Source organism: Cyclospora cayetanensis, unplaced genomic scaffold (genome assembly GCF_002999335.1).
Source record: "Cyclospora cayetanensis isolate NF1_C8 unplaced genomic scaffold, CcayRef3 CcayRef3_contig_76, whole genome shotgun sequence".
NCBI lineage: Eukaryota > Apicomplexa > Conoidasida > Eucoccidiorida > Eimeriidae > Cyclospora > Cyclospora cayetanensis.
Window position 1 is genome coordinate 21,174 of NW_020312748.1, and position 60,948 is coordinate 82,121.

The 60,948-nt window shown below is 51.3% G+C and overlaps 8 protein-coding genes across 8 annotated transcripts; 4 read left to right on the top strand and 4 right to left on the bottom strand.

Annotated features, from left to right (window-relative positions):
* Positions 1-9,685: 9,685 nt before the first annotated feature.
* LOC34619999 lies at positions 9,686-12,152 on the bottom strand. The gene is made up of 2 exons (XM_026335655.1): positions 10,323-12,152; positions 9,686-10,105 (listed from the first exon to the last, which is right to left on the bottom strand). Exons 1-2 carry the CDS (start codon positions 12,150-12,152, stop codon positions 9,686-9,688), a joined length of 2,250 nt encoding a protein of 749 aa, XP_026191440.1.
* Positions 12,153-28,457: 16,305 nt separating this feature from the next.
* LOC34624496 lies at positions 28,458-32,242 on the top strand. Its single transcript, XM_026335656.1, is given in 8 exon segments — positions 28,458-29,379; positions 29,785-29,994; positions 29,997-30,164; positions 30,312-30,410; positions 30,619-30,706; positions 30,886-30,990; positions 31,228-31,762; positions 31,883-32,242. Coding segments are annotated over 8 exon segments (2,487 nt in total).
* Positions 32,243-34,909: 2,667 nt separating this feature from the next.
* On the top strand, positions 34,910-36,233 carry LOC34621361 (acyl carrier protein 4, chloroplastic). Its single transcript, XM_026335657.1, has 3 exons — positions 34,910-35,084; positions 35,315-35,673; positions 36,087-36,233. The coding sequence occupies exons 1-3, from the start codon at positions 34,910-34,912 to the stop codon at positions 36,231-36,233; spliced, it is 681 nt and encodes a 226-aa protein (XP_026191442.1).
* A 1,647-nt stretch (positions 36,234-37,880) lies between these two features.
* On the top strand, positions 37,881-40,238 carry LOC34621360. The gene has a single exon (XM_026335658.1). It carries the CDS (start codon positions 37,881-37,883, stop codon positions 40,236-40,238), a length of 2,358 nt encoding a protein of 785 aa, XP_026191443.1.
* Positions 40,239-41,612: 1,374 nt separating this feature from the next.
* Positions 41,613-45,820, bottom strand: LOC34621358 (6-phosphogluconate dehydrogenase, decarboxylating 1). Its single transcript, XM_026335659.1, has 9 exons — positions 45,632-45,820; positions 45,205-45,249; positions 44,832-44,968; positions 44,298-44,580; positions 43,907-44,045; positions 43,623-43,743; positions 43,029-43,184; positions 42,474-42,652; positions 41,613-42,112 (listed from the first exon to the last, which is right to left on the bottom strand). The coding sequence occupies exons 1-9, from the start codon at positions 45,818-45,820 to the stop codon at positions 41,613-41,615; spliced, it is 1,749 nt and encodes a 582-aa protein (XP_026191444.1).
* Positions 45,821-50,771: 4,951 nt separating this feature from the next.
* On the top strand, positions 50,772-53,138 carry LOC34621356. The gene is made up of 9 exons (XM_026335660.1): positions 50,772-50,807; positions 50,924-51,072; positions 51,403-51,467; positions 51,757-51,848; positions 52,075-52,130; positions 52,255-52,442; positions 52,656-52,754; positions 52,942-52,967; positions 53,112-53,138. Exons 1-9 carry the CDS (start codon positions 50,772-50,774, stop codon positions 53,136-53,138), a joined length of 738 nt encoding a protein of 245 aa, XP_026191445.1.
* Positions 53,139-54,163: 1,025 nt separating this feature from the next.
* LOC113146909 lies at positions 54,164-55,354 on the bottom strand. Its single transcript, XM_026335661.1, has 3 exons — positions 55,282-55,354; positions 54,630-54,771; positions 54,164-54,488 (listed from the first exon to the last, which is right to left on the bottom strand). Exons 1-3 carry the CDS (start codon positions 55,352-55,354, stop codon positions 54,164-54,166), a joined length of 540 nt encoding a protein of 179 aa, XP_026191446.1.
* Positions 55,355-57,159: 1,805 nt separating this feature from the next.
* LOC34621355 lies at positions 57,160-60,349 on the bottom strand. Its single transcript, XM_026335662.1, has 10 exons — positions 60,271-60,349; positions 60,014-60,164; positions 59,552-59,711; positions 59,270-59,350; positions 58,984-59,128; positions 58,718-58,821; positions 58,151-58,276; positions 57,724-57,780; positions 57,421-57,633; positions 57,160-57,291 (listed from the first exon to the last, which is right to left on the bottom strand). Exons 1-10 carry the CDS (start codon positions 60,347-60,349, stop codon positions 57,160-57,162), a joined length of 1,248 nt encoding a protein of 415 aa, XP_026191447.1.
* Between the last annotated feature and the right edge of the window lie 599 nt (positions 60,350-60,948).

The window sequence follows — 60,948 nt, forward strand, 5'->3', positions numbered from 1 at the left end:
CCTTTGTCTGTTTTGCATATCCATTTACAGCACAGCGTCTGCTCTCCTCGTGTGGGGCTGTTTCTGCTCACTTGGTGTTGGTGGCGTAAACGGCAGGAACACGAGAAAAAGAAGATAATTGCCCAATAATATGGCAGAAGTTCTTTTTCTTTGCTCCTGAGAGGTGTAGATCAATCTAAGGCTGTCCTTCATTCCTACCGTGCCCCGCCCCGCAATTGTTGATGGTTATTCAGCACAACGCCTTTTGGGGCTGGCTACTGCTGTTCTTGGGTACATGGTCCATGAACTCGCGAGGGAATAAGAATCAATCTCTATTCCGTTCATTTTGTTCAATCAGTAGTCTGAAAATTCTATTGTAGTAATTTCTACCCTAGAGGCGGCCAATATCGTATTTCCCTTCTTGAAGCCAAGTTTGTTCTGTCGTCTACACAGCAGGTTGCTATCAGCTAGCTGTCGATTGACTTTCTGATGGTCTCCATGTGCATATTTGCGCTGTTCCGTATATCCTTTTCCTTACCTTTTAATTGCAAGCAAGATCATAACCCTGCTTTCTTCTGTTGGCCACGTTGTCTCGCCGCACTAGCTCTCGTACTATACCACCACGCTTTTTTGCGCGCGTCGAATCTGTCGACGTCCCTTCGATAGCGTTGGGATATCAATTTGTCTGTCATCTTTTATTCACTCTAGGATTTTTCATTCTTCATTTATTGTCGTCAGAGGCTCTCAGCATCGCGGGTAGGCTAAAACACTCTTGGCAAGAGCAAGTTCGGACCGAGATGCAAGCAATAGCCAAAATCCGAAGCGCAGCAGGATGTGTCCCCTTGTCAGCAAACGTTCGACCTGTTGTGCTGATGTGTCTGTGGAAGTAATATGCGCATAGACATACCCTTATTTAGCGAGAGGAACTGCCCATAATGTGTTACTGTAATGAAGCATGTGAAAATGGATAGTGTGAATGTTTTGCTCCTTCTTCAGCGGTGCAAGAATAGCAACTCTTCAAGCTACGAGGAAATATCTATTGCAATGAGTGTCGTCTGCCGTCGTCTGTTTCCCTCAGATCGATAGCCCTTTTCCCCCTGACCCCACCGTCTTCTCTGTACCCGTCTTCGCTGAATCTCCACCTGCTATCTTTGCAGATGCGAGTCTTCTTGTTCAAAAACACCAGCCTTTTGTGGCTACCCTTTTATTTCCTGTACTTATCTAGCCCCGTCAGGACGGCTCCCCCAGAGTCGTCGCCCGCGGTAGACGCATCTTCTTCCACAGAGAAGCTGGATCTGCTGGGTGGCAGAGTAATCCCCGTCAGTACATCAGACCAGTTGATCAGACCACAGCCGGCTCTACAGCTCATTCAGGAGGAAGTTCACATCACCGCTGATCTGCAGCCAGGCCTTGTTCGGCTGTCACGGCAGGCTTCTAATTCAGATAATGGGCTTGGAAACTTGGATTTTGACCCGAACTACCCCGCAATCGCGTACTCAAGGAAACAGAGCGGTATGCCAGAGAGTTGGTAGAGCATGTACAAGTATGACATCCACGTCAAAAGCACACTCTATCTGCTTAAGTCAACCGAACTGCTTCTGCTTTGCAATGCTGCAGCCGCTTCTCCTACCTTCTCCCTTTTGGACTTCTTTGAGTCTGACTGGGGCGAGCCATACAGTATTGAAGAAGATGAAGAGAGCGAATCTAGTTTTTTTTCGCCCTGGTTGGGCCCCCCTTCGACTGGAGTATCGAACTCTTTGCGGGGGCTCATAAGACGTGGGGGCATGTACTAGTCTGTGAAATGAACGTGGCTGTGCTTTGGAGTCAGGTTATGATTCGGGGTTCAGTAAGTGCCCCTTTAGGCTTTCCTCCTTATAGGAACGACTCTCTTTAGGGCACCTCATGAAGGGCGCTTTTGGGGACTCCCTAGAGTCTTGTTCTGCAGTGCCCTTCGGATGTGCATCTGTCATACGCATAGCGTATGGAAAGGTGAAAGTGAATCCGAACATAATACGCTACCCAATTTGGCCTCAAAGGGGCGAGATGATACAGCTGTTCCTGCCTGGTGTAGGGAGTTTGGATTCTAGCGAGGAGACAAGCAAATACCAAAAGAATAGGCAATGGCTAGACAGGACCAAGACATCTGGAACTTCTTGCCTATGTGTCCGTAGAATACGCTTTTCGCGCGTCATTGCCTCTTGAGCCTCGACTTGTGCTATCATCTCGTGCCTTTCGTTCATTTGTCGGGGAGGCAACTGGCACTCGTAGAACTGTTCAGAAGTTGACGTAGCCGTTGTCTAGCAGCACAGCTTTTCAGAGGGCCACCACTGGCACATATTCCTTTATGGGTGCCAGACTAGAATTATTATTGTATGCATCTAAAATCTGTGCTGCGTGGCGTGTAGGCTGCCCAACAGCTACTTAGAACACTAAGACTTTGAAACACTCACTCCATGTGCCAGCCGTGGCCTGGGCTTATTGCGCTGAAGGAGGCCTGACAGTGGGCAAAATGCAAATGGTACCAATAAGGCAAATCGATGAGGGTGAAGAACGAGAGAAAAGGAGGGACCAAGGCCTGTAGACAGAAGAGTTTAAAGTGGTTGCAAACAGTCTTCAGTCCTTTTCAAAAGAATCACCCAACGCATCTGTATGTGGTACAACACTCACCTTCACGCTTATGCTGGTCACGAGTTTGCCGCGTTCAGTAGTATCTATCAAAAGATTAGGTGGATGCTCATGGGATGCAGGGCAATCACAAACTAATGACCTCTATTTCACACAGGGTCACCTGAGTATTTTCCGTGCTCCTGCGGCATTCAAGAGTCTTTCTCTGGCACCCCCACTGGCGCCGTGAACCAATAAACATCAGCACCCCAGGAGGCATTTGAAGAGAAGGCAATGCACGCAACACACTCAACGTATGGTACACCGGAGAAAGGCTAGAGGGAGGCGGAGCGTGATGGCCTGCGGAGACACCATCTTATATATACGTATATAAGTACTGCACCCACACGAGCATCGCTGAAGCCTCTTATTTGACCTTGTCCGAAGGTTTTTTTGCTACCGTTTAGCCCTTATACTATAACAACGACGCAAATGACCACAACCACCAAATTTTGGGGGGCTTTTCAAGCGAGTCGTTTGATAGCGGGTTTCGGCTCATATTAGCTCATCGTCTTCATTAGTTTCTTTGTCAAGAGCTGCGCACGAACGAAGTAGAAAGAGACGGACACACAAAAAGAGTAGACGCAATCAATTGCGTAAGGGGCTTTCTCCATTGGCACGAAGTGGATACCGGAAGTTTCTTCTTTGCTGCGTACAACTCTTCCTCGCGCACCTGCTTGTGTCACTGGAAGGAAGCGATACCTCATATCGAGGACATATCTGTTTCCCTCGATGCCGTACATTGAGGCGTTTTCTACAAGATCTTGGATATCAAGGAGGGCAAGGGCAACAGAACCCTTTTTCCTTTTTCTCAATCGGCTACTGCGACGGCGCTTCAATCTGCAAAAGGTGCGTCCGAGCCTCAAAGCTGACACAGACTACCAGAGGTGGCGAGGCTTGGAAGAAACGTGCAGCCAAGGCACAGCAAAATAAGGCATCAGACCGCACAAGCAACGTGTCTAGCGGTACAGACTTGGGGAGGAATAGAAGGCCGAGTGAACATGTACACACAAACGAACATGACAAAGAAATCCAACTCATGTTGATGCGTGCATATGAAAGCATAAAGCAAGGTCATAATTAAGCTGCTCTCTCGTTACCCACAATTCATCCGTCCTGGTTAGCCCAAATGCCCCTCACGCTAAGCCCCCTCTCGATCTCTGGCCCTTGATCTAAGACCACTCCAAGAGCACCCAGAACGGCATGCCTTCACACTTACTTTTCCTCCTCAACAGCCCCTGCGATGCGGGCGGAGGCGCCGGCGATGAAGTTCAACAATGCAGGAGAATTTTTGTCTGCACAAAGGTAGGTTCCTACAAGAAGCAACGAAGGAGCAACACAACAGTGAGCGAGATAGGCAACCGGAAACAGGGAGTGCAAACGCTAGGGCAGGAGACGAGTGCAGCGGGAAATGGCGTTGGCAGTTCGATGGAGAAAGAAACGGACCAATCCATCAAGTAGACATACAACGCACAGCAAAGAAATATGAAGGGACAGTGAAGCAAACCAAAGGGGAGGCGCTTAGAGCCCGTAAGACGGAAACAAGGAGGCTTCGCGAAGGCTTCACTGCTTTCGTTGCGGCCTCATCAACAAATGCAGCTGGGATGCAGACGCCAAACTAGTTTTCCGAACCAGGCATATACACTGCATCAACGTGTGGAAATTCATGCTTAGAATACTGCTTTGGCTTCTCCTCCCAGTGGGTAACTTCAAAGAGGGAGAAAGGTTGAAGAAGCGCATGCATGAGTGTGCCCTGTATGCCTATGGATGCAGGCATGCCCCCCTCTTGCACTTTCTTGTTCTAGTCACCTCACTTGGAAAGTATTGGCCGTTCTTTAGAGAAGAAAGTAGTAGCGGCTTGAGTTCCGTAGCCTTTTTCTGCATCGATGTAAATCCCTCTGTGAGGCGCTCGTAGATTTTGCTTTCCTCAGCTTCAGTCTCCAGGCCTTCCACAGGCATTTCTTGACCCCTCGCAACATCCAAGAGAAACGATTGTTTTTTGTGCACAAATTGTTTAATGCGCACAGTGGTGCGCGTGGGACTGATTTCTGGTCCTCTAGATGCGAGGAGAGACTCATGAAGGGACGAAAGAGAGGCGCCGAAGAGCTCATCAAGAGTGTCACCCAAGGCGGATTCTTCGGTGTAGTAGAAAAACTTGACTATTGTGAAGAGAGAAACATAGCACAGCAACGGGAACCAAAGAAGAAAATGCTTGGTTCAATAGTAGTGGAAAGAGAGGGACGCAAAAAGCATCGAGCTACTGCACATTACGAAGGGGCTAAGCAGGAAGGGATAAGATGCCGAAATAAAGGAAACGAGAATCAGATGCTCTGTGTACCAACTGCAGTGGCTACTTCGTCATCGAGGTGGATGCCTAAGAAGCCCAGATTACAAGGCACAGACACGCGGAAGTCGGCGCAATTCGTGTGTAACTCAGTCTCGAGACGTTTGTAGCTCTACATGCTAGGGAAGGAAAGTGCGCCATCTTGCATAATTAACAAAACAAAGGAAAGCTGAGGAAGGCGAGCGGGTTTTGCGTTTAGCGTACCGTCGGCGAAGATTGTGTAATCTCTTTGGTACCCCTCCATGTCTATGGGGCCCATGCCTACGCAAAAAGAGACAGATTAACACAGCACGCTAAAATAGATGAGCGACCTAAGAGGGCACACATCATCCACGAGCAAGCGCAAGTCTCGGCAGGTAAGAAGAAAAACATGATCCGCAGAGGAATGAAAGAGACACTGCACTGCACAGCTAAGCATGACGACACGGCAACAACCGATGAAATGACGAACGCTGCAGCGACATCCCCAAGAACCCATTCGATTTTTCTCATGAACAGCAAGCAGCCTTCTGCATCCGTGCCGCTTTCAATCATTCCTGTCGCTTCTCCATTCCATCTCCCACCAGCCCTAAAAGTTCGATTCGAAAGTTTATGATGGATGTGCCTTTCGTTTGCTGTGTTTGATGGTACCTGATTTACTTAGCTCAATGCGCTCCATTATGGAGGTCGCAAAAGACCTGGCAAAGAGCCTGAATAAAAACTGCTCTTCTTCAGACGAAAACGAAGAAAGAGAGACTGAAAGCAGTGATTCCACCATGTGCCGGCCAACACAGGGAATGCAATCTGCAGAAACAGACCACAACATCCAATACGCACGCATACAAAGCATAATAGAGGGAAAACAGGCCAGAGAAGAACCCTGCCAACAGTAATAACTTAGTCATAATCGCCATCCAATCAGTAAACCCTCAAAATAAAAGCTGCATCATTGCAGATTGTAGGCCCCGAAGATATGTGCAATCCCGCAGTGGGAGCGACTAAAGTATTCCACCCTCAGTATGCGTTATCCAAAGTGCCAAAATTTGTGATTCTTATTTCCATACAGGTTTGGGCCGCAGAGAATTCGAGGTACATCGCCCGAATCCAGGAGATCATTTTATTGAAGGAGAACAAGCCACCAAAGTGCCGTGTTATACAAGTGCTCACAAGAGAATGGAAGAATGCCTGTTTCTCTGAAAAGACAGGCAGCGTACGTCAGGGCAAATGAGAAAACTAATTAAAGAAGATAAAATGACAGCCCCTAAGAAGTGAAGGAGGGTACAGGTTCAACTGTCAAATACATTTCTCTATGCTTTCTACAATTCGACAATGATAAAGGAAGGGGCGAAAGACAGAATAACATAAGCAGGGAATTCCATAATGGACGCGTTGAGCATGGAACCGTTTCGCGGAGAGGAATCCAGCTGGCGCTGATACGTAAAAAACGCCGAACTCGAATCACCTCTTCCAGTAAAACGTTTTTCAGCGTAAAGCAAATGATACGAATGCTAGAATAACATGCATATACAGTGCAACTGATCTACTTTAAAAACGAAGCCCAAACGTTAAATGAAAGAGTAAAAACCAACCAGCAGGTGTGCGTCTTACCGATGGCCATGGCTCTAGACTGAAGAAGCCTCAGATATCTAACCGAAGTTATGTTGATTGGAGGTTTTGCTGTTGCGAATTCCCTAACGGCTTCAACATAGACGCTGTACCTGTCAGCTAATTCGTTCATAATACGACTCAAGGCCTCTGGAAGCAAGGATGAGGAAGACGGAAAAGAGGCCACACCGGAGAGAACCAGCTCCTCTATTGCAATATTCATTGCTGCATAGCCTACAAAACGCAGTGGCAAGAAAATGCAGAAACATGGATAAAAACAAGAGTATACGAAAGCAGATGGCACTATACTAGCTTTAAGATGCCACAAATGAAGCGAAAGGCAGAGAGAAATACAAGGAACAGAAAACCCCTAAAACGGAGTGCGAAACAAAAAGCAGCAATATAGCATGCACAGCTGCACCAGTTATCTCCATATAAAATATCGGGAGTTGAAGACAAACCACAGCACAGGTCGAGATTTAAAGTGGCTGCCATCACGAAGAACGTCGGAAAGATCCAACTCGAAGCACATTGGGAGCCAGTAGGCAAAAAAGACCGAGAAAAAAGAATGGCCCACAAACGAAGTGAACTGCCAAGCAAGAATTCAGACTACCTTCGGTGTTGAACGGCGCGCATTCACTGGGGTGGACTTCAAAAATTTTCTCTCGGGTGTGTTTTCTGAAAGCTGGGTCCAACCTAGACTTCAAAAAATTGGCTGCCGCCACCTTTCCGCACGGACTCTTTTCATATCGAATTATCCCTTTATCCTGTCCTGGAAAGAGCCCGATTGATGGTATCATATGAGGACAGTTCAATGTGTCCCCTAGCGCAATAGCGCCAAGTTGGGCTGTGGAGGCTACTTTTTTCAGTTCCGTTTGAGTTAATGCTAAAGTAAAATGCTTTTGCAAAGCCCCATACAGATGGTAAATACTGAGAGATTCACGGAAAGGAAGCATATTGATGTGAATTGCTGATGTATCCACCACGTTTTGTCCACTTGTTGGAACTTCAACTGAAAATACAATGCATAAGGATGCCATATAGAAACGAAGCTAGCAATGCAAGAAGCGAAGTATAGTGTAAATTCCAATCAAAGGATTATCGGCTATTCAGGTCACCATTTACTCAGAAAGATAAGCGAGGGAGGGAATAATGCATCACCTTGATTAGGCAGCACAGAATATGTAGAAGCTTTATGCAAGAGCAGACAGATGGATAGATTGGAATATATAAAAAGCGGAGAAAATTTGTTCTCGCATAGGCCTATGTTGCATTTTGTCGCCAGTACGGACAATAAACACCGCCAATTCAGGCGCGTACGTGGTAGATGTGCAGCAGTAGATAAGGTAAGCACGGCATCTTGCTCTGTGCAGATCCCTCTATATAAGTAGAGGCTTGAATTATTTTACAAAATATAGGGTGGCTTACGTGCAACCTCTCTGCTCATGAAATCGACTGTAACATTGTAAACAATCGCCTGCAGCTGCCTGACGTTTTCAATTGAAAACAGAGACAGGTGTTTTCCCACGAAGATTTGCCGCACTTCGAAGCGTAGAAGCTCCGGGTTTCTTATTAATTGCGCTGAATAGTATGCAGAAACAAGTGGAGAGTAGAGGCAATGACACACGCGCATGAGCTGACAAACACGGGGGAGACGGGACAAAAATCTGCGCGTTTTGCAGGAAAAACACGGCGAACATTAGCAGGTATCTTGGTCAAGAATAAAGCGGGAAAAAACCACGACCTAGAGAGGTTTAAGCTCGCACAGATAAAAAATACTCACTACATTGATTTACACGAAAAAGAGTTTAAAGGAAAGCAGTCATCAAGCCAATATCCACAGGATAATCTCAAAACTCGAGAGAATAAAAGAACTGAACAACACACTTATACCACGAAAGAGATGTTGGAAAATGTGAAAAGCACTAACGGTTGTAGGTGATCCGGTGTGTAATTTTTCTTGCAAAAGAATGGCTCAATGACTTCGCCTTCCTTAGCGGAGTACTCATGTTTATGTAGAAGTTGAAGACCTCCATACTTATTGCTTTCCTTAATTCTCGGTGGGACGCTGCAGAGAGCGATGTGAAAGCATGAGCAAAAGTACTTGTAGATCGATGGAGGGTGCTCACAACGTGCCTTCTGCGGCGTGTAAAACAAATTGTTATCACTGTGCTACGAGGAATGAAACCCTCTTCATTCCTATAAGTTCAAAACGCTGTGATCACAGTCGTACTATCCAGGCAGTACTCAGCTACGCAGCGTTCAAGGCAGAAAACGACCACAATGGCAAACGCAAGAACGACAGAAAAAAGAGAAAGATAGAGAAGACAAAACGCTCGTGTTCACTCCTGTCGCCTACCTAACAAGACACAGTGGTGAACGTGGTTCAGCAATGTCTCTCTAGCCATGGTAGAGGCGCCTTGAGCATCCCAAGTCTTCAGCGATGTAAAAACGCCCTCAAATTTAGCTCTCTCACTAGGCTTCATCTTATTAAGTAAGTAGTCTAGCCTCCCAATTCGTTCTTGAAGGGTGAAAGCCACTGTTGGGTGCAATCCCCGCAGCTGCTCTGCGTTTAAGTTGTGGGCTTGGTACTGCTCGAGGTAGCTCATGAGCTGCAGCAAACGCACAGCGTGCAAAAATATCACGGCAGTATTATACCCTTGTGAGCATTTCCTTATACCACACATCAGCGCCTACACAAAGTGCAACTGTGAGGGTATTGCCCTTTGCAAAGCGTCCCCTCTCATTCCTGGCTAGGACGTTGCTGTTGCTCGAGTGTATCCGTCAAGGTGAACCGCTACATAATGCATCTGGCTCGCATTTGTCTGTTCACTCATATCAATAGCCAGCGCCACAAGATAACACCTTCCTCTTACGAAAATGATTTCTTGCAGATCAGTCCCTGCTACATCGAATGCCCCTGCGTTCCTGCACAAAAAGGAAGCACACAATATAACGTTTCCTCGACTACCATGTCCTGAATCTGTATCTCCGTTTTGTCTGTCTCTGCTTCTGTGTCCAACCCTGCCTCTGCTACCCCGTGCACGACTAAACGGCAGGCAAGGAAATATTTTTAGGTCAATTTGCAGTGTACGCCCTTCTATTGGCGTTGCCTTACCCTATGTCGCCTTCCATGGCGGCACTTCCCAAAAGAAAGTTGACAAAGGCCTTTCGATTCCGTTTAAATTCCCTCATAGCTTCCCCTTTTGTCTTATCCTCCAGCATCCCTTGGTATGCGAAGTAGAGCCCATACACGGGCTTTGTTATGGCGCTCAGGAAAAGCGCGAGAAAAACTGTCGTGTCGACAGCGGATGCCGAGACTTGAATGGTACCCTTAACCAGGGCGCCTATTTTATCCTGATTCACCAGCAGAAAACTTGCAGTGCTCCGCATCACGTCGAATACCTTAACATAGAACCGTCCTTGCCCGGCAAACCACTTGACGAAAGCCGCAATCTTCTCGAACCACGCTGCTATGATTCCAAAGAGCTTAAGCATCCTAAAGTACCGAATAATCCGCTTTAGGCCAACTTCCTACGATCACGAAAACCAAAAAAAGGCATGAGAGCACCTACGAATTAGTTAACATGCAGCGCCGCTTGTCCATGCGAAGAGCCACTAGTGGGAAGCTAGGATACACGTTTAGCAACTCCCAAATGGTTGCAAAGGAAACAAAGAGAGAGGAAAGGAACAGAGGCAACGAGAAAAGGTGGAAGCGCCATGAGAAGGAGGCAACAGCTCCAGTTCTTACCACTGCCCATTGCCATGCTCTTCCAAACCGTGCGAATACTCGGTCCAGCCCGAAAAGAAGAGATTCTGCTACAAGGCGGACACTCGCCTTGGTGATATTCCATGCCTTTCTTAAAGCATTTGCCTTTTTTTTCTTGGCTTCCCTATATATAAGTTTCGCCTTTTGGAATGCTGCCTTAATTCTGTCGCTCGTTGCGCGTTCCAACATGATACGCCGTACCTTGGAAAGCTCCTCAGGGGCCAAAGTTTCAGAAGACTGGGCATCTGAAACGCCTGTATTCATTGAAGGTAGCGTGCCGGTTGCCTTCCCCGCTTTTTCAATAGCTGGGGCATTCCCTGTGCCTCCCTCTTCCACTTTGCCTGGAGAGTTAGGCCATTCGTCATTGACTACGTTGAGTCCTCCTGTTCCCCCCCCTTTATCTGCCTCTCTTGCATCTCCTTCAGAAACGTCAGGTGTACTCCGCTGGCGATTTACTCCTTCGGGCTGATGCTTTCTTCCTGGCTCTTGTTCCTGGCTCTCGTCCAGGCGGCCTAGATCCAAAGCTGTTTTGTGAGCCTCAAGAGATTGTTCTGCTCTGAGCTCTCCCCACTTTAGGCCAAACAGCTGCATATCATTAAACTCGGATTTTTCTGCGAGTGCCAGCCGAGTTGTTTTCCGCGTAAGCGTCTGTGAGGAGCTGCTGAAGATGAATGATAAAAGACTGCAGGTGGTCGATATCACCGCAATAACGCTAATCGGATTTACAGCTGCAACCAAAGAGACGATAGACATTCCCCAAAATACCAGGTTCATAATAAAGAGAATCAAGGGAAGAAATCGAATGATAATGCTAAGTATATTCTTGATAAAGGCCCGCATTTTTTCCCAAGCGACCGTCCCCATCTTCTTCACCCATTGAATCGCCTTTGACTCCGAGCCTTGGCCTGCTTTAGACCTCTCAAACAGCCTCTCCATTTTTGCCAGCATGATGCGTGCTCCAGCTTTCACCTTCCTAAAGGCAGTTCCCAAGCGTGCCATTACTCGCGAAAAGGCCTTATGCATACGCGTGGGCTTCTGCACGACGCGAATCAGAATTTTGCTGCACAAATCCCCACTGACGGAGTGTAGAGGCTCAAAAGAGCCAGTGGGACTCACAACTTTTGGCGCTACATGGAACCTTGACTTATGCAGATGCAACTTTTCTTCCAGATCTAGTTGGAAGGCACTCAGCATGGAATTCAACATGAGGGGAGAACCTGAGGAATCACTTGGACTCAGCCCTAAAGCCTTGTCGTCCGCCGCATCGGGCACATCCCATACTATTTCGCGCGCATATTCACCCGCAGAGGCAGGGTCTGAAGACGCCAAGCCCTCAATACTGGTGCCTGTCTCTCCACCTCGACTGAGGCTTTCATCAGTTCCTCCCGTGTCCCCCTTCCCTCCCAGTGGACTCTTCTTCTGGGAGTCGACATCCATTCGCCTGTCCACAAGCCTATTATCTGAGCTCTGTGCATCCTGCTTTATCTGGTCTTCGTTCCTTGTAAGCTCATTGAATGCTGGAGCCTCTTCTCCGTCCAGCCGGGCCAGGAGTCGGTAGTTGCTGCTCCCATTTTGCGGCCTCCCACCGTGGAGACTCTTGAGAAAACCTTCTCCTCTTGGCGAGCCGACGAATAAGTTGTCATCCAAGCCGCGCCCATACGGCCCCCAAGCCCTTTCTTGCAGCGAGGATTCCCCACCAGGTCCTTCAAGAGCATCCCCTGCATGGGAGAGCACGGCAACAAGGACTGTAGCCGCGGCAAAAATTGCATATACTAAAACGCCAGAGCACCCTATGCCGCTCTGGTCCGTCATTTGGGCTACACCCAGGCTTAGTCAGTTGTCTTTCATAGGATTAATCGGTCAGGCAGCTGAACTGCACAAGGTCAAGGGAACGACCGGTTGATCTCATTGGCCAGCTACAGGCGCACAAAAGGGAAATAAAACAGATTTAAATGGGTGGCCAAGGAATGAAAAGCAAGCGCTCCATATATTCAATGGATTCAATAAAACCAATAAGCCACAGGAGCAACAGCGGCAAAGGCACAGAGAACTTGTCGAATACAATACATTTTGCCAATCAGCAGACAAACAAGGAAATAAATTTGTATTTTACACGCAGGGGATACTGCCAAGATACCCAGACATGAAGTGAAGACTATGTTGATAGGCCTTGAAACAGACTCTCCCTGGTCAGCCATGCGATGTGTGTCCACTACACACATCAGTCTCCTCTGGGGGCCGCATTACTCCATTTACTTTACTTTTTTCTTATTTTAATTTTGTGGGCTCAAGGTCTAATTCAATCTAATTGCTTTATCGCTAGCTGAGGCCCCGCCTTTTAGAGTGGCGGCCCCCCATGTCGTCCGCCTTCCCCCCTGTAAGACACTGCTGATCATTCACCTCTTCTTACTAAGAGTCCAATAGTTTGATTCTGATTAATTAGCCAAAAAGGATTCTTTCTGAACTTGAGACTTACGAGTTCAGGTTCCCACGCCTTTTTGGAGGAGCAAAAATAGTGCTGCGCAACATGGCGAACACAGAACATCTGTTGCCCCTACACTACGATTGTGTCCAGCCAACTTATATATGTAAGTTGCGACTACACAATCTGCAGCTGGGTGCAATTTAGTCAGGAACGCTTATTATGCATGAATATTCGTGCATGCTGTTTTGCGTAGCCAAGCGCCCTCAGTCGGAGACGTTGTGTTGTGTGCGTTAAACGCCCCAACTTGCGTCTCCGAAGAGAAATACTCAACTTCAGACTCGGCACCAGCTTAATAGACAGTAACTGAGTACTTATCAATGGGATTCTGGCCTTAATCCTTCCCTGTCCCCTCAGAGTTCCCTATATCAAGGGGTACGCGCACCCTCTACTGGATCCAACCACTACAGCTAATTGTACACAGCATCTAGAGCACGCGTAGACAGCGATGTGTCTCCTTGTATTAGGCTTTAAAGCTTGCAATAAACGAGGTATACGTATAGACCACCAAAACCGTCTGTTCTTTACTAGTTCTAAGTGAAACATAGCTAGTGTAGTAGAGGTTGCGTAAGTGCAACTTAGCCCGCTACCTGTTCCCCCACATTTCGAAAATTTTCGCGTGTTCCTTAACTGTACATCGGGACCAGCTGCATGGAAGGCAGTGGAAGGGTTCCCGTCCTTTCTCCACTTCCAGGTTGGCAGGAACGCGAAACACAGTGCAAAGGAGAAAAGCATATTATACCAAGCACTTAAATGAAATAGGCGGGAAGAAAGGCACACCCACTAGTAAACAAAGAAGTTAGAACCAAACCAACACGAACTCGGCGGCGTGTGGGCTCGCCTTCTTAGGAGCGCTAAAATATGTCAGCCTTTTGCTGGGAGAAAACAGAGAATAAGTAAGATCTACATAGAAAATCAACATGTGACCTTGTTCATTTGTGCCTCCGCGTTTCATAAAGCAACAATTGGGTACAATCACACCGGTGTACGCAGGACAATCAGCTTTAGAGTCCACATCAGGCACCGAAAAGGGAGACAAAACATCTGACAGTACTTGGGCATAAATCTAATTAAATATAAAAGCAAAACAACAATAACCGGAAGCCCCTCGAGCGAAGCTCATAAAATGCAGCCCATTTTTGAATTAGAGCATCTGGTGGGAGAGTACACTAACCAGGGAACGCGTGAAGTACTGCCGATGAAGCCTAGCGCTGTGGACCCCTCAGAACCGTAAAGCCTCTCGGAGGCAATGACGCCCTCAACTGCTCGTCTGTCAAACACTGATGTTGACGTTAGCCAACTCATTCCAGTAGCTAATCCCGTCTAGTGCGTCCTCAGCGCTCAATAGTTCCTTAAAGTCAGCCCATTTATGGCTCCCTCTGTATCCTCGTTCTCCACAGGGATCACTGGCCTACATGGAAAAGTCCGCCACTAATTGAGGGAGTTCTGAAAGTTGTGTATGAAGCCAAGGTAGATAGCCCAATAGGACATTTAACTTTTATGAAAATTGACTGAGTCAGAAAGAGCGATGCTTATGAGAGGATGCCAGATGATCCTAGCCATCTGGCCACATACTTTTTTGTCTGAGTTCCTTCCGATGCACCTCGTAGAGGCTGGCAAATCATCAGGACCACATCTCCAGGCTCCAAATCTCCAGGCTCCAAACGCCCAGCCAAGCACCTCTTGTAATGATTTCTTAGCTTTATCTCTTGAGCTTTGCACATTTACTTACGTGTACTCGCCAAATGTTTTCTAAAGCCTTCCACTGCAAGGGGTGGCTGGCGACCCTGTACCACCAGGCCCCAGGCCCGGGTTGGATGAGGTAGACAAGGGACAAAGGGAAACAACGCGTAGACAAGTGCACTGATATATTATGTTTGCAATGGACATATTATAAGCAACCTGTATAGGGGTAACGAACGCAGGAAAGAAAACACTAACCCGCTGCGGCTTCGTATTTGTAATGATGCTCCTGGGGAGTTCGTGAAGCTTTCAGAGATGTGCTACAAACAGTTAAGGAACTACCTGAGCCTTGTCATGGATAAAGCTAGTGAGTGAATGACATTTTCTTCCAACTTTGTCGACAGCAACGCAATTGCTATTCTGACCTTTGACCTCCGGCCGTCCAACAACAAAGCCCGTCGTCAGATCGGTTCAAATCCTTTCAGGAATGGCAGATATTTGCAAAAGGTCGGGCTCAGGAGCAGTGTACAGCCTCAGCTGCTGAAAACGTGGGCATGAGCGTGCGTACTTATGTGCAGCGGGACGCATCCAGGCCACCAAAAAGACCGCGAGACCATTTTTTAGCTGTAATATGAATGATCACTGAGCGGAAGAACGTGCGTACATGCGTCACGCGAAAGCCACTGCTGAGCAAAGTTAAATTTTGGAAATCGGAGAGTCCTCGCTTTGTTTTAAGGCACAGCAAGCAGACCTGGAAGTGGAAATGCTTCGCCTTTCTACATGTCTAAAGCATAAAGCTCGTAAAATTTCAACAGGAGAGAAACACCAAAGACAAAGCAGTTGTGTTCCACACTACTAAATCGCTGACGCATCGCAAAAGCACTTCGGGAACCACGTTGGTGATGTCCTTATAATGCGCGATGTAAAGCGTACTGCAAAAGGCGCCCACACTAGCGAACAACTCTAAGCTCGAAGTCCGGAAAAAAAACTCACAAGGTACAAAAAAGATTGACTATTGGTCTGAACATTCAAAATACCCTCACCAAATCAGTCTCGGCATTTCTTTACGCCCCACCACACACCATGTAATTCATTCTATCACATAGAATGCAGCGCTCAGTTTTGGTGAGGCGATGAGTAAAAACCATGAGCAGATATTTAAGAAATTTGTTACCAGTTGGGAGAGCATACCAACAACCGCGAAACCACCGGCATCGGCGGTCATGAGGAAATGACTCTCACAATCGGGCAGATGATGTACCGGAGGAGTTGTGAGGAGGCCAATATGCGTCCTTGCTGCGGCATGAGCCTCCCCTGTCCAGATGTCAGACTGCGTTTACTTAACTAGACCACTCAAAGAATAATTGGTTCTAGGAAATCCAAGAAAACACTTTTGGTTACAAGGTGCACGTCCATGACTTTGCAATGCCTTTGCCGCTGCGCAAAGATAAAGGCCACCCCTTCCATGCCTCAAAAATTTGCCGAATCTGGCTCACCTTCTGCAGTCAAACCACGTAGTCGTTGACACACGACGGTCATGATGAAAATAGACACTTTTGTACCTCCACATACCACAAGTGGTTCCGCGGGAGCTGGAGTGACGCTGTGTCTGCTGAAGATGTTTTCGAGAGTTTCGTTTTAATACCAAATAGTAAAGAGCCACATACCCTTCCTTAATTGACTCACACGAATCCCAATCAGGCCGACGCCGCACTTTTAGCTGGTATAAAACATGTACAAACCATGAAAATGAGGCTGGCGGATGAGTGGGCATGGTCTAGTGGCTAGGACATTTGGCCAGCATGCAGAAGATCCCAGCTTGCAGGTGTAATGAAGTTTGTGAGCACAAAGGTCAAAGCCTATTCTATACTTATCTTTTGGGTGAGTCGGTATTTGTAAGAAACCATAGCTGCGAAGTCGAATGTTTGGCTGACTTTCGATCCAAGTGGTTTTCCAAGGAATTCGCCACGACGAGGCACCGACAAATTCTACTGCACATTGCTCTTTTCTGGCTGCTTGAACTTGACGTACACGAGCCCTCTTCGTCCATTTTTTGCACCATCTTCATTCATCGAAACAGGCCAATTGATTCCTGCTTTTGCCTTTTTCCAACAAATTATCCGGCTGTTCCTTAATTTCCCCTTCACATTCAAGGGGAATGCGAAACGCGAAACATAGCTTGGGGCTGACTCAGAGATTAGCCCGATACGGTGCACTGGTCGACCATCAGGTGGCAAGCTTGCCAGCAGCTGGTCACTATTTCGCACATACGCGAACTCCTGCTCGGCATTCATCCATTACTGCTGTTCATCGGTTGAAGGTTCAGTCGGAATCCCTAATGGATAGCCAGCTTCAGAGCCCGAAAGCGAGCATCCACACCTAAAATCCTCTTCCCCTGTTGCACTACTAAGCTGTCCGCATGAAAACTCTGCCCAAGACCCTTTGAGGTACTGATTGCTTTCCCTACCTACACAATAAATTAACGCTGTTGAGGAGTCCAGTAGCCTGCTTCCTACTAGCGCCTCCTGGAACACTAGCAGGAAGCACATGCAGCTGCGGTCACATGCTTTCCTACGACTGGGTTACGAGGTTAAAGCTTTTCAGGTAGTTCACCTGAATTGTAGTCATTAGTGCCCCTGTTTCTTTAGCAGGGAAGTCCTACCAGACAGAGCAAAAATCGAGGCCAGGAGTGTGGAGAGGCGGAGACTAAACAGGCGTAACAGGTGCCCGTGGTGGGACCCAGACTCCGGCTCTATCCTCCATAGCACTCGACGCTGCGGCACAGCCCGTGTGGAGGACTTGACATACTTCGGATGTGCCTTCTCTGCTTACTAAACAGCCTGTTTGCGCTGTCCCTAGTCCCGTTGTTCAAAGTCTTTGACTTTTTGCGTGCGCCTGCAGTTCCTATTTATACAACCCAGTCTCCCACAGCAAAGGAAAGTGTTTTGGGGGGGCTGTCCCGTACTGCTTAGGACCCTGAGTTGCCTGTGTATTTTCTTCATTTACCTTGGACTGTGGCCTAAGGCCATTTAATGCAGCCCCGACACCCATAAATTACAAATTGAAACTTGGCTGTTCTTTTTCAGCCAAAGATGCAAAAGCTGAGCATATTCGCTCCTGGGATCTCAAGTAGTCCACCGTTTGTGACAATGCCTCACCTGTCAACTGCTTAAAGGCTGAGCCGCTGATAGTTGAGACCACCTGATTTGCTACCTTATAGACCCGTAACAAGCTACTGGTAAAGCAATTGTTTTTCTACGTTGTCGCTTTTAAAAACCAAAGGTCCATATTTCTCGATATACCGATCGATTGATAAATGCCCCTGTGGTTGCGGAGATTCCATGCAGGGAGCTTCAGCTGGCCATTTTGGTGCACGCTTCCTGGACGCTTGCTTCTTACTCCATCCAGACTGATAATTGAGTGTACGCCATAGCATAACGAGCCAGCACTATCCAGGGGCTTGAAGTGGCTGTACAAATAATATGCAGCATGCACAGGACTGCTTAGAGAAGCGCTAGATCTAGCGCAACGAGAAGACTTTCGCCTTGCAAGGCATACAAAATATTCTTTCATGCAAAGCAGCTACACTCTATAGGCCACACCGTAAAGTCAGCACCTGTTACGTTTGGGATTTCCCGGCTAATTCGCTTCAAGTATGAGATGCAGCCAAAGGTGCCTAGCCTTTACGCTGCATCCGCAAAACCATCCTTTTGGCTAACACCAGGCTGCGCCTTCATCGTGCTACGATCGACTCCAGTTTGGGAAGCCTCTAGCCACCTGCACACTGAAAACTCGGAATTCTAATTGTTTCCACCACACACAGCGCCACCAAATGAAAAAAGATCCAAAGTACCTCGTATCCTTGGCACCCATGGCTTATTTTTTGAGCACATAAGGACACTTTGCAAATGGTTGACTTTATGGCACCCTAAAGAAGGGCAATGGCAAAAGGAGGATTATCTAAAGGCAGACGTTAATCAACATTCCAAAGCGCTTTCGTAGTGATGCTCCATTTTGTGTGCGGTTTGCACTTGTTAGGGTATCGGAGTGTATGCAGCTATAACGGGGCAGGGGAAGTAAACTGAATTCAGGAATGCTTTGGCAGCTTGATAGAAGCGCAGTCACTGCAGGAAGTCCCAGTGCTCCCAACCCATTGTTGTCATTTTCTCTCCTGAAAGGCGGAGGCAGCGGCGACACAGCAAAGCGCACTCCGGAGAAGCGCTATAAGACCAATCACAAGGGGAAAATGGCCAGAGGGACCCAGCACGCTGCATTACGTGGGCTTGACTCCTGGTACCCCTTTCCCCATGGTGCCCCCTCTGCCCAGTGTACGCTGACTCCCACACAGTTCCCCTAAGCACTTCCATTTCAAGAGCCACTGACAGCCATGATTTCCTTATGTGGTTCTACGAGCGAGGACACCAGCACCAGAAAGTGCATGACGCGACAGTTCCCCCCTGTATGAGGAATCAGGTAATTTTGGAGGCTCTCGGCCCCCTATTTGGGGCAGGCAGAGAAGCGCTGGGGTCTATAAATCTGCAGAGTATAACAGTTGCTCTATGCGTGGTCTCCTGTGTCCCCTATATTTTGGGTCGCTTTCCTTCCGTTTCTCTCGTTTCACTCCCCTCATACGCGGCAGGCCACCTGCTCTTCCTTTTTATCGCCTCAGACTCCCCCCCTAGCGACTACAAAGCCCCCTGGAATCATGGAATCCATTGGCAGCTGTGAAAGGAGGCCCCTTGTAGTGGCGGACGGTGGGAGAAGGAGCCTGGCCCACCTGACAGCCCTAGCTGCGGCCGGGGTGCTGGAAAGGCCCAATCTTCGGTGGCAGCTGTGGAGGAGACAGCCTGACCCTAGGTGCTATTTGTGGGATTCACGTTTTCTCGCTGACACAAACAAAGGCGTATGGGCATCCTCTGGAGCGAGCCGGCCTCCCTTCAGAGGATGCCTGCGTTCGCGTTCATCAAATCACCGTTTCAGAAGGCATCCTCCCCAGCATTCCACCACGTGGAAGCCTCTCCTTCCTGTCCCTCCTCGTCCGCACCGCTCGAGGTCTGCGGAGCAGTGGGCCAGCCACCTGTTTCGCTAGCTACGCCCTTTGTACACCCCGTGGAAAGCTCCCTGTGTTTTTGGAAACCTTGCACGTGCGCCGCTGCTCCCCCCAGAAGATCTGCGTCCTTCCAGGCTTCCCCTGCTCCGCGTGCGGGGAATTCCAAGTCCTCAATGAGGAGACCTTCTCCTGGAGGCGCATCCGGGTCGAAGGCAAAATCTTCATGCAACGCCTCTTTTACAGCAGTGCGTCTCGCCGCTTCTGTGTCTGAGGCTTTTTCACGGGCCTCCTTGCCTCGCGAGTTGCTTCTGTCTGGAGAGGTCAGGGATTCCAGAGGAAAGGGCGCCCCCCCCTCCGCATGCACCCATCTGATAAACTCGAACATATCTGTGAAACACCTGTTGCCTTGATCAAGGAGGGAAGCCTCTCTGTTAAAGAGCACGTGCTGCTCCTTCCTAGCCCCTCCCTCCGACTGCACATAAGTCACTAGATCGTGGCCTTTTGGAAGGATCGCGCGACCTTCAACGCCCAAAGCGCAGCTCCAGTCAGCGCCGTTCTCTGGAGGGGGCACCTGAAGTTCTAAGCCGGTGGACATGCTAGACGACAGAAGCTCTTGGCCCTCCTGATCCCACACTTTGTTGCTCGCAGTTTCTTCCTCCTTCGTAGCTCCTGTTGAAGGGATCGCTGCGTAGCCAGCAGGCGCATCCGCGGAGGAGGGGCTATGTGGAGGAGAGGAGGCTCCAAAGCTGTGGAGGGAGAGCGCTGCGTTCGCTCCGCCTGCCGTGGGAGACTCACAGCACCCTTTCACAAAGGTTTGAGCTGCTGCCCTCCTCTTGCTCAGCACTCGAGCTCTGAAACAACAACGCACACTATCCAAACACCGTACGAATGGCTGGAAAGCAGTCCTCCCTTCAGCGGCGTCTGCAGACGGGTGTAGCAGCAGCGGGCGTCTGATCAGCGCCAAGTAATAGAAGGGCGAGAAAGCAAATAGCAGCAGCTCCCCAAGTTCTTCCTCGAGAGGCCCCCCGAGGAAGCTCTATTGAGCTCTGCAGAAAGCCTCCAAGAAGCTCTACAGAAGCACTTTACACGAGACTCAGACCAGTAAGCCCGCGAAAAGCCTGCAGGACGGTCTACGATGCCGTGGCAGCGAGAGAAAAATAAAAGAGGCAGAGCTCACCGTGCAAACTGTTCGTAAGACACTTCCCAGGGGTCTAGCCCTACAGTTGAGGGCCCCCCTGCCTGACCATCCACCAGGGGCCTCCTCAGTAAAGAAGCCTGCACCTCCTGAAAATCGAGTTCCTCATATTTCGGAGTGCGTTGCTCTGTTTCTGGAGTTTGATCTTCTGGCTGCTGAGCCGAGACGATCTCGTGCTCCGGCCCGCACCGGATTGCAGCAACACCAACTTGAAGGCTTTCCTCCCTGGAGTTGTTGCTAAGAGCGCCTCTGGGAAAGCTATAGGGAGGGCTACCCAGATCAGGGGCCCCTGTCGCTCCCAGTGATGACCGCTGCGGAGCCGTCTGAAAGGATCCAGGGGCCCCTTCTTCTGGGCTTGCAAGGTGTTCTGTCTTGTCTGGTTCGCGGGGGGCCTCCTGGGCACCCCTTGAGTCGCATTTTTCTGCTTCGCCTACTGCGCGTGCCTTGTTGTCGGCGATTCCGCCGTGGTCTGGAGGTGAAGCAGGCGCCTCTTCCTGTTCGGTCGGTGGGGGGTTTTTCTGCTTCTGATCGTGATGCCGCGTCATCGCTTGCTCGGCAGGAGCAGCGGAGGTTGCCGCAGAAGGCGTGCATGCCGTGTTGCGTGAGCCTTCTTCTCCGGGAGTTCGACGCTGTGCCCAAGGAGGACTGCCATCACTGCCAGGAGTCATGCTGTTGGTGCTGATCCGCATTGCAGCACCAGCAGCAGTAGTAGCAGCAGCAGCAGCACCTGCTGCTGGGATCCTCGGAGGCACCTGCACAGGCGATGGGGGGGCCTGATCCAGATGAACGTGTTGCGGTGACTGCTGGTGGCTGTGGTGCTGCTGCTGGTGCGCTGTGTTGTTTGAAGGGCTCCGAGGCGAGAGGAAGTCTCTGGGGCTTGTTGCGGTCTCCTCGGCCGCATGCAGAAGATCTACAAGGTATTTTGCGTCGGGGGAGCAGCCTGCGGAGGGGCAGTTGGATCCGTGGCAGGGGGGGCTGCAGCAGCGCGTAGAGGGATCGAAGGTTTTTGGCGCTTCTTCAAGCTCGGGATCGCTCAAAGGCAGCAGCACAGATCCCCCGTTTTGCCCAGGGAGGCTGCCTCCGGGGGAACTCGGAGTGACTGGGCAGCAGCCAGGGGAAGCAGCTAAGGTCCAGCCAGAGCCGAGGGGCCTTGTCGAGGAGGCTTCACGCCAGCCGAGCGAGCGCGAGGAGCCGCTGCGCTGCCCTTTTTCCTGCCGAGACGCAGATCCAGAGGAGCACTCAGAACGAGCTGCTGCAAGACTGGGTGTATTCGGCGGGGCGGGGTTCCCACAGGCACCTGTCGAGTCTGGAAAGGGGCCCTCCTGCGCTGGCACAGAGCGTCTGTCTGGCTGCGGAGAAGCCGCCTGCGCGGTGCGTGGAGTGTCGCTGTTATTGTCGCCCTCTTTGAGGCTCTTGGGAAGAGGCGAGGCTCCCAGCGACTCGGGAGCGTCCAGGGGGACGTGGGGCCCCTCAGCGCAAATGAAGGAACTCGAGGGGCCCTTCACGCCGCCATGCGAAGGAGGCGAAGGGTGCCTTTTGTCCTTCTTCTCGAAGACTGCCATTGCACAGCGACAATGCAACGCAGCTGCAGCTCGCCAGAGCTCAGGCAGCGGGGAGAAATTTGCAGGATGCCCTAGGGGCCTCGGGCAGAAGGGCACTGGAGCTGCGCCAGGTGGGCTAAAAGCAGCGCAAGCCAGACGAAAACATGAAGGAAGACGAGGAGAGGGGAGAGCTATCACTGGCGGACAGGCACTTTTTGAACCAAGGCGTGCTAGCCAAAGAAACGGGAGGAAAGCCCTCCCCTTCGGTTGGCCTCTGCTTGCCGTTATCCCTCTCTTTCACGCTTTTCCAGCCTGTACAGCCCTTCTCGTTTGCCTGGTCTGAAGGAGGTGGCGTTGTCAGTCCCCCTACTGTCTCGCCTGGCTAGGGCATAGCAAGTGCTGTATCAGTCGTCTCTGTGCGGACTCTCGGTGTTCAGATGATGCACATGCGCGTCTAGGCTATCCGCGCAGGCCTCCACCTCTGAGAAACAGACAGAGTATACAACACTGGCAAATGAAGGATACCTACGGGGCTAACGGAATCATGAAGGCTGAGACGGGTGAACCTGTCCGCTCATGCGTATATCTCTGCTGCACGTGGGCGGCTTCAGTTGCACAAGGAACAGAAGCTGTGTAAACAGGGAAGCACACGAAAGAGATGCGCTTAACGGGTTCTTTCCTCATCCCGGCGAGCCAGACGATGACGACAGGAGAGCGAGGGGCTGATTAACCACTAGTTTGGAATCTAAATACGGCTCTCTGTCATCTTACCTGAGTCAAAACAACCGGATATTTTCACTAAAGACATGAAGGAAAGGGTGTAATGCTAATATAATGAGAAACTGCCATTTGGGGCCGCATGCAAAACGCGCTGGACGCTAGCCAGGGAAGGAGGCGACTGCATTTTACGAGGTGTCTTTGCGTCTGGGAACGCCTCCATGAGGTAGATGATGAAACTTGAATTGTTCATAACGTCAGATAGTGACTGGCTGTCAAAATGGGAGGAGAATGAAAGTGATTTGCATGTGATTTCTCGAGAAGTGCTGCACGGCGGACCCCTGAAGAGATTTAGGACCGGAGTTCGAGCTTGTCTTTTCGTGTGTTAATGAGTGATTGGTACCCTCTTTTGCTTCTATTTGGTTTGTTAATGCTCGTGCTTGACCATTCGCACAGCGGAGTGCCTTTGACTCGTAACATCTCCTAACATATATCCCGGGTACGGTTATCGCAGAAGTGTGGCCAATATTTCCAAAGTCCTTGTGCACGGCGTTAGGCTCTGCTCCGAAATTTAAGCCATATATCCAACTCTATACAGCTACGTGCTAATATAACCGATGGTACTCTAACTTTATGTCCGTCTTGGGTTTCGCCAACCTAGAACCTGAACTTGTGTACCACAGTGATACACGTAGTTGCAGTACCAACATTTTGTGTTCTGTTCCCTTGAACGCATGCACTCAATTTGATTCCGGCTCTTAATGGTATTTTGGCTTCAAGCTATCGTGTTCCACACCCAATGACCCCAGACGGCTAAACGTCTGGGTTATCCTGAGGATGCGTCTGCTGAGTTCCTCGTGATTATCTACAAGGTATTCAGGCTGCTATACCTGTCCGTTGAGCTCTTCATACACCGTTTCACAAGGTATGTTGGATACATAGAGTCGGAGTCCCGTGTGGCAACTAGGCACGCAGCGGTTGCAGGACATCGCGATCAAGTCGTGGTGTCTGCAGATCCGAAAGAAAATATCATCGAGATTGCCACGCGTGGTGTGAGAGTTATTTGAAGTCTATGGTTGAGGCATCAAAGAGCGGAAGAGGGAGTAAAGAACGCTACAGGCAAACTGAAGCTGCTTTCTACAACTCAGCACCCTCAGAGGTATATCGCAACGAAATGTGTGAAGTGTGCATACACCGAACACGGCGTCCCAAAGCCAGGGCTACCTAGATAAAATCCGCCATAAACATGCTAATCGCTGCTTTCTATCCACAAAAGACCCTACAATCCACCTCAAGCCAAGTTCTGCTGGCCTTTGCACTTGGCAGTGAGAAGAGCCTGACAGTTAGGCCTTGTTGGAGCGTGGCGAGCTGTGCATGGGCACTTCCTACTATGCTACCTAAAAGAAAATGAGAGGTTTCTAGAAATTAAATAATTACTCTGGCTGATTGTGTATTTTATGGGTTGCTAAGCAATAGATTAAGCTCAGTGCCAAAAGAATGACCAGTGCGTCTCCGCAAAGTTGCTGCGTGCAGCCGAGTGCGAGTGCTCACAGGGTGCGGCTACGCGCTCGCCAGTTGGCGCCTTCCTCTAGTTCCGGAATCTTCGAAGTAAAGACCACGGGGGACTAGAGAGTTTTTTGGAAGCGAAACAGAAAGATCTATTAGGTCCTGGTATTGGGGAGGGGACTAGTGGACCTACCAAGATGCCCCTAGATGAAGCACTAAACATGCGCAAAACGAATCGGGCTGCCTAAGGGGGAGGAAGGCAGTGGCAAGGGCAGTGACCGACTCATGTACTCTCACAGCTGCGGCATCAATGGGGAAGTGATTATCTTCATGCCCTAACACTGGTGAACAAAGAAGTTGCCGAAGGACTCCGCAGCACACGGAAGGGGCCGCGCAATGAAATGCAACATGGAATATAATCCTTTGAAAGCTTTTGGTTAAAATCGACATACTTACGACCAGCCGGAGACTATCAAGTTCCCCCCGGCGAGAGACAGAAAAAGCCGGGCCTCAACGTGTTGCCCCTATATGCGTACAATAAGCAAGAAAGGGCGAAAAAATCTGCGTCTGCAGGTTCCAGGCGCACAAGGCACCTGGAGCTCACTTTCTACAGAGGGTAGGCAGCTGCGCAATCACTGCTCCAACAAGTACAGTGCCCTGGAGTCAGCTTGCGAAATCGCTCCGCTCGCTGGGTGGTGGATTGGCACTAGGGCTGAACACTGCAGTGCCGTCTAAGTTGTCTGCGTTTGTAAGTACTCTACCGCATATTGGGATGCTTGGCTTTCGCCATGCGTGTCCTCTTGCCTTCTTTCCCTAGGGATTCTGAGCCCCAAGCAATGCGCATGCACACTCCACTGGTCTGGTTTTAGCAGCAACGTGAGTTGCTCTTCACTCTGCCACAAGTTCCTCTCTCAATGCACACTCGGCAGTCAATATGTTCTCAATCTAACATAAAGAAGTCGCTCTACTAAGCAAAGTGGAATTTATCCTACACTGGGGCAGCACATGCCTTGTTGCAAGGGCACACCGCCATCCGGAAGGCTCCCCTGGGGTCGTGGGGAGGCTGACAAGGGATGGTGGCTCAGTGGTTGCCTTTTACTGGGTAGAAAAGGGTACGAACGGCGCCGCTTAGAGAAACGCAGCAAACTGAATGAGCTTCCGTCTGGGAGTGTACAGGCGAACATAAAAATAAAGGCACAGAGAGAAGGGTGTAAAAAACACGGAGGGTCGTGATGCTAGGAGAAGACGACCGGAACGGCGAAATAGAGAGCCACAGTCGCACGGCTTCTCAAAAACGTGGATATCAAATTGGAGATCAAGGCTGCGGCGGATGCAGCGACGCATGGGGTCCACTTTGAGGAGCCGGCAGAAAGCAACACATGAAACAAAAACCAAAGGGTTGCATGTTGCAGTTTTACAGCCAATATCCGGCCGGGTGGGGTGCTGCTGGGAAAGATGGGGAGAGCGAGAACAAGAGGACCTCTTCTTCCTTAACGACGCCTCCAGCCGTCGTTGCTTGGTAAAGCCCCTACCTAATCCTTACATAAAGAATGCCTTGGGCAACTCTTAAAGCAGGCTTCTTGTGCCCCAGGCTGGTTGATTTCCGTGTTAGCGCTTGACACCGCAATGTGCTTCACTCGCAGCGCGTAGGTGCGCTCGGTAGCATGGCTATCTAGGGGTTTTCTTCCTCCAGGCAGCTACCACATTGACGGTAAAAAGCCGAATAGCCAGCCGATGGAAACAAGCCGCTCAAGTACCCCAACGGCCGAGGAGCGTTTTCACTTCACAGGAACTCTAGCGACTCGCCTTCTGCGAAGTCATCGAGAAACGCAGCCTGGCTGCTCTGTCGTTGCGGCTGTTGGCGTTGCACGCCGTCATCCTCAGGGGTTGCCGTCGGCTGCCTCAGCCGCCTGGGCTCGTGGTTGTTCGGCAGTTCGTCTGCTCCTGCTGCCGAAAAATCGCACGCTTCTGCAGCCGTCGTGCTCGCAGGATCGCTCCCTTCTGCAGACCCCGTGCGATTCACTGCAATCCCCAGCAACGCAGAGATGAATACGGCAAAGGGCACGCATCCGAATCTGTAGCGCACGAGATAAATGCTCGAGGAGGGGTCGCCAGCGTCAAATAGCGCGAAGAAGTAGCCAAACGCGGCACCCAGTGCCATGGTTCCACAGAAAACAGTCACCAGTTGGGCGGAATACTCTTCGGGTATTGAGGAAGATCCAGCTGCGATCAAGACGCGGCGTAAGCGATCTCTTCCCTTCTGCAAGGAAGCGCCGCCGACGCTCGCATTGGTGCCGCTGGGCTGCTTGTATTCGGAGTACAGATTGAGGAGGTCTCCGAGAGCGAGTAGCAGCACGAGGCAGAGCGCAGTTCCCAGAGTCGCATACAAGGGGCCCTTGAATATGCCAATGTGCCGCCTCGAGAAGGGAACCAGCAGAGAGCAAACTCCCCCTGCGCAACAGAGGACCGCCAATCCGACGAGAGCTTTCTTGGCCCTTTGCTGGGACTGATAGCACAGCGATTCAGGCAAGCGTAAACCACCGCTGTAGCCTGTTTCTTGCTGCGCGAAGGCGTCAGCCTCTTCGTCTTCAGCCCCCGGAAGAGCTGGCGGAGGGATTGCAGAAATGGTGAGGGCCCTCTGCAAGTACAGGAAGGAGGCGAAGAGCAGCAGCAACGCAACACAGCCTGCAACGAACGGAGACAAGGTGGCCTCTAATAACACCTGGGCTACCACCAACGATGCCAACCCCCCAAACAAGGCACCCCCCACAGCCGGGTATAAATCCGGAAGCTCCGTGCCGTGCTCGAAAACGCCAGGCATCCTCTCGCTGCTGCTTTCGCCGCTAAAGAGGCTAAAAAGCTTTCTCAGCAGCGCAATGAGCTGCAATTGCTGCTGTTACAGCTACCAGACGGCTCTTAAAGCAGCTCTTTCGCGGCACGATTTTTGATGCACACGCTGCAGGTGTAGCTCTGGGGCTGTAGCCAGAACAGAAGGCGCCAGCGCAGCGCAGCCTTTGCTTTAAGAGGGCACACAAGGCTGCAGCCAAGACTCCTGGTGCAGACAAACGCCTTGCCCCTGTTGAGCTGCCCTCGACTTGCAGCATCCGGCAGGCCAAAGCGGCAACAGCACAAGAGCAGCAGCAGCCACTGTTGCAACAAATAAAGGCGGGCAGTAGAGGATTACGAGCGAGGAATCAGTTTGCAACCGATGAAGGGTCCGTGAAGGGTGCAGCAACGACACGGTGGAGCAGGTGCAACAGAGCAATTATGAAGGGCAAAACAGTGCAGAGCCGCCGCTGTTGGCATAGCAGGCATATATATACTCTCGGGATAAAGTCAAGGAAAGAACAAAGGGGTCATCGGCGGTGCAACAACTGCAGCCGGAGCATCATGGCTCCTCTGCTGCCGCTGGGGGCCCCCTCCCAACACTGCAGGGGCCCCTGCTCCACCATTCAATCCATGACATACATTGCGACAACGCTTCTTTGAGAGTCTCCCGGTTACTAAATTGCGACTCTCTGGCTAAAATAGCCACATCAACAGGGCTTAGCTCGCCACTTTGCGCAAGAGAACCATTCTCAACCAAAGTGCAAAAGCACCATCCAGCCCCCCCTGCACGGTGGAAAATCGGGCACCTCGGCTAAGAGCGCCTTTATTGCTTTGGTCCGATTGCTAGGAACACAATAGCGGCTTGCGCTTGTAGCAGAGTCTCCAAACCGCAGCTCCAGAAGGCTGGCTGTGTTGCTCCTGCGGCACTTGCCGCTGCCCTAGGAGCAGGAGGAGGAGAAGAAAGCAACCTTGAAAGGAGCAGCAACCACAGCGGCAGGCAGCAGCACCACATGCTGTGCGCAGAGTTGTTGCAGCAGTGTCAGACGAGGGGAAGGCGTTCGCAGCGTCAAGAAGCCGAAGCCACCTTCACCTTTGCCTACGGGGGGCCCCTCGGATGGCGCATCAGGCAGAGAAATGCGGAGCCTACCAGGGGCCCCCCCCCCTGGATCCTGCAGCAGCTACTGTAGAGACGGCGGATACTGCAGTCCCCACGCCTTCTTCCTTCTGCAGCGCCAGCAACAGCAGCACTCCGAGCAACAGCAAGGCTAACAAGGCTGACAAGAAGGCTAAAAAGCACAGCAAAAGCCCAGTGCATGCGTTCACTTGCGGAGTCGCCGGCATTAGCAACAGCACAAGCCGTTGTTTCGCTGCAACTTCAGCCCACGGAAAGTCGGCGGGAGCAATGACTGTTGCTGCTTCTGCTGCTGCTGCTGCCGCTGCCTTCGAGGATATTCGTAGAGTGGCTGCTGGCGTTCGAGAGGCCCTGCCCAGCTACACCCCCACAACCACAACTGCACCCACATCTACCACAATTGCCACCAGCAACGGCGTGTCGACGGATTCTCCACTGCCGACAGCTGCTCTCCCCCCGCAGTTTCTCTCGCCCTTGCTGCCCACAGATGGTGGCAACCTGAAATCTGAGAGCAGCGAGCATCACGCTCAGCAAGAAGGCAGTCTCTTGGAGAGCCTTGCGATGCAGCAGGAGGACGCTGAAGGCGTAGTCGATCCCTTGCTGCCTGAGTTTCTTAACCCCCGGCTCCTTGGCCCTTCTTTCTGCCGTTCGAATGCGCTGCTGCAACCAGTGCCTCACCGCTCTTCGCGGAAGCAGCAGCAGGAAAAGCAGCAGCTGGCCTGGCTAGCACCTGGAGCGGTAGCTTTTGCGCAGCTGCTGCTGCACCAGCATGACTACTTTGGAAGCTCAGCAGAAGCAGCAGCAGAAGCAGCAGCAGACCCTATGCGCAGCTGGGAATATGCCTTCGACAGCAGCAACTTCAAGGCATTCGTTACGGAGTGCAAGCGAAAGGCGTTTGCTGCAAGTAAGGCCCCTCTTCGTGCATCGCACTGCCACTTCACGTTCGTGTTCTGTGAAAACGGCCACAGATGCTCTCTCACGCCAAAGACCGCCTCCGATTTTGTGCAGTCTGCTGCTGCTGTTGTGTAATTTCGAGCTTCCCATGGGAGTCTGAGCTCCCCCAAGGGCCGTCCTGAGGGTTTTTTGTCTCTTTATGTTGAATGTGTGTGTGTGTATGCATGTGTATATGTGTGTACATGTGTAAATATGTGTGTATATATGTGTATATATGTGTATATGTGTGTATATATGTGTATATGTGTGTATGTATGTGTGTATATGTGTATATATGTGTATATATCTGTATATGTGTGTACATGTGTGCATATGTGTGTATATACATGTCTACGTGTGTCTACGTGTGAAACAGTACATGCGGCATTCCATCAAGGATGCCCAGGAGGGGGGCCCTTGGAGGGAGGGGCATTCTCGACCCCTTTCTCCCGCAGCAGCAGAGCGGCGGAGTTTGCCGTCATGGTCGACTTTCAGCTCTCTCTGTTATATCTGACTGGACGCCTGTTGCAGCAACGGGAGGACTTGCTGCAACAGACACGCGAACAGGTACGTGCTTTGCAACTGCCTTAGCGACAGGAAACAGACTGGCAGCAAAACGAGCAACGCCAGCAGCGGCCCTTGATGGAGCGTTGTGCATTGTGGAGCTGTGCTTGCTGCATGCAGATGCATTCGAATGCGCAACAGTGGGGGTTGCGCCTCAATGCCCAAAGCAGACGTATCGCAAGCCTCGAAGAGGTACGATGGGGGGCAGCCGTCTTTACGCCCAGCGCTGCTGCAGTTAGTACAGCAGCAGCGGCGGCAGCAGCAGCAGTGCCTGTTTTGCAGTGCGAGCTGCTGCTGCTGCTCTTGGTTTCGGCGTGCGTTCGTCTATGTGGGTGTCAGTGAGGGTGTCTGCTTCTCTTCTCTCCTCAGACGGTGCAACAGCTCCAGCTGGAATCTGTAGAGCAGCAAGCTCGAGAGCCGCAACTTGTGGCCGAGGAGGTGGGCGGTGTTGCCTAGAGTTTAAGGTTTGGTTAAGAGCCTACTGCATGCACATTAGGCTCTTCTCGCCTCACGGGTACCACAGAAAGTACTGGCACTTGCAGAGAGAGAGAGAGAGAGAGAGAGAGAGAGAGAGAGATACAGACAGACAGAGAGATACAGACAGACAGAGATACAGACAGACAGAGAGAGAGACAAAGAGAGACAGACAGAGAGAACGAGAGGATTTTAGGAGTAAAGGCTGCAATGCCTTCTCAACTGGACCGCCTTGAGGCTGCTGCGGCTGCTCTTTTGAGGTGCTGCAGGCAACGAGGACCACCTCGCCGCTTCCTGAGGAGTCGGGGAATTTGGTTTCGCAGAGGCTGATGGAGGAGGCTGCTGAGCTTAACAGAAGACTTGACGAATGCTTGGAGGAGAACAGCAGGTAGGGCCTTCCAAATCCTCAGGAGGCGTCTGTAGGGATCTGTGGTAACAGCTGCAAAGTTACTAACTGCAAGGCTCCTTACTGCGCGTGGGCAGACAGTTCCACAGACGAGACAGCACCACCTATAGCCGGATTTGAAGCTAAGCGAACACATATGTATGTATATGTATGCATATATGTATGTATATATGTACGTATATGTATCCATAGATGTTTATATATGGAGATCTACATCTGTTTCTCGGTAGGTATATCTGTTCTACCGGCAAAAACGACTTTTTTCGGGAGCTGCTGCAGTTCGGCACTAGTGTATGGAGTATGCTGTGTGAATGCGAACAGATTGCGAGTCGAGGTTTCGACCCTGCGTACACTCCTGCGAACCACCAACGGAAGCAGCCCTCGCGACAACAACAGCAAAAGCAGCAACAGTCCTGCTCTCCCTGTGGCTCGTAGCTTGAGTGCAAGCAACAGCTGTAGCAGGAGCAGCAGCAACAAGAGGGTCCAGAACGCAGATGTGTGGCGGAGAGGGGGCAGCGGCGGCAAGAAGCCCACAACCATCAGTTTGCATCCACTGCGTCGGCATACCCTCGCCGCTTTAGGAGGAAGTGCAGCGGCTGCTGGCGCAGACTCAGCACCAGTAGGAGAGGGGTGCCCTACCCTATCAGCGTCGCGGGGTGGCTCCAGCCCTCTGCTATCTTGCGAGAGAATCTCCGCGCCAGGATCGACTGGAGGGTTCTGTTCTGCACACCTTCAGTCACTGCATGAAGAGCAACCCCAGAGCCAACAACGACGGCGGATAGCCCAGCTGCTGCAGCAGAAGTCTTTACACGAAGAGATCGCCGAGGCACTGGCCTCATGCAACAGCGCATCATGCAGTGACGAATGCCCACCAGCCGACGCGACGCCTTGTCCTCCTGCTGCCGCTGCTGCTGACAGCGGCAACAAATGCGGTGCCAGCAGCAGCAGCAGCGGCAGCAGCAGCACCAACAGCAGCACAGGCGGAGCCCTCAACTTGCCCCTCAAGGCGTCCGTTGCTCATGAGCGGAAGAACGCGAGAAGCCGCAGCAGCACAACAAAACAATGGGGACAGAGGCTGTTGGCGCTGGTCCTGGTGATGCTGCTATTGCTGGTGCTGCTCATTGTCACGGCAGGCCGAGAGGAGTGGCAGCAAGGCTGCGTTGCAGCGAGATCTGTCTTCTGCGGTGTATTTAGGGGGGTGTTCAGCAGTAGGGGCGAAGGCGGGCTCACTGGATTTTGGGGATCCTCCCACGTACAGGAGTACTTCTTGAAATTGGCAGCTTCCTGCAGAGACGCAGGGCAGAGCCTCCAGGAAGACGCAGAGGCTGCACTTGAGCGACACATCGAGGCTTTTGCCCACGCCGCCACAGGGGGCGCCTGGACCGCGTAGCTATCCAAAGCTAGTAGCTGTCCAGCTAACTTTTCGGGTAGTCGTGTGTGTATCTGGCGACCTAGGTAACATTTTGTCAACTCGAGTTACTTATAATTGGATAGTTAGGTCTTTTCTTGGCGTTCCGGCTGACTAGCTGGCTCGCCAGCGATGTACAGGCTTGTGTTTGCTCTCTGTTTTAATCGTGGCCATGCTATTGTTGGACTCGGCGTGGGACGGTGTAAATGCTCGATTGCAACACTCTGCTTTCGTGGGCCCTTCCTTGTCTGTTTCATAAAACTGCGCGGAGCATTGCTGTCGCTATTTTCCCTTTTGAGGTCCGCTAAAGGCGGCAAAAATCCAATGCACGGGAGGCCACCAGATTTTTTCTGGGCCCTGCTGGCGACTTTTAGAAGCCAAGACAAAAGGAAAAGCTCACGGATTCCTGAAACTGCCTCCTAATTTAGGCAGGCCTTTCACGTAGCAGCAGCAGAAACTCGAACTGCTGATGAGGTTCTTAATCTGCAGCAGCAAGCACACCCACTAAGACAGCTCTACAAGCCGGATTTAGCAGATGCCATGGTGTTAAGGGTTCCTAGCCGAGGCCCTCCTTGCTCAAAGAGCGCCCTCGTCCACCAAGTTCACATTCATGTATATACGTAGTACACGCGCATGAAGTACTGCAACAAACGCCAGCAGCAGTGCAAGCAATCCGTGTCAAGGGCTCGCTGTGCATGTTTCGCAGCTAGGGGCTTCTCACGGATCCCATATTCTTTTGAATAACGGCGGAGAAACTGTTCGGATGTAGCTGAGTGCCGCCCACGGTAGGCCCTCCAAAAGCCTAGTTACCTACTTTTTGTGTGGAGCGTTCCCGTGGGCGAGCTGTAAACAAGCTCGCAGCCCCTCAGACGGTAATTCAATTCCCCTACTGAGGATTCATGCGGACTTGCCCCCGTCAAGTCGTCAGTTTGCCTTTGTTGCGCTGTAGGACTCTGAGCCGAAGGCTTGTGCTGCTTTTGAAGAAGTCTGCAGGCTGACCAATGCTTAGACCCGCAGGATGGTACGATAAAACTCGATGAGCACAAGCTACATCAGACGACACATAACGCGGGCGAGGCGAGAGGCCGTCATAAGGCAATGCAGCATGTGTTTGCATAGCAGGCCAGCAGGTTTAGCTGTACTCTGGAACTTGCCACTGCACAAATGCTATCCCACCAAGAAGCAGTGAAGAGTTGACCACTTGGCTTGTCGGTCCGTACTCATATGTCTTATTTTTAGTGGAGCAGTGTTGTTGGGTTGAAACAAGAAGATGCCAAGTTGTGTACTACGTGTGCGGCATGGGTTGCTACCATGGGCAGCTAGCTGCGAATGCTTGCAGTGCAAAGAGGGAACAGCTCCTCTCCCCCAGCTGCACCTCTCCCGTCCTTTCGGAAATTCTATGAAGAGCATGCGGGGGAAGAAGTAAGCTTCATAGGAGGGACTAGAGGTCTCTATTAAGTATGGTTTTTCGACTCTGCGGTCAAGTGTCGCCACATGGAGGCGTATAGGGGTGCACTTGATCTGGAGCAAACAGACTGCATGAACAGCCGGAAACCGACAGCCAAGACGCGCGCTTTTATCCTTATTGCATATACCCCGTGCAATAGCACTTATTCACATGTTGCCTTAGGGCCTTCACCCATGCTCTCCCTTTCCAGTGGTGGTTAGGGGGCGAGCGGTGATGACCTGTCTCGCTAGTGCCTCAGTTGCGTTTTTCTAAGTGTTTTTTTTCCACATCTCGGCCTTTTTTGTAAAAAAGAACCAAGTCAAACTGCCTCAGGCGGCTGTTACTTCCTCAGCGGCAAGTCCGGGCGGGGAGTTCCCTGGGACCAACTTACACGGGAAAGACACCCGAGCTCCACGAGGGCAGGAGACGCTCATGACGGGTGCGTTTAACCCCAGAGAAGCCAACACAAGACGGTGGCAGCGCAGGCAATGAAACGAGATATGAGACGTCAAAAGGTCTCGGATCGGCCCCTGCCTCGGACAGGAGCAGCGCAAGGCAGAGCAACCGATCGTGCCAGTCCGTAGCGCGTGTTGTCGCGACATGATAACTGAGCATGAGGGAGAAGAAGGGACTCGCAGAAAGCGAGTTGGAGGCTTTAACATGACTCGTCAGTCAGGACTGAGACGGGGGAAGGGAGCGGCCCGTCTCTCACCCACTGCGGTGTCGCCCCCGGCATACTGGACTGTCTCCTTGTGGGCCCTTCCCAAGGCACTGTTCTGTTCGCAGGGGCCTGGCTGTTTGTCTCTCCTTTCTCTACTGCTTTATTAAGGCTGCTAAAATGATTACGCGCACACGGGGAGCCATAGCCACCATTTTGGCGCTCTGCTGCGCCCTGCAGTGCCACGGTGAGGCGGAACCAAACCACCCCAGCGGCTGCCCGACCCATACGGATCTCGTTTTGCATGTCTCTGCTCTTCTTTCTCTCTGAGCTGTTAAATTGCCGTTTTGTGAGTCGGCCGGGGTGCAATCGGGTGCGTCATGCTCCGGTCCATCCCCTGCGGCCCCCCAGTGTGGGGTGTGCTCCCCTGCCTCCGCTGTAGTACATGTATTAATGCATATATGCGGCTGTGACGATCGCCACCCACCACCCATGTCTTGCGCAAAGACGCTTTGTGTGTCGATATGTCTGCCTGCACGCTCTCATGCGTAAGTCCTTGCGGCGTGTCGCCCAAGGGGGTTCGTCGGCGGGAAGGGCTATACGGGCCGAAAAACAGGCGCGATTGAAAGGTCTAAGTGCTCAATATGTATGCGTCGCTTCTCCATTCGTGTATATCTCTTGCACAAGACAAGCATGTGCGACTTTTGGCTCTCCTGCACGTTCTTCCATGTCGAGGCCAGCATTGCACTCCATTTAGGACATAGGCTGCCTATCACTGCTCGTTTTGCTCACATGCACACGCGCAAGCGTCTATCTGCACTCCCCCCTAAACTCAGAGAGGACGGTGGAGTGAGACTCTGCGGTGTTTTTTCTCGCTCACTGCCTTTCGATGGCCTTTCAGAGCGATGCGGGAGCTTGGTGAGCGGCTCTTTCGCACGTTGTCTTTGAGTTCCCCTCATAAACTACCTGCTTCGGGTGTTTGCTGCTGCGAATCATGTGCCCATAGGGTTTGTGGACCCCTCTACGGTGCGCTTTTCTTATCGTTACGGCATATGCCCCGCCAGCTCTCCTGCATGCGGCCCGATCGGGGGAAACCTCCCGCTCAGCACTGCCTCGTCTAAGGAGCCCTCGTCTCCGGCTCAGGCAAAACGCCTCCGGTTCCGCAACAATACAGCGGATGGCTCACGGGGGTTCATGTTATTTGCGGGCGAAGGCGAGGAGGAGCTGGTGCAGAAGGTGAAGGAGGTGGTTGCTGAGCAGTTAGGGGCAGATATCAGCAAGATAACTCCACAGTCACACTTCATAAAGGTAAGGGAAGACAGGGAACAACAGATGCTCCAGTTCTATTACCCTTGCTGGGCGCTCGCCTTCGGGATGCCGATTGTGTAGCCGTTGAAGTCGAATGGAACTGCACGAGATACCGGGGCAAGGACGCATACATATACACATCTTTATACATATATGTATATATATGAATATATGCATATTCATCCATATATACATATGTATATCACAAAGGCAGCCTTGGAAAGAGGAATGGAATTTCCCACGAAGAGAAAAGGGGGGAAAGACCCAAGAAAAAAACAAAACTCTTACATTCATACAAAGAAAAAGAGCGATACATACTTTCCCAGCCGTCGCTGGCTCGCGCATTCTCACTCTGTGTCAATATTTCCGCTTGCAGTGCGCGTATTGTGTTCCCTTTTACGCGTTTCCTGCAGGATTTGGAGGCGGATAGTTTGGACAGCGTTGAACTGGTCATGGCGTTTGAGGAGAAATTTGGCGTCAGCATCCCCGACGAAGAAGCCACAAAGATCACAACGGTTCAGGAGGCGGTCGACTATATCCGAAAGAACAAGTGCGCTTGACATGGGCATGCAAGCCTACAGGGGCATGCGCTGCAGGTGGCACCCCGCCGAGCCCGTGAAATGCTCTCCCTCCCAGTGCATTGCAAGCCAGTGAAAAATCCCAGTTCAATCGGTTGAAATATTACCGCTGGCCGAGTTTCTGCATGGAGCGGCCGGGCAGCAGCAAGGGGTACAGCCTCAGCCTCCTAGTGCAAGTCGGAGGCGCATGGAAGAACCAAGCGCTGCGTGCGAGATGTCTGTGACTGCAGGAGTTGAACGGATGGCCACCTCGAGGCGCAGCGGCAGCGAAAACAGCAGAGGGTATCTGTGTGCTGCAGTTTCAGCTCAAGGGTTTGATACGAGTTATTTATATGTACCTATTTTCTCCTCTAGTGTGCAGCAGTCTGCCACTGCCATCGCTGTTCCCACCCTACAGAGAGAAGCAGTGCACCCTTGGCGCTTCCGAGGCGCGGGCTAAGGGAACCCTGCATAATCCCGCGCTGGCAGGGACCATTCGCGCGCAATATTTGGGGAGTTAGGGAGGGGGAGGATGGGAGGAGGGGCGAGGGTAAGGGGGGGGCATCCCCGTACGGCTCAGGTGGCCTCTAGGTGTGTTCCTGCCCCGGCGTGTTGGCCTCGGTGCCTGCCGAGGGGTATCCTCTCGGGGATCATCGATAGTGCTGAGGTGAAGATGCGAAGCTCGGGATAGCGCTCCCCGCTTTATAAAGGGGGCGACAGGGGAAGAGGCTTTTTTTGTTTCTTCTCGCTTATACCTTTGCGTTGCGTCCTCATCTCCGTAAAAACACAGTGGAGGGCCTCCCTTTCGCCCTCTGCCTGGCTGATGGTATGAACCCAAGAACCAGTTCCGTTCGTTACGGCAATAGCGTTGCTCTGGCGTGCTGGCACCCGCTAGTGGGTGGTGGTGTAGGGGGGTGGGGTAGCGGAGGGTGGGTTTTTCGAGCTTTTCGATGGGAATGCGGACTTGGCGAGTCAAGGACCATGTGTACTGCTTCTCCGGGAAGGGTCACCAAGGTGTGCGCGGGGTTGTGGGCACATGGCCGCGCGTGGCGTGCGCATACACCCACGGTTTCTGGGGGCCTGCACTGTCTCGTGAGCCGACGGAACGCAAAGGAAACAACCAGGGTCCACCAGTCTTGGCGCATGCGAAGGCTGCTAGGAGCCTACCAAAAAATTATGAGCGAAGGCTGTTCTTGGGGGCAGCCAAGCCGCTGGAGGGGGGCGGCCGAGAACGCCTGCCTCAACGCCACCCCTCCCCCCCGCGCATACCCACCCCTGCGCGCTAACAATGAAGGGCATGCTCTGGGATAGCTGAAGCGCTGTTTTGCTTCTCCAAATGCCTTTAAAGGCTCGAAAGTAACGCCAATGAACATCGAGCGAGGGCCCTTTCGACGGAGGCTAGGGGCCCCCCCCCGGCGGCTCCCTGATCTCAGAGGAAGGGCGACAAACTTCGACGCGCTCTTGCTCCTTCGTCGTCAAAGCGCAAAAACTCTGCTTTTTACATGCTGAGCAGCTTGGCCATCACGGGTTCCCCCGATGCGGACGCCTCTAGTGGCGCACCGAGGGGCCCCTCGTGTATGTCTCATGGGTATGCAGAAGGGCGTCTTCCAGGGTCTTCCTTCTAGAGCGCATCTCCCCACATCCCTCTGGATGGAAACTGGAGTTTGCTGCTATGCGTCGGGATGCAGCAGCGTCGCCAGCGCGGCAAGAAGCACACTTCGGCTTACCAGCAGCAAGCCTGCCGTCTCCGGCGAAGAGCCACAGGCTGTCCGTAGGGGAGATCACCGCTCGGCTGGCGCCCCTCCTGTGCAGCCCACTGCTAAGGGCACTGCTGCACCCTTCTCTGCCGAACGCTTTCACAGCGCAGGGCCCCTGCAATGGCTGGAGTGTCTCAAGAGTCTCGCAGCAGCAGCCAAAAAGATGAAAGGCAAGATGGCCGATGCGCCTGTCTCGGTTTCTCCTTCCGTCTTTGGAGGCTTCGGATGGGGGCATGGGGACCTCCCGCCTTCGCTCTTGCTGTGGCGGGGGGAGCAGCGGCTGCAGCAGCTGTCTGCAGGCCAGCTGGTGCTCGCTGCGACTGCACTGCAGCAACTGGATCTGCGGCAATGCTTGCCCTCTCTGCGTGGCGGAGAGAACGGTGCGACCAGCGATGTTGCTCTCTTAATCCTGCAGTTGCTCCACAAACACGTTAGGAGGGACCTCCGCTGCCTCTCCCTCCGGCAGATCGGTGCCGCCGCACATACTCTTTCCCTCTGGCGATTTACACACGAGGACGCAGCAGCAGCTGCAAGCTCTGGGCTGCAGCAGCAGCATTCGTTTACTCCGGCAGAGCTGAGGCGATCCACCTTCCGCCTTTTCCTGCACTCTGCATCCGAGCAGTTAGAAAATCTCTCAAAGCAGCAGCAGAAACAACAGGGTCAGGCGCTGCAGCCGACGGGGTGTCTGGGCCTTGCGTTGCCGTTGCTGCATGCATGCACACGGTTACAGCTGACGGAGCTGCGAGAGAGCTATTTGGTGCTGCTGCGGCTGCCCATCTTGCAGCAACAAGTCGAGAGCAGCTCTTCTTTGCTGCAGCTGGCGTTGCTGCTGCACTGCAGCACACGGCTGCTGCTGCATGACGCCCCGCTGTACAGACAGCTGCTGTTGCGACTCGCCGACTGGGATGCATTTTGGCTGCTGCTCCAGCAGGAGCGGCAGCCCGCTGCAGCACAAGTCGCCTTTGGTCAACTCGCGCTGTGCTGTGTTGCCTTTGCGCCGTGGCAGATGGACGCCCTCGAGGTGCAGCAACAGCAGCAGCAGCACACAGAACAGCACTGTCTGTCCACTACAGCCTCTGGCTCTAACGCAGTCAGCAGGAGCAGCGCAGTCACCGGCAGCAGTGGGAGCTGCACGAGCAGTTGCAGTAGGCTGTCAGAGTTGCAAGACGACGTGCTGCTCAACGTATTGCGTGCCTCAGCCTCTGTACTACAGTGGCCTACAGCGGCGCGTGTAGGAGGTGCAGCAGCGGCAGCCACTTCTACGCGATGCCTTGGCTTGCCAAGTGCTTTCTTGCTGCGGCAGTTGCAGATCGCCGCCCTTGCACTGGGCGTGGAACGCTCACGCCTGGCAAGGGCCCTGGGGCAGTCGGTATGTGCAGAGGGAAACCCCACTTTCCCCATGTCTTTTTCTGCGCGAGAAGGCGTCTTTTCGGAGCAGCGGTATGGTGGGGAGCAGGCATCTTCTCCGGGGAAGGAAGGCTTTGAGGGGGGCCCTCTACAGGACGTGAAAGATTTGGTGGCGCTCTTGCAGCGGTGGCCTTTGGAGAAGGGGGGGAGCAGTCGACTGTGTCGCAGCAGTAGCAGCGAGCAGCACGCGAGTGTCGCTGCTGCAGCACGGGCGCTTGGAGTGTCTGTACAGCAAGAGGCCCCAGTGGGTCCCTATGAAGCGGATTTGCTGCTGAAAGACCGACATTGCATAGTTGAAATTGACGGGCCTTTACACTTCATGAGACCCCCGCCACAGCACACGCGCACTTTCAGAAATGGCGGCAGCAGCAGCAGTGGCGGAGCAGCAGATGACTTCGCGGCACTGCCTCGCGATCCTTACAGCAGCCGCAAGGGGACGGGCACAAAGGCCCACGAGTCTTCTACCTCCCGCACTGGATTGTGGGGATCTCTGAGCAGCGGGGAAGGCGCTCCCCCCGAGAATTCTCCGTTGGTGTATGATGTAAGAACCGCCCTAAAGCACCGGCTGCTGCGGAGCTGCGGCTGGCAAGTGCTGCATATTGCGTGGAATGATTGGCCAGTGGACTGCTACGCGCAACAGAGGGCCTTGGCAGAGGCTCTCAAGCACGTAGAGCGGCAAGCGCCGCAGAAGGCAGAAGTAGGGGTCAAGTGGGAAGGCTGTGGCGCCAGCTTGTTGGTTTATCGACCCCAGTCCCTGCGGCGCTTTCTGCACCAAGCCCAAGGCGTAGGCCTAGTTGAAACAGAGGCTCCTGAAGAGGAGCACTGCGAGTGCAGCCTAGTATAGTCGCATCGACCAAAGCAGCACAGGGGCGCAGCGATTTGCGCATCATCGGGGATGCAGAGCGCAGAGCCGCCAGAATGGTTGGTCGCAGAGGGCAGTGACACTCTATGCGGCTCCGCCTCCCCTCGCAGTTGGCTCTTAATGAGCTCGTGCGTGCCCTGTCGCTATTTTAGACCGCTCTTTCAAATGGCCGAAGAAGAAGTGAAGCTTTAGGCTTCTCACATGCCGTGTTTTATCTGATGGGGCCCCACTCGACCACCACCCCATCCATGTCAGGTTTTCGGGATCTGCTCCGTACCTTAAGTAGCGCTATAGAACATCTTCTCTTCCCACTCAACCCCTCTCGTTATGAGTCCCTCTTGTGTCTCTTTTGCCCATTTCTCGCGAGGCAGTTGCATGCATGCCCGCGCCTTTTCCAGAGCCACGAAGTTTGTTTGACTCCTTTCTTTCGTGCCGCTCTCGAAGTACGCATGCATTTACCCTCTTGCCTCCCCCTTAGTCATTTTCCCCTTGCTAACGCCTCCTCTTGCCGCCTTTCTCCCTTCTGTTGTTGCCCCCCGCCACCCCCCTAACATAAACGCATCCCTGCTCATCCTTCCCGTTATTCAGCACCTCGCTTCTGTCGCATCTTCTCGAATCTCGTGTGCGCCCATGGCGTTCTTCTGGCGTGCCAGCATGCTGACCCCGCTAACGAGGGAGTAGCAGTTTCTTGGTCACTCTGCCCTTTCCTAGGACGAGGTAACATGGGTGGGAGAGCTAGGGGAGCTGCTAATAAGCAACACTAGAGAAGACGCCAGCAACAGGGAGGGATGCCCTCTGGAAGAAAACACCCCCTGGTAAATGGGCAGGAGAGGCTCTAAAGTCGCAGCATTGCTGAGGTGCCTGTAAGGGTCGACTGAAGACCGAGTCCGCACATGCGCATATAGATCTACACAGATGTGTACTATATCTTTCATTGCGAACAGTTTAGAGCATGTGCCATTCGGCAAAGGAGAGCTTGTCGACCAGGGAACGCCAATCGGTGCAAGAGAAAGGTGGATAAATCCCCAACGATCGGCCCTGTGCTGCAGACTTCCTCTCGCTGTCGCCATTATAGGCCACGGCTCCTCGTGCAGCCAACTATTTGGACTCTCGTCTCTCCTTCGAGGGACGCCCACCGATACGCGTCACGTGGAAGAAAAAGAGAACCAGAGAGGGAACAAGCGCTTAGAATGCGCTTACGCAGCAGAAACCTGCAAGGCTATTCCACAAGCCTCGCCTTTTCTCCACAAATATACTTTCATGCATGTGCATAATATTTATGCGACACGGACCCAAATAGATCTTCGTGCCTCTGCGCCTCCTCCTCTTCCTCTTACGCTTCCATAGGAAATTCTCTCAGGCCAGCCAGTTCTTCTCATGGATTTTTTCGCCTGGCTTGTCTTTTCTTTCAAACGTGTGAGCCCCAAAACAATCTCTCTGCGCCTGGATAAGGTTTGTCGGGAGGGAAGCGCTCGTGAAGGCAGTGATATAGTGATAGGCCGCCGACAGAGCCGGGAGGGACAGAAGAAGAGCCGACGATGAACAAGAAGGTGCAGCACACGGACGCTGGATTAATGCCATGTCCAGCACGCGGCGCAGAGCCGGCAAGTGACGTGCCACCTCCGTCCGGATACTGAAGAAAAAATGGCATTCACAGAGCATAAGCAACTCTCTCTGTCCTCTCTTGTCTTCGTCATAGAGTTCACTACCCCCCGTAGCGCCTTCAGCAGTCACACTGGCTCTGCCTTTGGTTCCTTCCGCTAACCTGTCGACAAGAAGGAGATTTTCAACTTGCGGGTTTTCTTTAAAGGCCTTCTCCATTACATTCAGGAAACGGGCTCTAATGATGCATCCGCCTATCAGAAAGCCAGCCAGAAGCCCAAGCGGACAAGCATACGCAAATCCAAGCGTGCACACACCTCCGGCTATTTCGAGTGCAGATCGTATGTGCTGTGGCAATATACATGGCAAGAACCGTCTTAAGATGTGGCACTAAACACTCCCTACAAGCAGCAAGCGAGAGATTAACAAAAAGAAAAGCGAAGGGCAGAGCACGCTGCAGCCCAACCATGAGACGGAGCAGTACAAAATGCACATCCTAATAACAAACGTCCTGCCTTCCTCTTCGTAATGCCACTCCACTATTAATGCCAAAACAATCTGAATCCCTATGGGCTTCACAAGCATTGCATGCACAGTCATAAAATTTCCTGCTACCTTTCCATATGCGAGACACCTCAGCCAGATTGAGGTCCCACTGCTTTTCCTTGGACGCAGTGGCAATCAAATGGAGGCCCTGGGCGTAGCAGCAGATCTTTGCTACGTAAAGCGAGCTCTTAATGTCGTCTGAGATGCATTCCGCAAAGCAGCAACAGCCTGTCAAAATGGAATTCAGACTTGGAGTTTGAAAAGGGAAAAGAGATGAAATTAAACACCGAAACACATGGCACGAACCACTAGACACCAACAAAAAGGATATCGCAGTACCAGGCATCGTTATGCCTACAAATAGAAGGACGGATACGAAGAGACGTGCATGCGCCACATTATTTCGACAGGGGCACTAAGAAGAACGGCTGAATTGATTAAGCCTGTTCACAACCACGGCAAACATGTTGGACTCCGAGACCACTGATGAAAAATTGTTTCCCCCTGATATGTATATTCAGTATGATACCTACATGTATTCTCGGTTCATAAAGGGGTACAGCAAGCTTTATCATAGAGGAAACGACAGGAAACATGCGACCGCTCTATGAAACTTAGAGGCACCAAACAAAATCAATCAGACTTTGACACGAACAGAATATTACTTCCCTACCTAGGGGTGGCATCTTTTGTCCCTCTTTATTTTGCCCTTGCGGATTCATGCACTGTGTGTACAAACTGCTAAGCCTCTCCCGCAAGCCGCGGTGGGCGCTAATATAGCTGCAGCACATGCGCCAGTGGATTTATTCACAAGGTGTGACTACATGTTCCTAGTGTCCAAGAGCCATGACCGCTTCTCATTGGTTGCACCCCTCGTATTTGAGAGAGCCTCCCGGTATCTGCTATTGTAGCCTCTCGATTTGGCTGCAGTGCCACCTCCTAAACCGTTCCAATGCAACGCTGCTCGTGCGGCTACATTCCATGTACCATTAGGATGGAAATAATGCCCTCAGCCTCCGCGGAGGCACTTCTGCGGGAAGCAGAAACGAGGGAGTCCTAAGTGTGGTGACACGTGCGATTCTGAAGCCTGTGGACTACTTTCGCTGCTTTACCCCCTCCCCTTAAACCTGACATCCTCAGCAAGAGAGGCACTAGCACAAGATACGAAGACAAAAAGCCAAGAAAGCATCATGCATTATACACCGCAACGACGCATACCGCATATCCAGTGCTGCAGCAAGACAAGGCACGGGAACCCCCCACTCCGCTGCTTGTTGCACCGTCCATCGGCCCGTTCCTTTGTTGCCAGCCGTATCCAAAATCATGTCCAGCAGGTACTCTGAGCACCACATCACCAGCTGCAGAAGCAAGATCATCGGATGCAGAAGTGCTATTACGCCCGGCAGCGCAGCGCAACTGCTGTAGAAGCAGCAGCTGCAGCGCGTTGCTTTCTGGAACAACGGCGGTTCCTCATCAGCAGATGCAAAACATGAATGCCTCACCATTCCCCTGCTTCTTTTTAAAGATATGCGAGGTGATTTCGATGAGATAAGAATTGAGCTCTGTCTGGTTCCACTGGCTGAAGAGATCTCCCAATTCAGAATTTGTCATCCCATAGCAGTGCCGCAGAACACTGTACACCTGAATAGCACCGACCAAAGAAGCACCCCAAGCGACGGATTCGGTGCACTCGCAGGGATATTAAGAAAGGTGGAATCAGTCCATCGCGGGGGCAGTCTCTAGAACGCCCTCGACAGCGGCTCCAAGAATCGCCCGAAGCGCATGCAAGAGGCTTCATGCCGCGCCGCTACACGGTTACGCGAACTGTAGTGCCCCTTCGGCAGACCTGCTAGGCCCGCACGTGGCTTAGGCGTCTGCTAGGGGTTTTCTTGCCTCTGCAATGAGCTGCATGTCGCCATATTCAATGCCGTTATGCACCATCTTCACAAAGTTACCGCAGCCTCCCGGTCCGAGGAAGGCGACGCACGCATTTTGTACTTGTGCCTCACTGAACTGCGGTTGAGGGCCTGTTGGGGCTTTGCTGGGATCTATCTGTGCGGCAATCGGGAGAAGAATAGGCTTCAACGCATGCCACGCTTCCTTGTCGCCTCCGGGCATGAGAGAAGGTCCATGACGAGCTCCCTCTTCGCCTCCACTGACACCCATTCCCATGTAGCTGCGTGAGCAGCACCAGAGGCAGACGAACCGATATCCTCTCAGAGCCGCAGCAAACATGCACATCTGATCATAGAAACGAGGGAGGCTGCCAGGAGTGGAGCAAGAACATCTAGCAACAGCCTATGTTGCGTGAAAAGAAGCTTCCATCATCAAAAACCTGCCGCGTTGAAAAGAGGCAGAGAAACACGATAATAGCATATCGGCAGGAGCGCAAAAAGGCGGTGTCTCGCTCGGTTAATTTCCGCTTACAGAATCCCATGCTGCTTGCAACGCGCAATCCGTTGTTCTGTATTCTGATAAAACTCGTTCCCTCCATCTACAAGAATGTCGCCCTTTGAGAGAAGAGGCAGCAAGCCATCAATTAGTGCGTCGACAGGGGCACCAGCCTGAGGAAAACAAGCAGACTGCTTGAACACTCGTCTAGTAAGCCGTCATCAAAACCGTTTAGGAATCCACATAAGCTGCTTGGGAATCTTAGGAGAGGCTCTATGAGCCTTGGGGTGGAATTCCTATTCCTGCAGCCCTCTTGGGGAGCGTGCGAAGGCACAGAACAACATGAAGCGCACCAGGCGCTACTGCAGCGGAAGCTCATACCACCCCTCCTTTCAAGGTGTGCGCTCACCTGGACAAGCATAACGATTCGCCGAGGGCGCTTGATGTTTTCAACCTGGAAGCGATTGCACAGGGAAACTTGAACTCACTGAGGCAGGTCTCGAGCCGGCAGACTAGGCATGACTACGAAAGGCAGGGGAAATGTGAGGCAAACAGAGAACGAATAATGGCGGAACAGGCGAGAGAACTGGTCGCATGAAGAGAAGACGCATAGGAGGGAGCGGGTACTGGGTTTATAGCAACAACAGGGCCTTGTGTGCATATCGAAGCTTAAGACTCCAAAAGGTCTCAATCACCAAATAATACAAGACAACAGAGACGTGCACATTCATAGGTCCTACTGTAGCTCCTTACGTTCCCTATTCATGAGTGCTTCCTCTTGTTTTTCCCTCCCGTTACTCTGTCCCACTCCACACACTCTCTCCCTCACAGCTTACGAATTCCTTCATATCCTTGACGCCGACCATTTTATCTGTGAGTCCCTCTTCATTTGCGCGTTGGATGGCTGTATCGACTTTAGAAGGCGATCTATTGCTGACACAAACAGTATAACCCTTGCTTGCTGCATTGAGGGCCAAATTAACTCCCATTACGGCGAGACCGTAAACGCCCAGATCGCACGACATTTTCTATTTGCAGATGAGGTAGTAAACAAGAGTTGAGCGGAAAACTCAATCAAAATAAGGAATCGCGATGTGTTTTACGCCTCAAACGGTAAATAGTAGCAAACAAGAGGCAGTGCGCCACACATGGTATAGAGAAGTGGAGCACTGTGGGCGCTGCTGTCGGTTGCAGTAGAAAGGATTCAAGCACCAGATATCTCTGCAGGACATTAGATATCTTCTTTTAATTCGTTTAATACTATTCATTATTAGCTCAATTAAATGGAAAATACCTCACAGGAAGAGGCCGTGAAGCTCAGGATGGAATTGCAACTGCTTAGGTGCAGTGTTTTGATGCTTTTATGGGCCCAATGCATACCTTCTGCAATGTTCCTGAGTAGTTCTCGATGAACTCCACCCTAACATCGAGGACTAGGGCCCTCTTGCATTTTGCCAATTCGTACATTTTTTCGTACACATGCGGAACCACCGCACATACAGCCGTACGAATAGAATGGATTGACGCCCCACTTTACCGCTATTTCAAGCTCCTTACTTTTTTTCTCTGCTTTCGCGCACACCCAGTAGCACGTGTTTCCTCCTTCTCCCGCGTGTTTCGTGTGTGACAGGCTGCCTGAGAGCGTTGCAAGCAACTGTGCCCTCTTTGAACCCATCTGCACACTCTGAGCCAGCGGAGTTTTCCATGCCTGTTTGGTCGCGCCCGAGCGTGCAATTTCGCTCCTTTAAAGAATGCAAATGGCGAAGGGACTACCGTAGAGGCAGCGGATTGAATGAACTATGCCTGCTGCTTCGGCTTGCTAGAGAATATACTTATTTCTCAGTCTCCGCTCAAATTATTCAACGAACTCGCGTATACTGCTATAACTCAGTATCAGAGCTATTGCTGCTAGTAGATTTATTGCTGTTGGCGTAACTACTTGTGCTTCTGTTATGCTGGTGGACTGCTGCTCTTGATGTTAGTAAGGTGCCTATAGGAGAGCAGTGCGTCACGTTGCACTGCTTTAGACTTCGAATGCTCGATTTTGCGAACGCATCGCTTCACCCCTAGCTCGTGAGAAGGAAAAATCTACAAAAAACTGTACGCATGGCAGCGTAAACGTATGAGAGGGTGCACCAGTCCTCAACCAGGCTTCTGCTGCTGCTCCATGTTGCTGATATGAGTATTAGGGACAAGAGATCCTCCCCCCCTCGCAGCAGCAGCACGAAGTTCAGATGCGCGAGCTGCAGAGACGCCTCCCCTGGTGTCCGCCTCCACCTGTCTCCTCTCCGCCGCTTCCAGCCGTTGCTGCACTCGCCGCGAATCAAGCATGCCAGCAATACAGTGTGCATAAAAAGCGAGAGCGCAGACAATGACAGCAACATAGGCAGCAGTATTCTGGGTAGCCATGGGCAAAGCGACAAGTCATGGAGCAGCCAGAGGTAACGCGAGCAACACCAGCAACAGCAACACCCAGCTTTTAAAAATCAGCAGTAGCTACCCTCCTTGCTTCTTCTTGATCCACCTGACGCTGAGCTGCAGTTTTGCGTCCGCCTCCCCAGAGGCAGAGGCATCTATTCGTCACCCCCATCACTTAATGAATCGGAGAGACGGGGTCTTCTCGTGCGAACTGTGGATCCTTGCGGACGTGATCCCTGCATCAAATGAGGACCGGAGCTACTCCAGAGCCTAAATGAAATGTGCAGAAGTGCACTTGTGCACCGGGAGAGAGAGAAGAGGTTGCAAGGAGGAAGAGGAGCACGCAAAAAGCCTCACAGAGTATGAGGTACAAAGAAAGACAGGCTGAGGCTCCCCAACGCAGGGAGGCGTGCGATCCCTGAAAGCCCCAAGTGCTGCTGTCGGACTGATGCGTAGTACTGCAGCGCAGAATGCAGCGATCTTTATTGACGAGAGGGCAGGCACGATTCCTACTGGTGCAGAAACTGCACTCGCAGCAAGGATTGTAAAAAGCGGTGACAGTGAGCGCGCACACACGCTTAAGTTCAGCTACAAAATGCTGCAGCGAACTTCGAGAAGCGAGAGCCAGTGTTTTCAAGGAATCTTTCAATGTCTCGCAGTTGCAGGAGCAACAAATGCTGCTGCAGCTGCAGCGGCGCTTGCTGTAGCCAGCCCCGATCCATCACCATTGTCTGTACAAAGACCTGCATCCGTTTTCCCTTATCGTGTTCCTTTTTATTTTCTCATTTCTGCGGTTTTCCCTCTGTAGAGTGCTGCAGACAGCCCCTTCTTGCCTTTCTCGAGTAGGCACCGCAGCTGATCTGGGGGCCCCCTAGCAAGCCTCCGGTGCAGCAGGCACGAGAATCACCAGGAGCAGCAACATCGACCAGTGCGAGGTCAGAACAGCAGCAGCGGCTGCTCCTGCAGGCTCAAGCCCTCTGACTTGGCGGCGGAACGAACGAAAAAGTCTGAGCAGCAGACACAGGAAGTGCTGCACTGGCAGCCGCGGGAGCAGCAGGCGAACAACAGCTCCAGGAAAGGCACTATGGGCTTCCCGCGCATTGCACTAGCCGCGGGGGCTCTTTTGTTGGTGCGGGCTGCCCTCACAGTTATACGGGGTGAGGAATGCGTTGTGTTCTGGGGAGTTTTGCTGCCGATGCAGCTGGAGTTATGTTTGCGGCCAGTCGCTCATGCTACACGTGTTTCATCACCATTGTTCCTCTCCGTGCAGCATTTTTGCAGATATGTGGGGTGCACAGCCGCAGAACACAGACCACTGAATGGAAGAGCAGCGACAGCTTTGGCTGCACTTCAAGGTCGGTTACTGCTCCTTGCGCGATGCTTTGTGCGTGTCCACTGAAGGCCGTCGTGCTTTGACTGCAGCAGGCGAACTTCCTGAGGGCTTCTCTCTTCCTTGGACGGTATGCCGCTCCCCCCTCTGAAAGTTTGTTCTTAGCCAACATCTCCTTTGGGGGGCTGCTTGCCGGAGTTACGATGCTCCTGCCGCAGCTCTGGGAATACTTATACGTCGTTCAGGTGGCTGCTGTTCCCTTTGCTGCTTTTGCAATTGTTAGAGCAACAGCCGTCTTCGTGAGCGTTTCCCCTCCATCGTATAGATCAAGCAGTTGGTAACTCTTTGCCTCATGAAGCAGCGTCGAAGTACACGTGCAGCTGTTGCTGTTTCTGCTACAGGCTGTGGCACAGGCCTTGGCAGGCTGTTGCATCTGCGTAGTTGCTCTATCCAGGCATCTGGGTGGACTGCGGCCAATCCGTCAGCTCGGCGGCAAGCCAATGTGAGCGAGCACATGTATTCCAGTACAGCGGAATGCAGTGTAGTGTCTCTTTCTCTTTCTGAGTTCGTTGTTTTGTCGGCCCTTTGCAACACGCCGTTCCGCCCCCCGCCAACAGCCCCATGGCCGTTGTCGCGTTTAGTGATCAACCATTAGCGCTCAGAAGGATGGAGGAGGGAAGATGAAGGAGGGGGGGCTGGGCGGAGGGGGAGTACTTTTTCTACGAGTCTGCTTGTTCTGCTTCTGTTTTTTGAGGGCTTTGTGCGGATGCTCTAATTTGTTGGTGCAGGCGATGGGATGCGCTGCATGACCGGCCAGGCTTTCGGTCTGTGTACACCCGTATGCGATACGCAGCGCCGGTGCTGCAAAAATATGAAACGGCACGACAGAGCACAGTGCAGCAGGCTGATTCGCCACAAAAGAAAGAACAGTGAACGGGCTTGAGCAGAAGCAGTGAATAGAAGGGCCCCAAAGGATTCTCTTGTTCGTTAGCTACAGGGGGCCACGGGATGCAGCAGCAGGGGGCTGCAGGAGGTGTGCTGTGGATGTTTACTCGCGAATAAGGCTGTTGCGGATTTCCTATTACCGGCAGCAGCCGGTGCGTCTGTGCACATGCGTTACCTGGCATCTCAGCACGACCTAGCTACATAGTGCTATTGCCAGTCTGTGGCACTGTTACCACCAATGCTGTCATCAAGAAAAACTACGCTTTGGGAATTCAGTCGCCCACAGAAAACGCATCATGTACGACTTTCGGAGATTTCAGGGTCCAGGGACCTTGTATTAACAATATTAGATGCCAATCTTTCAACCTTTTTGAAATTTAGAGCTTAAGGCTTGCAGATATAGAACACGAGAGGCCTAAAGCTGGTGTTCTGGATGAAAAAAGCAGTCATGGATTCTACGTCTGTAGGTAGTCTTTTGGGCAGGTTTGGGGGTGTTCTGCAGTAGACCTGCAGAAGAGAGATGCGAGCGGGTGATATTGCGTACATTCACAGAGCTACCGATTCTCATGGGCTTAAAGCACCCTGAATAGGTGTTTCTTCATTGCAATCTGCCCATTGCTTTCATGGACGTCTCTACCGCGTAGCGCGGCGCGTTAGTGATACGCCTGCAGTGTAGGTGAAACTGATACTATAATGCTTACGTATTTTTGCTATTGATAGCATCCACTTATTCCGCAGAACAAGTGAATGGCGCACCGAGGCAGGTCACGGCAGGGAGGGGGCCCCCTCCTTGACTTGACCCGCCCCCGCGCCTTGGTCAGGAGGGCCCCCGCCTGTGTCTGCTTGACAATACAAAGGGACTCCGTGTTCTAGTTTCGTTTTCTTAGGAGCTACGCTTGAAGAAAAGCAGGTGTAGAAAGAGGATAATGTCCCAATCTTCCTCTTTTGAGAGCGGACAGGCCCCCGAGATCTGCCTCGTTGAGCCTTTTCTAAGCTAGCCGTCTCTTGCAAGGGCCAATGGGTCCGCCCACACAGGGCCCTTCTCCATGAATCAAGGCAGCTGAATTCAACTTGTCACCGTCTTCTTCATCAGTGAGCGGGGAGCCGTTGAGGCGGCCTCCAGGACCTGGAGTACGAGGCTTTGTCAGACGGCCCCCCTTGCCGTGGACGGCAAAGGGGGCCAAGGGCTTCCCTGTATACCCTGAGGCAATTTATTGAGACAGAAGCGCAGTTGCAGATAGATTTCACTGTGACTACCCTCGTTTGACTCTGGATACACGAAAATGCCGGAAGAAGCGAAAGGTAGATCCCAATACAGCGTCAACCCTATCCTTAATAGCCTTGCTCTTCCCTAGTCTTAGCTCTGAATGTTTGATGCAGCAGTGTCTTCAGCGTGAGGCGGCCCAGCGCCACCCTTCTCATTGTGCCCCTTTAGAGGTGTATCTGGGAAGTCTGCGCTTCGTACAAAGGCTTTGCAATTCTGGAGGCCCCCTCTCTGTGCGCAGGAGCATCAGACTCCCTTGATGGGACTCTGATGTGTCTCATGTGTTGTCGCAACTTCTGGACAGACATCGCTCATTTAAGGTCGGAGCGTTTCTGTTGACTGCCTCGGCCACCGACTACGCGTTTGCCTGTTGTACTTGGCTGGCCTTACTGGCCGATCCACGCTTCCGGTTGCTCTGTGTCCTTCAGTTTCTCCGTGTCTCGCGCTCACTTCATACGCTTTTGTGGTGGCGTTTCTCCTTTCTCTTTCTTTCCCTCCCGTGCGTGCCTTTCTTTGGTTTCTTGCGGGCTTATCTCATTCCGCCCTCTCCCTATTGCTTCTTTTTCTCAGCCCTCCAGCTACCCCCCTTCAAATGGAATCCTGAGAGTTTTGTATTTATTTTCGAGTGTGCTGCATTTGATTTCCCGCAGTATTGTTTCTTACTTTTTCTGGGTGGGCGTCATGTACTTCACTGGTGCCACCATCCTCCTCACAGGTAGGGACTGGTGGGACGGGGTCCCGCTATGTTGTTGGTTACCCTACAGGATCTATGTGGGGCTTCCAGGGTAGTAATAAACAGATCAAATGATTGCTTGTCTCTATTGCCTCTATGAGTGTTTCCTTGAAGAAAAGGAGTGTGAAGAAACAGCAGGAATAAAGCTTAAACCGGTAGAAGCTCAGATGAAACATGACAAACGCATGTTACACGACATTGAAGAGTAGAGGCAGAGACAGAGAGTCGAGAGTACTTTTAACGAGGTTGAGCTGTTGGCGTTGAGTTGCAGGGTATACATACTGCGCGCCACGCGTGAGCAAGGAGATCGCCTGCCCCATGACATCTTCTGTATATGTCTTTGTGGCACTGTGGCTGCTTCAAGTGAGGCCCATAGACCCCCACTTTCCCCCTTTTCCATCTGTTTTTGCAGTAGTTGCTTGCCATGCGCATTGTGTCGCTTCCCTTTCTTCCCTCCTTGCACTATTTCTGCCTGGTTCGCTCCGCCACTCTAGACTTGCCCTCTCTTAGAAACTTCGGGGCCTATTATTCTCTGTAACTACCCCTAGTAGGCAAGCCGTAGGCATGGTGCTCCGGGGTGTGCGTACAGTCCATTATCTTCTTCTTCACATGCTGGGCATACTCTACTGTCATCGTCACAGCAGAGTGAGTTTTAAACTGGCGCCTCAACACATCGCCTTAGTCGACAGAAGCAATCGTAACAGCTATCAACTGGCCCAACAGGCTCTACTTGTTGTGACGCATGCTCTGGTGGACTCTCGTTTTGCAGGGACGATTCTGAAAATTCCATGTTTCACCGTCCCAATACCTTCATGACCATTATTGGCTTCTTTGTGAAGACAGTCCCCACTTGGATCAGACTGGCACACGTGTTTAACTGCTGCCAGCTCGGTGTGTGGACACTTGACCTGCTCATTTTACCAGACTGCAACGCCTCAGGACTTAGATGGATCGTCGGTAGGCTTTTGCCTTGCTACGCATGGACACTACTACATTCTCTTGGTACCTTCTGCCAAATGAATTTGAGCTTTTGGTTGCTTTCGATGAACGAGCAGGACTCAACTCAGCGTTTCTGCGAGTCCTTCGTTTTTTAACCCTCTCCCCTGTCCCTTAGCCTCCTTAGCATTTTCTCTACGTGGACTGATTCTGCATGTGGACGTGTTGCTGCAGCAATAGTGTCCTTATTGTGGTGGGCTGTAGTTGCCATTGGGGCCCGTGCAAAGAAGAAAATCGTTGTCCCTGCCTACCTCTACGATCCTCTCCGACCAGGTACTCCTTCTGGCTGACCCCTTTTCTGCCCTCATTCCTATTTGCCTTTATTCTTTATCTGTGGAAGAGCTCAGCACATAGCTGGCTGGTTGTCGAATTTATCTTTTCACAGTGCAGTGCTACTACCATTCTTGCCACTTTTGTTGTTGCGCAATGCGCTGTTTTTTTATGCTGCTTGTGTACGCAGGGCAAGGTGTTTTTAGGGAGATGCGGGTGTGTCATTCGACATTAATCTGTTTGTTGTGGACATACAGTGCAGCGTGTAGCTTGACTTCCTCATAGCTTTATTTGTGGAACTCAACACTGATAGATTCTATCCTTGTGCCGATTTTGTTCTGTCCTTTTCGTTCGCTACAGCATCTCTTGCGGGGGTTTGGACCTTAAGGCCTACAGTGAGGAGCTCAAGTGACTCCTATGAAGCCGGCGCTGCATGGCTTCCTCCATGAGACCCTTGGACTGTTGTCGCCGTATGGGTCCCTCATCGTTTGGTCACCTTGCCGTTTGAAGGCTGAATTCGGGTTTGTCTCCTCTGCTGGACAGGGCCCGCCCGCGGTAGAGCGTGACGAGCTTAGACGGCCGCCGCGGAGTCTCCCTCTAGGAGGCACTCCTCTTGATGATACAGGACCGTAGCAAAGAGCACGTCGCAGCGATTGTCTCTAAATTGGTTGCTACGTATAGGACAGGACATGCACAACAATCATTGCAGTCCATATACTAGTGCACACTTACCTGTGCAACTGTGCTTGAATTGCAAGCAGTAGCATACTGAGTATATTGCAGTGGGTAAAATCTTGTTGCTTGATGCACTGCATACATCTTAAGCTAAAACGAGCACAATGGAGAGCTTGCCATGGGTAAAGTCTCGATAGTGGCGTAGACACAATGAAAGTCCATGGCTCGCACTATCGCTCATGGCGTCACTCAGTACGCCAGGCTACAACTCTTAGGTTCTTTCAGGGTTGTAAGACTAAAAAATATGTGGGATGTCGAAAATGCTGGCTTCCCTCCAGTTTTGCTCTGTCAATGCCAGAAGAGGCAGGCCCTATGTACATCGATATGCACGGAGCGGTTGCTACCTTCTTCTTTGAAACACATTTGCACATAAATAGAAGAAAATCGATGAGTCAAGAACTAAAGCGAATACTGCCTCTCTGTATCCTCAATCCCTTTTCGGAAAGGCCAGGTGAGGCCTGCCACTTCAAAGCATCTCGCACGGAGGAGACTCAGTCAGGCCTAGGCTTTACGCTGCGTTGCTTGTCTGTTTGGGAGAATATCCTTGGACAGGAGAATAACCTCCCAAAACAAGACGGCTAGATGCACGAAGCTCTGTTGAGTGTACAAGTGGTTGAAGTTCAGTACATGCGTGATAGACATCCCATCGATGAGGACAAACGAATTCTCATGTAGAACTAGATATTAAATCCAGCCAAGGGCATCAAGTTCTGCACTTTGCCGACTAAGGATTCGAACTTTTTCGCATACATGGATATTTTCTTGTTAACAGTTTCTACTCCTTTGCTGAGCTTTTCACTAGACTCTTCAAATTTCTGGTGGAGAGATACAAGAGAAGAACGAACAGCTTCTTCAGCAGATGGACACGCGGGGCATATGCAGTCAGAATTTTGGGCCAGCAGAGCTGCAGTGACGTAGCCACAAGTCGAAACAGCACAGCATCTTGGAAGCATACCATTAAGAACCAGCAGAAGGTGATCATCACAAACAGTGCAAGAAATGCTACACAGCACAAATGGAAAGAGAAATAAGTCTACACAATGGAGCTATCAACTAAAGGCAAAAAAAGGTGGCCGTGAAAAAGAATCTCTCTTGCTTCTTTGTGAGCACAGGATTGTGAGTGATTCACGCACACATAGTTGCCTCTGTTTACCTTGGTATGTCTCGGCCTGTGATTTGAACTGCGCTACATCGCCAGAGAGTTGCAAGTTTTGGATGTAAAGGCCGCAGAGCAGAGCGAGCTGTACCACGACCACGCTGATACCTAAAACAATGACTCCCCTGCCTGAATCAAACCACAGAACAAAGCGGGGTAAGGCAAAGGTAATAAGAATTCTTCTGCTGTGAGCAGGGAAACACTACACAGGAACAACACACAAAAATTCTGCATAGTTCACTAGTTTTCTACCATTTGGCTGCATGAGTTGGCCCCTGCGCCACTCCACGCTAGAAGCAATAGAAGAGCACCCATAAACGCTCCCATCCACGAAGGGTCAACCGAGATCCAGAATTCGTTAGAAAAATATTATACAAACATGAAATGCACCTACAGCAGCAGCCCTAGAAGCATCATGATTTATACATACACACATGCTTTTAGAAAAAGGCCATTCACAGAGAGCAAACGAAAGCCTCCTGCGATACGCTTGAAAAAGCTTGTGAAAATGAATGAACCAACCAGGCACCCACGTGGGGTAATAAACCCTTGGGTTGTCTGCTCCGTAGACAGGACACGATATACACGGATGCTCGGACACCCTTGGGAAAATAAATAGCTGCTATGTGGGCTAGATACCCGAAAATGCATTTCTTCCACTGCTGCCGGACCGTAGTGTCTTCGCCGGAGTCGGCGGTGAAGACGATGCCATTCTCTTTGATTGCCAGTCCGTCCCGAAATTAGTGGTAGAAAGATATCAAAGAATAAAAGCATACATCAAGACTTAAAAATACATACGCGCTGCACAGGCAATTTGAAATGCAGGGAAGCAAACCCTCTTTCTGATCCCCCAGGGGGGCCTATCATCAGTGAAGAAACCAGTGTTTACAGCAAAGCCATCAGTTTAGGGCGGCATAACAGAAATATAGTACAATGCATTACACATCCCAACTTCATGAGTAAAATACCCAGCGTCAAAGATACTTCGTCGTAAACAAGGTCGGAGCGAATAAGTCCTTGAATTCTACATTTGCATCCGTCTCACGACCTCGGTATTCAATGATTCACCCTACACTACACGACGCTACTGTTTTACTCCCCACTGACAAGTCCTTATGGCTTTATACACTATTTTTGGGGCTATCTTATGAACAAAGTTTTGGCAGGAAGCCAGATACCTTCTCATTTCTCTGTTCCTCCTCGAGAAGTTCACAGGAAGCCTCCGTTTAGAGAGAGAGACACTTAAGGGGCGATGCGAGGATGATCACACCCTGTTTGATTGTTTCTTAACTGGAAATTATAAACAGCAAGCCATAGGATCAAAGCCTTTCTTTTTGAACGAGTTAACTTAGCTGATAAGTGGAAATAATGCACAGTCGCGAAATACCTCATTTTCAAGCGCTCTCCCCAGGAGACCAGAATGCATGTTAACAGACTGGGGAACGAGTTTATATTACTAAGGATCTTGCGACCTGAAACCTCTGAGGCCATTACTGTGGCCACCGTGAGCGTCTAAGTGCCGCAAACCCGAGCAGCTGAAGCAACCCATGCTGACGAGGAAAGAGTGACTTGCCTGCTTGTAGTATATGAGCATTGCTATCCGGTTTAGAGGGATCAGGCCAAGAATGCTGCTCTAGCTGCCACAATCGTGTCGAGGAATAGCTCTCCAGGTTTTTGCACACCGCCATTCCACATCCAGCAGAAAACGAAGCGCCACCCTTCCGAGCTCCATAGACAAAAGAGGACGCTATCGCTCCTTCAGTTATTAGTTTGCTTGCAGCATTATAGCGGGGCTAAGCGATTAGTTGGAGCCTCCTACTCTATTGGCGACAATGAACCAACATCGAGCAAAAATTTAACTGACTGACTCGTTTGTTTGTATGCTCCCTCGTAGGCTGAATAGGGTTAGCTTAAGGCCATAAGTATGAACGTTCCATACCTTTGCGCTAAGCTGGAATTTGGAGGCAGACTAAATACCTCGGGATGCCCACAGTGTGCGAGATGTGATTTCTGCTGTCCAATCTAGATTCATGCAGAAACCTTGCAGGGAATGAGGGCGGGGGTATGGAGAACACGTTTTTAAATACACAAGAACCTCCGATTGCTTTTCTGTATTAGGCTTGAAGGCAAATTTTCTTCCTTCGCAGTTCATGTATAAAAACTTTTTCCACTAGTACAATGAAGGTGGCCCGCTGACGGGGAGTCCCCGTAGAGGCCTGCGATAGGGCTCGCACAAGAATGGGCTGCACCGGTTGAGAAGGCTCCACTTCTAAAAAAATTGAAAGTACCGGTAATAATAACGTAAGGAGGCTTCTGCCATAATAAGCTGCATTTCAGTGCCTATTTTTGTGAGGTGGGCTACCCTGACTCACACATATGTATCATTTTCGCCGAACAGTCCATAACGACTCTCAGGCAACGGTTTAGGAAATAAAGCCAAAGCAGATAAACGCCAAATTCATAGAGCTCGAGTATAAAAGAATGCAAAGCAGGGAGTCGAATGCGAGAGAAGAAACGCTAATAGACTCTAAATCTTCCATTTCCTTCTTCTGCCTCCAAAATACCCTGAGCTCCTCCAGCTGCTTGGGAAATAGCTGCAAAGAAGATGCCGTTACTGAGAGTGAATGGCCCGCACTGGAACTGTTTCCTCTGCATCCAGGAAAGAGAGCATATCTTGAAGCGCAGAAATGCCATTCTTTGTGCCTCTCTCTACACGCAAAGTAGAAGCTAGCTTTTTTATTAAAAGAAAGAGCATCTAGGGGTATATGAGGACTGTACCTGGAAGCAATCTACTCTTGTCACTTGTTTTGTTGCATGCACGATTTCCCGTTTTAGCTGTTCCTCCCCTTCTGGTTCATCAGTTTCTTCTGGCTGTATGCACGAGTAGGAGAGGCCAATCAGCCACGAATGCAATAAGTGAACACGCAGAATGTGGTTTGTTGAAAGGACATGTTTGTTGACTGTACCAGGTGTCTTTGTTTTTAGTAGGCCCTAGAGACCACGAAATGAAACAAGTTCATGGCAGGAAACGCATGGAAAGAGCACAGCTTGGATAAAAGGCGCGTCTTGTTGGGGGTATACCTGGGTCCACTTCATAGTGAAGACATTTATATGGGCCAGCGCAATGTCTCCAAAATCCTGGAAAGAAAAACAGTGAGTTCAGGTATGTACGGCCCTTGCAGCAGCCCACAGGTGTTTCCACCATTGCACACTCATAATGTTTGGTGTTCACGTTGTGGAGGTCGGTGCTTCGAAGGCGTTTTTTGAGGCTTGTAGCTGGTGAGTAAAGCTCTAACGACCGGTATATTTTATGCTTAATTGATGCAACAAAAAGCTAGCTGCAGCGCGGCCTCAGAGAGACTGAATTTCTAGCAACTCTTGCAAGCACAGCATATTCTCTAGGGAAGGCTGGTGGCTTGATTACCACGTCCACCGTAGTTATGATTTCAACGCAAGAGAACGCGAAAGTACGAAACAAAGACTCTGGTCTTGCAAAGAACTTTCTCACCTCTATGCACTTCGTCATATCCTTAGTGCAGGAGTGCTGCCACAACTTCTGTACAAAGAGAGACCAGCCACTCTCCAGCAGCTCTACAGAGAGAGGCGTTATGGGCAACACCTGCCGCGTAAAAACCTGAGCGCGATCCTCCGTAAACAAAGGCAGACAGGAAAATTTGAAAGCGAAAAAAGACAAGCGGGCGAAGGAAAAGAGATAAAGCCAGAGAAGCTGCGACAAAGTATTACAAGCCTAAAAGTATCCAACAGTGATAATATTGAGACGGCATCCATGAATCTACACGGGTACAACGGGTGTCCGCTGGGTGTCAATGTCACTGCCCAATGTGTTTCGTTGCTTCAGCGCTTAGCATGTTTGTCTATCACTCAATGGCCTTCCCTCCCACTACCGTTCTTTATTATTTTAGCTGCGCCTGCTAAGTCTTATTTTCTTTTCTCCCTAGGACCAGTGTGTTTGTCGTGTTCCTATGACTCCTCCACATTTTCTAGATCAACACTCCTTCCCAAAAAAGACGAAAGGCCCCTAGGGGTCTGAGGGCTCAAGGGCTTTGCAGTCTACCATATATGGCTCCACGCCCTCAATTGTTTCGAAGGAGGCTCCACTCTCGTGTACGCGACCAAGGGCGCCCAGGTATCGCAAGGCATGAGGATAAATGGAGTTCCCTAATTAGGTTGGACATCAGAAAACACATCAAAAGGGGCAAATTCAGCTATGCATATACAAAGCTTAGGCTGGCTCTGCAGATCCATGTGATACGGTTGCGACCCACTTGCATGGCCCCATGTAAAACAGTTTGAAGGGCTTTACACGCGCGTCTTGCTTACATTCCTTCACGCGGAAGAATGCGTTGCCCGCATAGAGCTCCGTCCCAGCCAAGACAGCCCCCCATCGGTGGAGGCTCATGTCCTTTGTGACCTTCCCGTACTGTGCGATGGCCCAGTAAGCAAAAGTAGTTTCACTTGGGCTTACCTATTGAAGGAGCAGGCAGGAAAAGGTCATACCCACTAGGCGCACGTCTGTTACAAGAACGCTGCCATTTACGAATGCACTTATGGTTGAGTTATCAAGAGCAACTAGCCCTTTGACATGAGCATTGCAAAGCCCGCTCACCGAGTAAGGGCCTTTGGAATCAACATAATGCATTCCGGAGTCGTATGAATTCATATACCACCAATCTTTGTGTCGGTATGGCTGCAATGCACAACAGCCGAAAATCCCGGCGGGCGTACTTCACTTTGATACAACACCTCCTGTGAGATTAAAGATTCGATTGAGGCCACCCTAAGAGGGGGGTAGGATGGCAGCCAGGGCTGGCAGGGGCTACCATATAGTAGGACTGGCCTCAACATAAAAATGGAAAACGACGTGGCAACACAGCGAGCTGGGGCCTACCGTGAAGCCGCGTTGCAAGGCCTTGCGGACCAGAGGATCAGAATAAGGTCCCAGGAAGTCAGGAGCAGCGATATTCAGGATGAGATTCAATATGAGATAGTGAATTTTTGGCTTTGCAATGCCCGTGGGCATGAGGATGCGAAGGCGTGTATTCAACCACCTGAGACACACCACCATGTAGACCTTTGAATACTGAAAGGTCAAGAGACTTCTAATAAAAGGAGGAGAACGTGTTTGTGAGGACAACACTTTAAAACCACTGCAAAAGGTGAATAAAACCATTACAACGCAACAGACACTCATGACAGTAATGAAACAGCATGCGCAAGGTAATGCTTTATTGGCATTTTGGAGGGGAACAAAGTTTCCCGTTGAATTCTATGATATGCCATAAAGGCGTCCCACGGCTGATCAAGGTGCCGAAGGCCCTAATTAGATTTTCTGCTATTATGAGAGACCTACTCGGGCTCAAAGTGGGCCACTACAGCCGCCATGTGAATGATGTAACCAAATAATGCCTGAGTACCTTCATAAAAGCCCGCACCGCCTTCTACTGAAGAATCGCGCAGAGCTGGGCACAAATTGCCAAGAGACAGAATTGCTCGAGGGTCTCCTGCAAAGTAGAAAGACCAGCGCAGGGTGGGAGTACAGCTTTTATGCTACCGATCACTGAGGAGAGGTAAGGGCAAAGCCACGGCGCTGCGCTTGAATTGCCTTGCCATTTTGTGATACCCCATCATCGGCTAGTCCGCCGGGGATTTCATCAAAGCCACAGGCACAAACGACGGATCCATACATCGTTTTTTAGTTGCTGGCACCAACACGGCTCTTGTTCTAGGGGCCAGTGGTATGTACGATGGAAGCAGACAGCACAATACGCTTCGGTTTCGGTTTCAAGGGAATTACCTCTGCCTTCCTCTGCCCCTGCAAACTCAATTTCGCTGAGGCCAACCCGTGGCAACGTGATGCACGGACCTTCCTTCTCTTGCCGCCTGCAGCCGCAAGGAAGAATACCCCCTGAAGCAAAAATGCCACAACGCGCACATGCACTGTAGAGGACGTTAGATACGTCCTCACACAGAGGTGAAAAAATTCTCGGGAAGCGCAGGGTCTACCCAAACTCATCATTTTACGGAAAGAAGATTAATGAGGAATACATCGGCACGGCGTTGAAGGTCCCACGGCAAGGCACCGGTCTACCGACCGTTCGTTTTATCACGAATTTTGCCTCATGCATAGAAGGGCAGCTGAAGCCCTTAACTCGTGCACCGCCACAACATGCTGTACCATCTCCTAATGGCTCACCAAACGTTGAGTCATAGATGAGGATATTGTCGAACTGTCCAGAGAGTAGCCGCTCTAGTCCCGTCTTAATAGAGCTCAAAGCCTGTTTTCCA

What these genes read in the sequence shown, in the direction of transcription:
- LOC34619999 (XM_026335655.1), bottom strand. Translation starts at nt 12,152, where the DNA reads ATGACGGACCAGAGCGGCATAGGGTGCTCTGGCGTTTTAGTATATGCA. An exon ending in GAGCATGGCAATGGGCAGTG is followed by an intron (nt 10,106 to 10,322) that starts GTAAGAACTGGA and finishes TCGTGATCGTAG; the next exon opens with GAAGTTGGCCTAAAGCGGAT.
- LOC34621361 (XM_026335657.1), top strand. Translation starts at nt 34,910, where the DNA reads ATGCGTAAGTCCTTGCGGCGTGTCGCCCAAGGGGGTTCGTCGGCGGGA. An exon ending in GACTTTTGGCTCTCCTGCAC is followed by an intron (nt 35,085 to 35,314) that starts GTTCTTCCATGT and finishes GTTGTCTTTGAG; the next exon opens with TTCCCCTCATAAACTACCTG. An exon ending in CACAGTCACACTTCATAAAG is followed by an intron (nt 35,674 to 36,086) that starts GTAAGGGAAGAC and finishes CGTTTCCTGCAG; the next exon opens with GATTTGGAGGCGGATAGTTT.
- LOC34621360 (XM_026335658.1), top strand. Translation starts at nt 37,881, where the DNA reads ATGGAAACTGGAGTTTGCTGCTATGCGTCGGGATGCAGCAGCGTCGCC.
- LOC34621358 (XM_026335659.1), bottom strand. Translation starts at nt 45,820, where the DNA reads ATGTCGTGCGATCTGGGCGTTTACGGTCTCGCCGTAATGGGAGTTAAT. An exon ending in TCAAGGATATGAAGGAATTC is followed by an intron (nt 45,250 to 45,631) that starts GTAAGCTGTGAG and finishes AATCGCTTCCAG; the next exon opens with GTTGAAAACATCAAGCGCCC. An exon ending in GCTGCAGCACTGGATATGCG is followed by an intron (nt 43,185 to 43,622) that starts GTATGCGTCGTT and finishes CATGTGCTGCAG; the next exon opens with CTATATTAGCGCCCACCGCG.
- LOC34621356 (XM_026335660.1), top strand. Translation starts at nt 50,772, where the DNA reads ATGCCGGAAGAAGCGAAAGGTAGATCCCAATACAGC. An exon ending in TGCCACCATCCTCCTCACAG is followed by an intron (nt 51,468 to 51,756) that starts GTAGGGACTGGT and finishes GTTGAGTTGCAG; the next exon opens with GGTATACATACTGCGCGCCA. An exon ending in CTACGATCCTCTCCGACCAG is followed by an intron (nt 52,755 to 52,941) that starts GTACTCCTTCTG and finishes TTGTGTACGCAG; the next exon opens with GGCAAGGTGTTTTTAGGGAG.
- LOC113146909 (XM_026335661.1), bottom strand. Translation starts at nt 55,354, where the DNA reads ATGGCATCGTCTTCACCGCCGACTCCGGCGAAGACACTACGGTCCGGC. An exon ending in TGGAAGAAATGCATTTTCGG is followed by an intron (nt 54,772 to 55,281) that starts GTATCTAGCCCA and finishes GGTTTGATTCAG; the next exon opens with GCAGGGGAGTCATTGTTTTA. An exon ending in ACATACCAAGGTAAACAGAG is followed by an intron (nt 54,489 to 54,629) that starts GCAACTATGTGT and finishes TGTGCTGTGTAG; the next exon opens with CATTTCTTGCACTGTTTGTG.
- LOC34621355 (XM_026335662.1), bottom strand. Translation starts at nt 60,349, where the DNA reads ATGTATGGATCCGTCGTTTGTGCCTGTGGCTTTGATGAAATCCCCGGC. An exon ending in CCTTGCAACGCGGCTTCACG is followed by an intron (nt 59,351 to 59,551) that starts GTAGGCCCCAGC and finishes TGTGCATTGCAG; the next exon opens with CCATACCGACACAAAGATTG. An exon ending in CAAGAGTAGATTGCTTCCAG is followed by an intron (nt 57,292 to 57,420) that starts GTACAGTCCTCA and finishes TCCTGGATGCAG; the next exon opens with AGGAAACAGTTCCAGTGCGG.